The sequence below is a fragment of the Euleptes europaea genome, chromosome 18 (assembly GCF_029931775.1).
Source record: "Euleptes europaea isolate rEulEur1 chromosome 18, rEulEur1.hap1, whole genome shotgun sequence".
NCBI classification, from domain to species: domain Eukaryota; kingdom Metazoa; phylum Chordata; class Lepidosauria; order Squamata; family Sphaerodactylidae; genus Euleptes; species Euleptes europaea.
This window is the reverse complement of record NC_079329.1, coordinates 5,800,858-5,871,751: the sequence shown is the minus strand read 5'-3', so window position 1 is coordinate 5,871,751 and position 70,894 is coordinate 5,800,858. Positions and strand designations below refer to the sequence as shown.

At 43.6% G+C, this 70,894-nt stretch overlaps 4 protein-coding genes across 4 annotated transcripts; all 4 read right to left on the bottom strand.

Annotated features, from left to right (window-relative positions):
• Window positions 1–14,017: 14,017 nt before the first annotated feature.
• Window positions 14,018–29,249, bottom strand: LOC130490245 (vomeronasal type-2 receptor 26-like). The gene is made up of 5 exons (XM_056864070.1): window positions 29,044–29,249; window positions 28,023–28,314; window positions 26,600–26,725; window positions 24,645–24,771; window positions 14,018–14,919 (listed from the first exon to the last, which is right to left on the bottom strand). The coding sequence occupies exons 1-5, from the start codon at window positions 29,247–29,249 to the stop codon at window positions 14,018–14,020; spliced, it is 1,653 nt and encodes a 550-aa protein (XP_056720048.1).
• A 3,808-nt stretch (window positions 29,250–33,057) lies between these two features.
• LOC130490244 (vomeronasal type-2 receptor 26-like) lies at window positions 33,058–44,183 on the bottom strand. Its single transcript, XM_056864068.1, has 6 exons — window positions 43,981–44,183; window positions 42,116–42,407; window positions 39,654–40,511; window positions 37,840–38,067; window positions 36,504–36,630; window positions 33,058–33,974 (listed from the first exon to the last, which is right to left on the bottom strand). The coding sequence occupies exons 1-6, from the start codon at window positions 44,181–44,183 to the stop codon at window positions 33,058–33,060; spliced, it is 2,625 nt and encodes an 874-aa protein (XP_056720046.1).
• A 2,867-nt stretch (window positions 44,184–47,050) lies between these two features.
• On the bottom strand, window positions 47,051–54,942 carry LOC130490243 (vomeronasal type-2 receptor 26-like). Its single transcript, XM_056864067.1, has 6 exons — window positions 54,731–54,942; window positions 52,295–52,586; window positions 50,889–51,737; window positions 49,498–49,725; window positions 48,508–48,634; window positions 47,051–47,952 (listed from the first exon to the last, which is right to left on the bottom strand). Exons 1-6 carry the CDS (start codon window positions 54,940–54,942, stop codon window positions 47,051–47,053), a joined length of 2,610 nt encoding a protein of 869 aa, XP_056720045.1.
• A 2,182-nt stretch (window positions 54,943–57,124) lies between these two features.
• On the bottom strand, window positions 57,125–62,143 carry LOC130490242 (vomeronasal type-2 receptor 26-like). Its single transcript, XM_056864066.1, has 3 exons — window positions 61,745–62,143; window positions 59,178–59,304; window positions 57,125–58,026 (listed from the first exon to the last, which is right to left on the bottom strand). Exons 1-3 carry the CDS (start codon window positions 62,141–62,143, stop codon window positions 57,125–57,127), a joined length of 1,428 nt encoding a protein of 475 aa, XP_056720044.1.
• Window positions 62,144–70,894: the final 8,751 nt, after the last annotated feature.

The window sequence follows — 70,894 nt, the reverse complement described above, 5'->3', positions numbered from 1 at the left end:
ATTCTAAGCTTAATGTTTAACTAACAGTTATGATTAAAGTTTATTTTCAGATTCTCGGAATTTTTATTTTGAACTTTGCGATCCCTGCACCGAACAAAAAAGTCCTAGTAGTCCCTGGTCAAAAAAAGGTTGGGAGCCACTGGCCTAGAAGCACCATTCAGTCCATCCCTGAGATTGTAAATGACCTCACCATGCTTACCTGTTCCCATTCTGTGGCCCGAGAATTCCACACAAATCAGTATTTGACCTGGGGTTGATTAAAAACTGAGATAAGTCTTCTAGATAGGGTTGCCAACCTCCAGCTGCTAGCTGGAGATCTCCTGCGATTACAACTGATCGCCAGCTGACAGAGATCAGTCCACTTGGAGAAAATGGCCGCATTGGCAATTGGACTCTATGGCCCTGAAGTCCCTCCCCTCTCCAAACCCCGCCCTCCTCAGGCTCTGCCCCCAAAACCTTCCGCCGGTGGCGAAGAGAGACCTGGAAACCCTACTTCTAGATCTCATCGACTGATATGTTTATATTTTTCAGCCACTAGAGGGCAACCCAGAACGTCAAATTACAGAGCTTGAGAAGGTGCAGAAAAGAGCAACCAAAATGATTTGGGGACTAGAGCAACTGTCCTATGGGGAGCGGTTAGGACGCTTAGGGCTGTTGAGCTTGGAAAGAAGGCGGCTGAGGGGAGACATGATAGAGGTCTATAAAATTATGCATGGTTTGGAGAGAGTGGACAGGGAGAAGTTGTTCTCCCTCTCCCATAATACTAGAACGTGGGGTCATCTGCTGAAGCTGGAGGGTGAGAGATTCAAAACAGATAAAAGGAAGTATTTTTTTCACGCAACGCATAGTTAAATTGTGGAACTCCCTGCCCCAGGATGTGGTGATGGCTGCCAGCTTGGAGGGCTTTAAGAGGGGAATGGACATATTCATGGAGGAAAGGGGTATTCATGGCTATTAGTTAGAATGGATATTGGTCATGCTGCATACCTATTCTCTCTAGTATCAGAGGAGCATGTCTATTATATCAGGTGCTTTAGAACACAGGCAGGATGGTGCTGCTGCAGTCGTCTTGTTTGGGGGCTTCCTAGAGGCACCTGGTTGGCCACTGTGTGAACAGACTGCTGGACTTGAAGGGCCTTGGTCTGATCCAGCAGGGCCTTTCTTATGTTCTTATGTTTGTTTGCCTTCCACAATACGGTCGCCAAGCACTCTGAGGATGGGGAATGAACTAGATCCATAATGGGAAGGCAACTGATGGCATTTGTCTGTGTTATTTGCAAGTAGAAGGGCTGAGGGGAGAACAGCTTCATTTCACACCACTGGAGAGCTTTACCTATCCCATGGATGTTGCACACTTAAAAAAAAAAGCCAGCTGTTTTGGAAATTGCCTTCTACTCTTGAAATCAGTTAATATTTCCCCTGGACACCATTTTCCACTTGTAAAGTAATGGATCAAGTGCATCAGCAAAACTTATTCAATTCTATATGTCATTAGGGTTGGCAGCATCTCACCCAACAGGCAGATTTCTTTCCTCGAATTCCTATAGGGCAAACATTAAAATTGGCTAAACTAGGGTAGCCATCTCCATCTGGAGATATTCTTGGCAATTTGGGATGGTGCCAGGGAAGGACAGAGCTTGGGGAGGGGAGGGCGCTCAAGGGGGACATGATGCCATAGAGTCCGCCTTCCAAAGCTGCCATTTTGTCCAGAGGAAGTGACCTCTGTAGTCTAGAGACCAGTTGGAATTCCAGGAGTTCTCCAGGATGGGTAGCCATGTTAGTCTGTCTGTAGCAAAGAGCAAAAGTCCAGTACTCCTTAAAGACTTCAAAATTTCTGGTAGGGCAAGAGCTTTCGTGAGTCACAGCTCACTTCTTCAGATAGTTCTCCAGACTGTACCTGGAGGTTGACAATCCTAGCTACGATCCAAGGACCCATGGTTTGGCTTTGTAAAAGCTTGATAATGGAACCTTCTTGGAGGACTGGATTCTATATTCCCTATGCCAATTCTTTGATTGCAGAGCATGAGGGTAGAAGGGCAGTATCTGTCCGGCACTGCCTATCACTCTCAAGATGGTTGCTGTTGGTGAAACCCATACAAAATGCTCACACTTCTCGAATGTAAACCCTGCATTTTCTGCCTGGATCTCCTTAATGGGGCAGCCTAGCATGAAGCAGAAATCCCTCAAGCAATTCAATTTGGGATATGGGTTCCATGGTATGAAGAAGAAGAGTTGGTTTTGATATGCTGACTTTCTCTACCACTTAAGGAAGAATCAAACTGGCTTACAATCACCTTCCCTTCCCCTCCCCACAACAGACACCTTGTGAGGTAGGTGGGGCTGAGAGAGCTTTAAGAGAACTGTGACTAGCCCAAGGTCACATAGCTGGCTTCATGTGGAGGAGTGGGGAAACCAACCTGGTTCACCGGATTAGAGTCCGTCATTCATGTGGAGGAGTGGGGAATCATACCCGGTTCTCCAGATTAGAGCCCACCTATCTTTAACCACCGCTCTTAACCACTACACCACACTGGCTCTCACCACCCACCTCTCATATATTTCATGCCAGAACAGTCTTGCTCCTGTCTGTGATCATGTGATGCCTCCGAACCTCAGGAAATCAGCCACTGTCAAGACGCAGAAGCTCAGTTTCTCATCTTTGGTGGTGAGCTGCAGAAGGAGAACCACCACATCAAGGCATGGCGATGACTTTCCTCCTCTTCATTCTTCATTTCTACTGTAAGTCCTTTCTGGGGAAATTCTGGGTGTTGTGATCTGAATAATGTGGCTTGAGAAAATATGAAAAAGGTGGGGGGGGATCAACAAATAAGATTGTTGCCTTCAAAACTAGGTGCCTAGGTTTGATTTCACTGCATAATCTGGATGAATCAACCCGCACCTGAATGTTACAATGGGTTAGTGGACAGTGTTACAGAAAGAAGAAAATATGCCTGTATAGTTTCAGCAGAGTCGCCATTTCGGTCCGCAGTAGAAGATCAAGGTTCAAGTCCAGTGGCACCTTAAAGACCCACAAAACTTCCAGGGTATAAGCTTTGGAGAGCCAAATCAACCTTCATCAGATACAAGATACTTGTATCTGACGAAGGGAGCTTTGAGTTAATATCCTGGAAAATCTTGTCGGTCTAAGGTGCTGCTGTTCTTAAATTTTACATGTCTATATATCAAAGAGCGAAATTATGCTCATGGGAATAGGCAGCCAGATGGGTGTCCATTGGGAGAGTAAGAACTTTTAATATCGGGGCAGGAAGACGGTGGCAGAAGAACAAAACAGATACCCTCCATGAATATTAAAAACATTTTTTGAAAATTGTTAGAGGTTCAAAGACATTTAAAGGGCCACTTGGAAGAAATGGTCCATATCAATAGGATGGGTGTTAATGAAATAACAAATAAATTAAAACAGGTCAACGAAATAAATATATCGCTTTCTGGGAAGCGGATACTACATTATCTGCTATCAAATAGTTCAGTGAATTGCATGAGAGATGTGGCAACTTTTCTCTTTATAGTGTCAAGAAAAAATTAGTTTCATTCCCCCCCCCCCCTTTTAAAGCGTGAAATGGCAGACAAATAGCCAATGGCTGTTACATCTAGGGAGAGGAAAACAGACAGCTTCATTGAAGGACGTTGGTTTCTAATTCCATCCTAAAACTATATACATTTTATTCAGTTCTTGCACATACAATTGGTGCAGACAGAATTTTGTTTCTGGTGAGTTACCAAATCCGATGTTTTCCCTTTCAGAAAGAATAGACATGTTGTAGAAACTGACCTCCTCATTGTCAAACAAGCCCTAATTTATATCTTGTTTTCCCCCAGTCTGGAGCTCGGAGTCTCAGGTGACCCAGATGCCCTTATCACAGAACATCTGGGAGGGGGACCCATTCACCATCACCTGTGACTTCCCTGCTGGCTACGCGACTTTCTTTTGGTATTTCCAGTGGCCTGGATCAGCTCCAACACTTCTGTTGCACATAACTTCTAAGGCTAATGTCACCGAAGGGAGCTTCCTAGCAGAGCGTTTGGATAATGGGAAGCAAGGCCTCCTGCATCTCTCTGGCTCTCGACTTAACGACTCAGGCATGTACTTCTGTGCAGCTTCAACACAATGATGCAGGAAGAGGGACGACCACAAGCATAACCTCGGGGCTTTTCAGCCTTGACGTGCTACTGACTCAGAAATACAGTTCTCTTGAATCAAGCAGCTTGACAGGGCTGGTTAATTCCTTGAACCCCCCACTGGAGCTAGGATCTCTTGGCTTCTCATCAAACACATGTTCAACCTACACAGTTTCATAGGGGAGCCAAACTCTGGGTGGGTCCTGGTGTTCTCCTGGAATTATATCTGATCTCCAGACTGCAGAGACTGTCTCCCATGAGAAAATGGAAGATTCAATGACTCAGTGACATCACATTCATGCTGAGCTCCTTCCCCTCCCCAGGTTCTGTCTCTAGGAACTTCCCAGCCCAGAGCTGGCAACCCTAAAGCATACTAGACATCACACTATTTGAGACTGTTGAGTTAGATTGCCAACATCTATGTAGGGGCTAGAAATCTGGAATCACAACTGATCTCCAGACAACAGAATGAGTTTCCCTGGAGAATGTGGCAGCTTCGGAGGGCAGACTTTATGGTATACCATAGAGTCTAGGTGATATCCATCTCCAAATTCCTCCCTCCACAAGCACCACCCCCGAATCTCCAGGAATTTCCCAGAACAGAGTTGACAGCCCTATGCTTGCGACAATGGTTGTGGCCCCAAACATTCATACCTTCACTCTAAAGAGTGGCTGTTGACCTCTCTGAGTAGGGTTGCCAACCTCCAGGTAGTGACAGGAGATCTCCTACTATTACAGCTGATCTCCAGCTGATAGAGATCAGTTCCCCTGGAGAAAATGGCCACTTTCGCAATTGGACTCTATGGCATTGAAGTCCTTCCCCTCCCCAAATTCCGCCCCTCTCAGGCTCTGCCCCCAAAATCTCCCGTATTTCTCAACCCAGAGCTGCAAACCCTATCTCTGAGTTTAATAAGAAAATGGTCATTGCCTTTCTTTCTACTCTTAGGTCCACGCAGTTTTCAAATTTTACTGCTCCTTCCGTCTGAATAGTTCTGAAATCCAGGTAAAAATGAAATTCAACCCTGATAAAGGAAGGAAGATTCTGAGAGTCTGTAAGGGTTCATATCTACACTCAAAACTTTTATCACCTTTTCAGGTTGCTTTCCTTCAAAAGATCATGGGGACTGGAGTTCAGTGGAATTGCTGAAAATTCGCTGGTAGAAAGCTTAGTCTCCCCACTGCATAGAACAGGGGTGACAAACATACGGCCCAGGGGTTGGATGCGGCCTCTTTGGAGCTTTTATCTGGCCCACAAGCCAGCTGAGGTAGTCCCGATCTGGGCTGGCGAGGCATGGCCCGGCTCGACCAAATGACATTTATGTTATATCCAGCCCTCATAACAAATGAGTTCGACACCCCTGGCATATTACCCCAGGAGTTCTCCAGCACTACCTGATAGAGAGGGAAATATTAAGATCATAGCAATATATTATTACATTTTTATCCTTCCCTTCTTAGACAGTCCATGTGTCCTCACATTAACCCTGTGAAGTAAGTTAGGCTGAGAAAGGAGTTTCATAGAATCATAGAGTTGGCAGGGACCACCAGGGTCATCTAGTCCAACGCCCTGCACAATGCAGGACATTCACAACTACTTCCCCCCCCACACACACCAGTGACCCCTACTCCATGCCCAGAAGATGGCCAAGATGCCCTCCCTCTCATGAACTGCCTAAGGTCATAGAATCAGCATTGCTGACAGATGGCCATCTAGCTTCTGCTTAAAACCCCCCAGGGAAAGAGCACTTACCGCTTCTTGAGGAAGCCTGTTCCACTGAGGAACCGCATTACCTGTTAGAAAATTCTTCCTAATGTCTAGAAGGAAACTCTTTTGATTTAATTTCAACCTGTTGGTTCTGGTCCGACCTTCTGGGGCAACAGAAAACAACTCTGCGCCATCCTCCATATGACAACCCTTCAAGTACTTGAAGATGGTTATCATATCTCCTCTCAGTCTCCTCCTCTCATGACAAGGCTAGGATTGTAACCCCAGTTCCCTGACCCTGACCATTCCAACATGACATTACAGTGATTCCGTACAATCTGCAAGGGTTAAAATCCCGTTTAATTTGGCTACAGATTTTTGCCAGTTTGTTTGACGAGGCAACTGGGAATGGGTGAGAAAGCTGAGCCATTTCCCTTATAGTTATCTCTTGCTGCTACCTGGCTTTTGACCACCAGGTGAAGACGTTGAGCACATTCTACTCCGACTTCATCCTAGCTAAAGTCACATTTCAACCCTTGATATTTCTAGAACACACAGGGCTGCTAACCACATCCTTTGGTCTACCACCCTTCTGCTTGGAAATTCAAGATTTTTTAAAAAAAAATACTTATGAGAGGAACCAGTCAGCTACATTTCAATACCTTTTCTCACACCGCGGACTGAGCAGCACAAAGCTGAGAAGCTGAACCAAATGCCTTCATTTATTGTCTCTTAGGTCTGCACCTCCTTGAAGAAGAAAGAAGATGTCTCTCCCATGGGCTTGTTCCATATTAATCGTGGCATTCTTAAGTGAGTAATGATCAATTGATTCTCCTCTGTATCTTGATGTTTCCCCGCCTGTGTGTCTCTCTCCCCCCCCCCACAATTTTGGGGGACATTTTAGACTGCTGCAGGACAGGGGAGATAGGAAAATGGTGTTTTAATTAGCAGAAGTCATTACATTCAAGTAAATATATTTTCGGGATCCAACCCATGTCGTCCCCCCCCAAAAAAAAACTAAATTAGCATGGATTTTGCAAGGAGATACTGAAGTTAATATGTGGAAGAAATTCATTTCTTGATTGAAGTTGTTCACAAGAAAGTAGGAGCCTCAGAACAAGTATGGGGGTGACCATCCAGTTACCCACCTGTATCTCTAATATCTGCCTGGCGTTTTCTTCTCCACAGAACAGACCATTGGATTGTCAGTGAAACAACCAGAAGGTACCGTGACGGTCCCCCAAGGCGACCCGATACTTCTCGAATGTAGCTATGATGAATCCTCGCTTTCTCAGTACTATTCATTCTGGTACGTTCAGCATCCCGGCCAACCTCCCAAGCTTCTCTTGAGGGATCTTGGCAAATCTGAAGAGGGGATTCGTCAAGGTTTCGAAGCCGACCACGTTAAAAAGAATAAGACCTACCACATGAGGAAACCCACCAGCCAGCTGAGCGACTCTGCTGTCTATTTCTGTGCCGTGAGTGACACAGTGAGGTTGGCCAGAAGGGAAGCCGAGCAAAAACATTCAGGGAAGGGGGGAAATGCAGAGTGGACCATTCACAAGATAGTAAGGCTGTACTATACATATTTACTTGGACTCAATATCTTAATCACTTAATTTCAATTGGAATCCAGTGGGAGCAAACATGTGAAGTTAGGATACATGGTATTGCTATCCGCCAATCTGAGAAGGAGGAGGAGGAGGAGGAGGAGGAGAAGGAGAAGAAGAAGAATGTCCCCCAGAAGATGCTGGTGGGGTGTCAGGGGCACCAAATGGTAGCAGTCTAGGGTTGCCCACCTCCATATCAGGCCTGAAGATCTCCCAGTATTACAATTGATCTTCAGACAAAAGAGACCAGTTCCCTGGAGAAAATGGATCCTTTAGGGTGGGTTCTATGGCATTGTAGGGTGGGTTCTATGGCATTGTAGCTTCGGAGGTTCCCCCCCATCCCTGAACCCTATGCTTCCTCGGCTCCACCCTCTAAATCTCCAGAAATTTCCCAACCAGGAGTTGGCAACCCTATTCTGCAGGGAGGGGGCAATTTCACCCATCACTACCACATCTTGAAGGGAGGACAAACACCCAGAGAAGCAGCGGCAGAAAGCCCTCGAGGCTGAGAAGACTGAAACATTTGCCGTGTCCTCCAGCTCTGCTAGTATTTCTAATGTGCCATATGTTGGATGAATGTTGTAAGGGGTCGTAAGCGCCATATATAGAAAGGTGAGGTTAAAAAAATCTTACAAATAAATAAAATATGTTCCCCATGTCCAGGAAATCCCAAATGAGGGTGTCATCTTCAGCTCTTTCCTTTCTGTTCATATATACAAACAATTGCCAAATTATATTGCTTCTTCCATGCAAACATTTCAGATTTCATACATGTGAAGACCTGAACACATTAAGAAGTTGTCTTACTCTGAGACAGGCCCTTGATCTATCAAATTCAGTCTTGTCTACCCATACTGACAGTGGCAATCCAGGGTTTCAGGCAATCCAAGATATTTCACATTGTCCACTACCTGATCTTTTTAAAATGGAAATGCCGGGAGTTGAAACTGGACTTTCCATTTTTAAACTTCTCCGTCTCAATCCCCAGGATTCTTTAACAACAGCGCAACAAGCCGTAGATACATAATAGGGCTTGCTAAACTCTTCAGAGGTGCAGCTGTTTCGATAAAGTTGGGACAAACATCATGAATTTCCTGCATAACAAACCATTTTGGATCTGAACTTTGCTCCAGAAGGTCAGACCAGAACCAACGGGTTGAAATTAAATCAAAAGAGTTTCCGTCTAGATGTTAGGAAGAATTTTCTAACAGTTAGTGTGGTTCCTCAGTGGAACAGGCTTCCTCAGGAGGTGGTGTGCTCTCCGTCCCTGGAGGTTTTTAAGCAGAGGGCTAGATGGTCATCTGTCAGCAATGCTGATTCTATGACCTTAGGCAGATCATGAGAGGGAGGGCACCTTGGCCATCTTCTGGGCATGAAATGTGTGTCACTGGGGGCGTGTGTGTGTGTGTGGGGGAGGTAGTTGTGAATGTCCTGCATTGTGCAGGGGGCTGAACTAGATGACCCTGGTGGTCCCTTCCAACTCTATGATTCTATGAACTGCCTCGCTGTAGTTTGTCATGCCAGCACTGAGCCCTAGATGGCACTATATAGCCTTCCCATCTCAGCTGAAGAGCATCATTCACCAGCTGAAACATCTCTGAGCAACTGAAGCCAACTACCGAGGCTGAATATTCTGACTTGCAGATGAGAATGACGAGCGACACAGACAAGTGGAGAATCCACTGAGCTCGGGAAGGAGCAACCGTTGTTTCTGTTCCAGAACAGCCTGTTAGAAGTAGTACATACCAGTTGGAGAGTCCATGACCTTCAGAATGATCTCAACTACTTGGCTAGCAGCCTGGACACATGTCTTTGGACTACTTTTCCTATGTAAGTGGCGCAATCCCTAGAAAATCTCAGTGGCTGTACAATCACGTTCCTATTCCTCACCCAGTCTGTCTCTATTTTATACTGTCTGTCTGTCTGTTTCCCTGTTTGTGTCCGTCCATCCATCCATCCATCCATCCATCCATCCATCCATCCATCAGATAGTCTGGTGGTCTATCTATGTATCTGTCTTTCTATCTTGTGATTTATCTGTTGGCCTGTCTGTCGATCTATCTGCCTTCATGTCCGTCCATCCATCAGTCGGTTTATCTATGTGTCTGTATGTCCATCGGCCTGTTGATGTGTCTGTTGATCTTGTCTGTTGATCTGTCTGCCTGTGTGTCAATCTGTCCATCAGTCGATCAGTCAGTGTATCTGTGTGTCTGTATGTCCATCTTTCTGTTGATCTGTCTGCTGGTATTTCTGACTGTCTGTCTGCTTCATGTTCATACAAGGAGCTCAGAGAGCCATGTTTGGTTTCCCCTTCCTCCAATACAGTAACCCTGTGAGACAGATTACGCTGAAAGAGTTGGACTGGCCAAAGGTCACCCAGGGACTTTTTAAAATGCGTGAACAGGCCTTTGAATCCGAGTCTTCTTAATCCTCATTCAACCAGTACACCACACTGGCAACTAGTAGTAGCTGTTTTACTGCAAGTTCTATTGCTATTTCTGTTGTTGCTACTAGCACCATCACCACCAGTAGAAAAGGAAAAATCATGCTCATATAGCATTGGGTGCATGACAGAAATCTTGCAGGTAGGACTGCTGCTTCTATTACCAGCCTATTGACTAAGTATTAATTGCAATTAATTTTGTTAATAAGCCAACATGACCATTAAAGTACAAGATGAATAAATAGAGAAGGGGAAATGGAGAGAGGTGGAAAGAAACCAAGAATACTGGTTAAATGGCCAAGAGGGGTAAACTGCTTTCTAAGAAAGGGAGATGGCTGAAGGAAAAGGGGAGTTTTCAAGGGGGGAAATGGGTAAACTGCAAGAGAAAAATGATGGAGAGGTTGCTGATTTATTCCAGGTCGTGAAATCCATGGGGATATTTCTCAGCCTCCCGAAGTCCACGTCTCCCTTGGAACAGTGGGCCAGATCCACTGCAAACATGGCATTTCTACATATGACGGAATCTTCTGGTACAAACAGAGGCAGGGCGCACCTCCTCAGGTAGTAATCAACGGTTATTCTACTAAGAAAGAGGGACAGTTCACGATGGAGGTGGACAAGGCCAGCCTATCTACCAAGCTCTCCATCAGTGAAGTGGAGATGGAAGATGCCCTCATCTACTACTGTGCTGTGAGAGACACAGTGGTGATAAAGGCAAGGGGACCTGAACAGAAACCAACAGGGGAGTGGCTTAAGTCCTCTGAGCTGTAGGTTTGTTCTTTGCTGGAGATTCATTTCAGGGACACCACCCTGCTTCTCACATAGATGATGAACAGGTTAAGAACACGAGGACATAAGAAATGCCATGCTGGATCAGACCAAGGCCCATCAAGTCCAGCAGTCTGTTCACACAGTGGCCAACCAGGGGCCTCTAGGAAGCCCACAAACAAGATGACTGCAGTAGCATTATCTTGCCTTTGTTCCACAGCACCTAATATATTAGGCAAGTTCCTCTGATCCTGAAGCGAATAGGTCTGCATCATGACTAGTATCCATTTTGACTAGTAGTCATGGATAGCCCTATCCTCCATGAACATGTCCTTATATCAACCTCACAGGAAAATCAGTAACTCTCGATTTTGGAAAAGGCATCCAAGCTGAGTTACAAGAAGGGAGAGTTCTCTGGTGCAAATGGTTCTTTTGAACATGTGGAGGCTGAACATCTAAAATACGGGCTTTCATCTTTTAATTCTGTGGCCTCTTCCTCATCGCTGTCATGAGGATTTCCATCACAAGATGGAGATGTTGCATAAATTTGACTCCCATTTAGCCAGATGTCAGAGTGCAATTTTTCTAAAGCTCTCGTGGAGATCCAACTGCTAACCACATCCTGTGGTTTATCATTTCTCTTCTTTGTAAATGTACACAAAGGGGAAGGATTCAACTGCATTCTTCTCCTAAGGTAGTTTGAGCACCTCAAAGCCCAGAAGCTTTTGCTGGTGGAGCAACAATAACAGCCAGACACTGTCCTTCAGTGTTACTCCTCTGAAGATGCCTGCCACAGCTGCAGGCGAAACGTCAGGAAAGAAAATACCAAGACCACGATTACACAGCCCAGATAACCTACAAGAACCAATAACAGCCACCATTCATTGACTAAAGCAGGAGGATGTTTTTCCTTTAAATCTTGGCTGTGGTAATCGTGGTGGTCTTAAGTAAGTCCTGATTGATTCATTCTTACTCTTGCCCTAAGGTCCCTTTAGCTACATGGGTATCTCTGTGCTCAAGATCCTCTAATCTGCATGTTTAATATTTCTGCTTAATTAATAAACTGCCATCAAGTCGCAGCCAACTTATGGAGACCCCTCATGGTGTTTTCAGGACAATGGACAAACAGAGGTGGTTTGTCATTGCCATTGTCTTCCTCTGCATAGCAACCTTCATTTTCTTTGGCGGTCTCCCACCCAAGCATTAACCATGCCTGATCCTGCTTAGCTTTACAAGCTCTACTCTTCTCGGGCTGGTCTAGGCTATTCATTCTGCTAATCTTTCTACTGCCTCCGTGGAAACAGTGTAGGCATTTCCACTCAAGTAATTTAAAGGATCTTTGAGATTCTTACATGAAGTTTGTGAGCAAGTGTTGATGCAAGGCAGACAGACGAAGCGGGACAATTTAAAGCCTAACATATTTTATACCCTAGATCAGTTTTACCTTTGTATTCTGAGACAGCAATCCTCAGCAGGTCTATTCAGTATCCTACTCAAATCTATTCAGTGGGGTTTAGTTCCAAGAAAGTGTTCTTTGGATAGCACATTGAAAGCAGAAAAGACAAGGAATAGAAATCAATCTGATCAAACTAGTATGTTTTATTAAAGGCTCATTTAGTGTCCTGTGTGAAAATCTTCTGGGTGTCACTAGGGTGACTGACTGTAACCGAAGTCCTGCACCTTTGTTAGCCGTAAAGGATGCTGTTAATAATTTCAGTCAAGCTGTCCTATGGAAGTTGTCTTCTATGTGTTGTCAGGGTAGGTGCAAGCAAGTAAGGGTCAGGTCAAGGAAGAAAAAAAAATCCCAAATGCAAAACTGTAAAAATAAATTAGCTCTGATTTTTTCAAGACAATAGTGAAGATCCCACATTTTTTCATGGAAGAATTCATGAGACCTGACAGCCACAGAGAAGGCTGATCACCCATTTATTTGCCTGCCCATCTGACATAATATTTTCTACCATTTTCTTCTCTACAGAAGGGACCGTTGGACAGTCGGAGAACCAGTCTGGAGGTTCCATCACTGTCACTCAAGGCGACCTGATCTTTCTCGAATGTAGCTACAAATCATCTCTCTCAGTCTTTCCATTCTGGTACATTCAGCATCCCAGCCAAGCTCCCAAGCTATTTCTGAGGGATTTAGGCAAACCCGACTCATACGAAGGGGTTGGGCGAGGCTTTGCAGCTGACCATGATAATTACTGGAAAACCTACCACATGAAGAAACCCACCAGCCACTTGAGCGATTCTGCTGTCTATTTCTGTGCTGTGAGTGACACAGGGTGGTTGGCCTGAAGAGAAGCAGAGCAAAAACATGCACAAAGCAGAGTGAAGAGTAGGATCATTAACAATGTATTGAAGGACTTGGCCGCAATCCTATACAGAGTGGCCTAGGAGTGAACACCATTGGTTTCATTGTGAGTTGTGTGTGTTAAGTGCCGTCAAGTTGCTTCCGACTCATGGCGACCCTATGAATGAAAGTCCTCCAAAATGTCCTATCTTTGACAGCCTTGCTCAGATCTTGCAAATTGAGGGCTGTGGCTTCCTTTATTGAGTTACCTCTGTGTAAACATGCATAGGATCGTGGAGCACAGAGTTAATATTCAAGTCTGGATTTCACTAGATCTCCATGGCTGCCTTTAGAGGTAGAACTAGAGGTAGAACCACTTTGAATGTCCAATGGATGTTAGGAGCCAGATTTTTTTTTATGGGGTCTCGAAGGGGTCGATCCCCTCCTCCATAGAGGAGCATTGTAAAGCATTGTAACTGCCTTTGGGACCCCATGAAATCAGACCACCCCTGACCCAATCTTCATCAAACATCGGGGTTCATGCAAGGAGAAGCTACCCTGAAAATATGGAAATTCTATCTCCAAAAATGCCCCCACAGGAGCTTTGAAAAAAAATCCCCATTGACTATAAAGGAACCAATTTTTTTTTCAGTAAACCTGGAAATAAAGCTGAAATTCCCCTTTACCAGTATGGGTATTTGGCTTATTCTGGGTTTCTGGAAAAAATCGGGCCCAGTAAACCCAGGCCCGAAATTTACCCAATTTATTTTTTGCACAACCCTACAGGCTTGTACTGTGTCTGCCCCAGGGCCAGGTCCCAGGGAGAATCACTGTCCAAATTCCACACACTGTTCATTTCTGGAAAGAAGAAAACACATTACTGGAAGATAATCAGTCGTCATGACTCATAGATTTCAACTTCTCTTATTCATGTTTCATTTGTCACGTTTCGAAAGAAAAATGACCTAACACACAATGCAGTAAGAACCGATTGATTGTCAGAGCAGGCCCACTGTCTTCATTCTTAGGTAGAAATGTATACAATGGGACAGATATATCCTTTAATTATTCCTCCTCATGAGTTGCTTCCTGTTGTTCAACTCAGGTCTCAGCAGAATAATGTAGCACTTGGGGAAAAAGATACAACCCAGTAACCCAGCACTGGAGGCTACAATAGAGAAGATTTCCACTGCCACCATGTATTTCCCTTTGGTGCTGTGGTAGGTTGGGAAAAAAGACACCCAGACACTGCAAAACACAAGCATACTGAAGGTAATGAACTTGGCTTCATTAAAACTGTCCGGCAACTTCCTGGCTAGGAAAGCCACAGTCAAGCTGATGAGGGACAGAAGTCCCATGTAGCCCAGGACAATGTAGAACATGAGAATGGACCCTTCATTGCATTCTGCTATGATCTCACTAATCAATGATTGTGTGTCAAAATCTGGGAATGGAGGAGAGGTTCCTAGCCACACAAGGCAAATCACTGCTTGAATAAGGGAGCAAGAACTGACTATGGAGCTGGTCAATCTTTTTCCCACCCACTTCCTCATACTGGACCCTGGCTTGGTGGCCATGAAAGCTACCACCACAGTGACGGTTTTGGCCAACACACAAGACACCACCACTGTGAAGATCATGCCAAAAGAAGATTGCCGGAGGCAGCAGGTCATTTTGCTTGGTTTCCCGAGGAAAAGCAAAGAGCAGAGGAAGCAGAGCAAGAGGGAGACCAGGAGAGTGTAGGTGATATCTCTGTTGTTGGCCTTGACCATAGGGGTATCTTTGTGCTTTATAAAAGTTGCTAGAACTAAAGCTGTCATCAGGAAACAAGAAATAGCAGCAGAAGCCAAACTGATTCCTAAAGATTCTTCATAAGACAGAAAATGTATTGTCTTGAGCAGACATTGATCTCGGTTTTTGCTTGGATACTCATCTTCTGGACATCTGATACAATCATCCACGTCTGAAAAAAAAGAAAAGAAAGAAAGAAAGAAAGAAAAGGGACTACCAAAGAGCGAATTCACATATAATTTAAGGAAATTCCCCCAGTGTTGTAATGGCTGAGTGTTGCCAGGTTAGGTTTATTTACCAGTTGCCAGGTTAGGTTTATTATGTTGATCTCAGCCCATTGCGTACAAAGCAAGGGTCTCAGACAGGTAGATGCCAAGTTACCAGTAGCTCTTGGGTGCTGAAGAATAGCTCATGCAGTTCTTAAGAGACTCAGAAGAAAAGAATGGAAGAGAAAATGCATTTCAAGACTCAAAGGCCTGGGAAGTCTCAGCCAACTGACCCGGTTGCCCCTCTGTGTGTGAAGGGAGTCAGATCCTTTGCTGCTGTTAGCTCTTTCCCTTTCCTGTGCTGAAAGTGGCCAGCGTGAGTTTGGGAATGGGGAGTGTTTCCTCAAGCAGACAAGAGGAAGAAGTCTTGCTGGCTCCAGCAGGAGCGGATGTCACCTGAAGATGTGAAATCTTGGGGAGGGGGAGATGTCAGAGTCTTACAATGCATGAAGAACACTTAAGAATGAAGATTGGGAATACAGTATGGTATAGCTCGATCTCATTAGTTCTTCGAAGCTAAGCAGGGTAGGTACTTGGAAGGCAGACCTCCAAGGAAGACTCTGCAGAGGAAGGCAATGGCAAAGCCCTCTCTGCTTCTTACTTGCCTTGAAAGCCCCTTGCTGGGGTCACCATAAGTCGGCTGCGACTTGACGGCACTTTGCCCACAGGAAAGAGGAGTGGGGGTTTCCAGGCTGCCTTCTTGGGAGCCAGTGGTTTGCTAGGGTTGCCAGCCTCCAGGTACTGTACTATCCAAAATAGGCCCCTCCGTGCCAATACCAAATGGTTAGAAATACTGCAACGGAGTCTCCAAATACAAAAGTAGCAAACAAAAGTGAAGTACTAAGCCGAGTACTAAGTTACCCCTTTTCCAAAAGTGAACTCAACAATCAAATATTTCACTCAGGGGGTAACTTAGTACCCAGCTGCACTTTGGAGTATCCTTCGGGGAACTGAGAACTGAGTGAAATATTTGATTGTTGAGTTCACTTTTGGAAACGGATTTTTGATTGGGGCTGAAGAAAAGACTTGAAACGGCCGTCCCCCATCTTTTCCCCAAAAGTGGCTCTTTTGGGACTGTACCTGTTTTTGGACTCATTGAAGCAAGAGAAATATATACTTTGAAGAGCATGGCAGTTGGTGCATAGAGACTGCACTTAAATTTAAGTTGTATATACTGTATATATCTTCGGGAGTTCTTATGTGTAATTTTCACTCTGTTCTGTTGTTGTCATTCATGTGTAAGCACCAATAAGAATTATTTGCTACTGTTGTATTTGGAGACTTCGTTGCAGTTTTTCTAGCCTCCAGGTACTAGGGTACGAGATCTCCTGTTACTACAACTGATCTCCAGCCAATAGAGACCAGTTCACTTGCAGAAAATGGCTGCTTCGCCAATTGGACTAGATAGCATTGAATTCCCTCCGTTCTACAAACCCCACCCTTTTCAGGTTCTGCCCCAAAATCTCCAGATATTTCCCAATCCGGAGCTGGCAAACCTTTTGCCCACTTTGTGACAGTAATTGTTACCTTATCTCAAGATCACCTTATATCATGCTTTCAAGCTTACCTTATCTCAATATCTCAAATGGTGATCCACAATCATCTGAAATATTTGAGTTGCACTATTTTACCTACCCTTCTGGCTTGAAATCTTCCCTTCAGGGCACAGAGAACAACCATAACAGCAAAATTTCTCTCCTTCCTTTTTTGTCCTCTGAGACCCAGGCCAGCAGTGTGCGTTACACTCAGAAAGAGGTGGGACCTGTCAAAAACATGGAAGGAGTTCATGATAGGGACAATTCATTATTGATCAATTGATCAAGTGCTGGACCAAGAAAGAAGGGAGCCCCTGGAGTTTACAAATACAGTTGTGCACAGAAAACGACAATCAGGATTGGGGTGCTACATAACGCTTTGCTGAGAACAATCTATTGTTTGTATAATTCAAACTCCTCCAATGGATTATTCAACCCAGTGACTTCTTTGATAGAAACAGGTATAGTCAATGTGTTGCCAGTTGTGACTCTCTTTCCCTGACATACCCATCGTGTTTTAATAAGTGCATGGAAAATATTCCATGTATATATAAAATTATTTTCTAAGTTGATGAGGAACAGATATACTCAGAACTCTTATTAGTTTCCTGATTTGTTAGATACTGATGAGTGAGAAAATTCAGATTGTGCTGCAAAGGAAGTTCTGGTGCCATAATCTCTAATCCAGAGGATAAACAGTTCCTGGAATGTGCAAGCATCCACACCTGGTCAAAACCTGTTTGCCATGCAATTAAATCTTCATGAATGACCAATTCTTTCCCTTCAAGACCTAGTGGATCAAGGGTTCCAACTTTTACTCTCAAAAAGGACTTGTTTGGGAATGTGACCATGTTCATGATGTCAAATCCTTCCTCCACTTCTCTATCGCTGTTAAAAGATACCTTTTCTCCTGCTGAGTTGTTAAATGGATTGCCTTGGAGAAGTGGGTGGAGCTGGTTGAAAGAGAATATAAACAAACATTGAGCATGAAGTCGGATTCTTGATATTTCATTCTGAGACTCGGAAATGCTTTTCCTTGCTGACATGTCTTAAATCTCTTCCTTCCAGACCCAATGGAAAACGTGTTTTTCACCTTTTGGGGGACAGAAGGACAGGGTGCTTTATGGTCCCAAGTACCTCCCAAGTACCTCCAACTAAAGGATCAGGTAGTAGGTAGAAGTTGATGTGAAAGACCCTGGAGAGCTACTGCCAACCATGTAGATAAAACTGACCTGGGTAGAGCAATAGTCTGATTCAGCTCATATGTGCTTATGTTGCTTTCACAGACTTCAATGTAGAAGGTACCACAAACCCACAAAACATTGGCTGTGGACAATTTATACAACAGAATTCCCCCAGTTGCTCATGGTGGAGCATGTTGGACATTGTCTCATCTTGTTCTAATCTATTCATTACAATAAAAACATAAAGAGAAGACATTACCTGCCAAGGTTGAAGATTTTGAAATTTAGATCTTTTGCCACTAATTCTTGCCCAGAGGTTCATTCGAGATAAATACATGGTATGCAAAGCATGCGCGACAGCATAGACACCATTGTAGATGCTATAACTGTGGCCACTCACGCCCATTTCAAAAACTGCCCTAGGAAGGCTTTCCAGCTTCTCCTCTCCACTACAAACCCCATCAAGTTCTAGGAACTCTTTGCTGTTTTCAAATTTACAGTCAAATGCTTGCTCCCAGAAGAACTTCAGAAAATCATTTCCTTCTGCCCCGTAAAGTTTCAGGTCTTGAAGAAATGCACGGAAACCTTGAAGTTTATGTGAGTGAATTGTGAAAGAGATTGCCCCGTGGAAGAAGTGAAAATCCCAGAACCTTTGCAGGCCTGTTAGGGTAAAATCAATTTGGGCTGTTAAAATCCACACCTTGCTAAATGTCTTGTTGTACGCAAGCCACTCCAGCATCAAATAAGTGTTCAGAACTATAATTGTCCTTGAATCTCCATAGAGGATAAACGTGTTGATGTTTCTGTCTGTGAAATATCCCTGCATATTTCGAAGTATATTAGCAAAATCATTGATATCACCCAACTGTGCTTTTGTGGAGATTCTGTCACTGACAGCCAAACAGATTCCATTCCTGGAGAGCAATGGCTCCAGAGTTTGCAAGAAACGTTCTCCACTGTGGTCATCCATGGCAAAGAGCCCCACCCATGTCCATCCAAAATGGAGAAGCAACTGGAGAATCCCGGTGTAGTGATGGGCTTCATTTGGGACCATGCGGTAAAAGGAAAACTCTTTTCCGTCACTCTCTTCTGAGGCAAATGAACCATAGGTGAGCTATGAGGAAATGTACAGAAATTTTAGGGAAGACTCAGGAAGAATTTACTTGTGCTTGGGACTGGTGATTCATGGTGCATTTGCTGAAAATGAATGCTGAGACTGAGCAAGAGTCAAAGTCTAGGATGTGCATTTGGAAAGTAAGTAGTCAACATTCTACCTGAAGAGTTGTAACATAGTCTAAGGACCTCCTGAGTTTCAAGTGAATTGGAATAAGGGTGCAATTTTACAGACCCCTGAACTATTTTATCTTGGAGCAGTTACACCTCTCTCCACTGATTCCTATTAAAGGAAAATGGTACCAGCCACCAATGGTTAAAAAACAAAAAATAAAGACCCTCTTGTTCCCCCTCTCCCTCCTTGTGAGCAAGCATCATGTGGCGGTTAAAAGCAGTGGTTTGGAGCATTGGATTCTGATCAGGAGAACCACGTTTGATTCCCCACTCCTCCACATGAGTGGCAGATGCTAATCTGGTGAACTGGATTTGTTCCCCCACGTGTACACAAGACGTCAGCTGGGTGACACTGGGATAGTCACAGTTCTCTTAGAGCGCTTTCAGCCCCACCTACCTCACAGGCTGTCTGTTGTGGGGAGGGGAAGGTGATTGTAAGCTTGTTTGATTCTTCTTTAAGTGACAGAGAAAGTCAGCATATAAAAACCAACTCTTCTTCTTGTGGACCATAACAGGATGGTTAGAATGAGATTAGAGGTGTAACGCACATACACGCCCATTCTCCAAAAATCCCCAGTCCCCCATGTGTGTCTCTCACCTGTGGAATCTTGAAGAGATCCAAGATGTTGGCCATATACAATGAGCTCTCACGCTCAAGACCCCCAATGACAGCTATGAGGTTTTTCAGGGTGTCACATTTGTAATTAGGGACGAAAAGGTACGATTTGAAAAGCAGCTCCAGAGTGGTCTGATAGGTCAACCTCTCGTCGTAGTAGTTCTCATAGATGTGGAACCCGAGAGTAACATTGGGCAAGATGTGGGGGTTCCCGTTGATCTCTTTGACAGCGAAGGCCAAGGCCAGGATGTGCTGGTAGAACTTCATAATGGTTCTGTATACAGAGTTCAAGGTGATTTTAGAGGATAATGCAACAATATCCGAATCATTTCATTACAGCATAGGTCTACTCTGGTTTCATTTAATGAAAGAGAACATTTGTCATTGATATTCCTCATCTCCCACTTTTACTGAAATAATATTCCTGATGCATCAGGGCACAAATATTTGTGATGTGCCTTGACACACTTACAACCTTCTTGCATTGCCACGTAACCAAGTGTTCCCTCTGTCCTCAGAATGTTCATGCCATTGTCATGGGGAGAGGCCATGGCTCAGTGGCAGAGTATCTGCTTGGCATGCAGAAGGTCCCAGGTTCAATCCCTGGCATCTCCAATTAAAGGGACTAGGCAAGCAGGTGACGTGAAAGACCTCTGCCTGAGACCCTGGGGAGCCGCTGCTGGTCTGAGTAGACAATACTGACTGTGAAGGACCAAGGGTCTGATTCAGTATAAGGCAGCTTCATGTGTTCATGTGTTCATGTCTTGCTCTTCCAAATCTATGGACACTTATCCCTTGAGGCATTCTCTCTCCCTCCGTCTTCAATTTCTTTCCATAAGTGTACAATTCAAACATACAGAAAATACACAGAGTGTTCTGCTAAGCTAACTAATGCTTGGGGAATCCCAGGTTTTGCTAAGGTACGCCAATAGTGAGTAAAAAAACCTACGTCTTTCTTCAACTTACATTCCACCCTGTATTTTTTGCATTTCATGGCCCCTTGATCTTGCTTTCATTTTTCCAATTCTCCTTCCTCACTAGTCTGCCTAGTAAGGAGCCCAGTCCCTGGCAGATAATGATAGCTGCAACAACACATGTTAGAATGAAACTTTCTTAATTGTAAAAAGGTGCAATTGGTTCTTTTTGTTGCAACTTGACTACACCTCTGGAAACACAGGGGACCTTTCTTAGGGTGGAAGCAGCTGGCTGACTTCATGGAAAGGATGGGGTGGGAAAAAAATCTTACTCTGAAGTGTCAATTGAAGGCCATGATGGACATTCTTTGAAAGATGCTGTATAATAATTATGAAGGGTTTGAGAAACAATCCCACCCATTAGGAAGTCTCCAGACTGGTGCCACTGATGTGGAACAGGGAGAAGATTGTTTGCAGAGCTCCCCACGCCATCTATTAGGCACATAATTGGAGACAGCAGCAGCCACATGATAAGTCTCTCCATCCAAGCAGTGAAGTTCCTGTCTAGGCAAAGGTCCTCCTGTGTCACCCAGAAAAAGAAGAAGGAGGAGGAGGAGGAGGAGGAGGAGGAGGAGGAGAGTTGCTTTTTATATGCCAACTTTCTCTACCACTTAAGGAAGAATCAAACTGGCTTACAATCATCTTCCTTTCCCCTCCTACAACAGTCACCCTGTGAAGTGGATGGGGCTGAGAGAGCTCTAAGAGAGCTGTGACTAGCCCAAGGTCACCCACCAGGCTTCATGTGCAGGAGTGGGGAAACCAACCTGGTTCTCCAGATCAGGGTCCACCACTCCAAACCACCACTCTTAACCCCTACGCCAAGCTGAATCAGTAGTCGACTCTGGATAGTGTATGCCTTTGCCACTTCTTAAAGGAAATGTGTCCACCTTTCTTTTTGGCCTTGGCTCAGTTCCAAAAGCATGCCTCGCACGCCAGCACAGTTTGCAATCCCTGTCAGGATACATCTGCCTCCTGAAGCCCAACTGTGAGAGATCAAACAGAACAGAGCCCTGCCTCATCCTATCCCTCTAGTCCCAACGAAAAAGGAAGGCACATATACGAAACCACTTGCAAACTTGCTTATTGGTGGGGTTCTACCACCTTCTGCAAAGGGACTAGAGCTCCGGCCAACTGGGGGGGAAATTACAATGATTTGGCTTATTCCAGGGGGAGATAATTGCCTTGGCTGGGTATGGCTCTGAGGGGCACCATTATTCACAAACATGGCCTCTTTTTTTTACTTCTGATTATAGGTCAACTTTGTTGCTCGCCGGGACCATCAAGCAGATGTGGCTTTGAGAGTTCCATAGTGAGGAACAGCAGCAGAAAAAGTAAACCAATATGAAATGGACAATTCAAAAGGCTTGAAAGAGTCCCACTGCCTGGTTGGGTCCTCTGTTAAAATTAAAGCTTGTCAAAGCACACAATAAGGAGGTGGCATTTGTTAGCATGGTTACTGCGATTGTTGCCAAGGGGAAAACAGATAAACACATGAGCACTGGAAACTGCCTTATACTGAATCAGACCCGTGATCCATCGAAGTCTGTATTGTCCACTCAGACTGGCAGCGGCTCTCTAGGGTCTCAGGAAGAGGTCTTCCACAACACCTACTTGCCTGTTCCCATTAACTGGAGATATTGGGGATTGAACCTGGGACCTTCTGCATGTCAAGCAGATGCTTTACCACAGAGCCACACTCCCTTCCAGCATAACATACTGAGGGGAAGTATATCCCCTGGTTTATTCTCTGGCATATACTCATACTGTTTCATTAGTAGAGTTGCCAACCTCCAGGTGGTGGCTAAAAAAAGGCACTAATGGCATATATGAACATCAAGTAATATTCAATGAGATAATTTCCAAATCATTTATGAGACCAATGCAAAACTTCAAGGCAATGTAAATAGTACAAGCAAAGCACAATCTTTCCAAAGGAAATGTAACAAAATACAATGTCAGAATGGTGATGGTAACAGTATGAAACATTCAAGAGAATAAAGACACTGTGAATGAAGATAGTCTTATCATGAATGTAGACAACTCTTCATAAATCCAAAAGCCAGGAATATGGGATTCCGGTATTAGTCCCCATTTCGCATCATGCTTTTTCAATTTCTGGCCAATTGCTAGAAATTCTGGCAGCTGATCAACTATTTTAACCATCAGTACTTACAGATGCTGCTCTTTTTCATACACCCAGGGAGGCATTTTGCCCTCCCTTCAGCTGAAAGATCTCACCCTCCAAAATACCAAAAGGGAGAGGCCATGGCTCTGTGGTAGAGCATCTGATTGGCATGCAGAAGGTCCCAGGCTCAATCCCCGGCATCTCCAGTTAAAGCGACTAGGCTAGGAGATGTGAAAGACCCCTTCCTGAGACCCTGGAGAGCCGCCTCAGTATAAGGCAGCTTCATGTGTTCATGTGTTCAATAAAGAATAACAGCACAAGTCACATGTTTATTTTTAAAATACCAGGAGGACTTAGTAAAACCATTCTCAATTTCTAATTCATATCAGTTGACCAATTCATATTAATTAGTCAAACATTTGTTTGCCTTGAACTGACATATAGGGGACGCCAAGCTATCTATAAAAATAAGGCTGGTGTTTCCAGTGCTTACAAATGATAGAATTAATACATATTACACAACAGTGGGAGTCTTCAGTTCTTTCTCCTTATTAGCTGTTCCCTGTTGTTCAACTCAGGTCTCAGAAGAATAATGTAGCACTTGGGGAAAAAGATACAACCCAGTAACCCAGCACTGGAGGCCACAATAGAGAAGATTTCCGCTGCCACCATGTACTTCCCTTTGGTGCTGTGGTAGGTTGGGAAAAAAGACACCCAGACACTGCAGAACACAAGCATACTGAAGGTGATGAACTTAGCTTCATTGAAACTGTCTGGCAACTTCCTGGCCAGGAAAGCTACACTCAAACTGAGGAGAGACAAAAGTCCCATGTAGCCCAGGACAACGTAGAACATGATGACAGATCCTTCATTGCATTCTGCTATGATCTCTGTAGTCAATGATTGTGAGTCAAAATCTGGGAAAGGAGGAGAGGTTCCTAACCACAATAGACAAATCATTGTTTGACTAAGGGAGCAGGAAAGAATAATAGAGTTTGATATTCTTTTCCCTACCCACTTCCTCATGCTGGACCCTGGCTTGGTGGCCATGAAAGCTACAACCACAGTGACGGTTTTGGCTAACACGCAAGAAACAGCCACTGTGAAGATGACGCCAAAAGCAGATTGGCGGAGGAAGCAGGTTACTTTGCTTGGTTCTCCAAGGAAAAGCAAAGAGCAGAGGAAGCAGAGCGAGAGGGAGACCAGGAGAGCATAGGTTATATCTCTGTTGTTGGCCTTGACTATGGGGGTATCTTTGAGCTTAATGAAAGTTGCAAGAACCAACATTGTGACCAGGAAAAAAGACATAGCGATGGTAGTCAAACTGATGCCTAAAGGCTCTTCAAAAGACAGAAAATTCATTGTCTTGGACAAGCATCGTTCTTGGCCCTTGCTTGGATACTCATCTTCTGGACACTTTATGCAGTCACCCATGTCTGAAAAAAAGAGGAATGGAAGGTAGATCAGTTGTCAAACAAATGTAATTCACAATCTGTGCTCACTATTTTAGCCAGCTAGGTGACTTTCGGCCAGTCCCAGTTCTCTCAGAACTCTCTCAGCCCAAGCAGAGGCAGGCAATGGCAAACCACCTCTGAACCATTCTCTTGCCTTGAAAACCCTACAGTAGTGGTTCTCAACCATTTTTTGTTCCATTCCCCCTTTCACCATTGTTCAGAATATAATTCCCCCCTTCCCAAGACAGTCTAGCTCAAAAAAACAAACTACAATTTTACAGACTATACATAATCTACAGGACATCACACTTTGCTGAATAGTGGTCCCAATCCCACCCTGGAACCCTAAAATCCCCCCCAGGGGGAATTTCCCTCTTGTTGAGAACCCATGCCCTACAGGGTCACTGTGACTTGACGAAGCACACACAAACATTATAGTTACACTATCGAACCTACCCCTTTGCCTTGAAATCTTCCCTTCAGGGCATGGAGAACAATCGTAACAGCAAAATTTCTCCCCTTCCTTCTTTTTCTTCTGAGAACCAGGCTGGCAGTGAGCGTTACACTCAGAAAGAGGAGGGACCTATCAAAATCAAGATTGGAGAAATGAGACGTCATTCTATTATCAACCAACTTCTGTACCAAGAAAGAAATGAACTTTTGCATATCATGAAAGTCATCAAGCATACAAAGGCTGGTGCACTGGGGGAAATGGGGCAATGTCTAGGGTTGCCAACCTCCAGGCAGGGCTTGGAAATTTCCTGGAATTACAGCTAATCTCCAAGCTGCAGAGATCAGTTGCCCAGGAGACAGTGGCTGAATTGATATTCAGAGTTCTTGTTAGTTTTTTAATGTGTTACCAACTGATGAGCCACAAAGGTCAGATTATGTTGCAGAAGAGAAGATCTTTCCCCATAATCTCTCATCCAGAAAGTAAACCTGTAATGTCCACACATCCACACCTGCTCAAAGCTTGTTTGCCATACAATTAAATCCTTGTGGATGATCAATTCTTTTCCTTCCAGAGCTGTGGGATCCAGCCTTCCAATTTTCACTCTTAAGAAGGACCTGTTGGGGAAGGTGACCAGGTTTGTGAGATCGAATCCTTCCTCCATCTCCCTGAAACTGTTAAAAGAGACTTTTTCTCCTGCTGAGTTGTTAAAGGAATTGCTTTGAAGAAATGGATGGAGCTGGTTGAAAGAGAAAATAAATTTTAAAAGTTTAATTTGGTGTTGGAATCTTCATTCTGAGATGACGAAACACATTTCTTTTGCCGACATATAATATGGGCATCCCTCTAAAAAGTTAGTTTGCACTGGCAGAATATTGAAAAATGTTAACAGATCTTGTTTGTGTGTGTGTGAGTGAGTGAGAGTGAGAGTGAGTGTGTGTATCAAGGTCTGGTAGCAAAGTTTGTGATCTTCATTTAGTCCCAGTATCTGTTTAAAGGATCCTGCAGTCGTTGATGTGAAAGATGAGACCCTACCTGGCTACTACCAGCCAGGTAGAGAAGACTGACCTAGGTGGACCAATTCGGGTTAAGAAGAATAAAAGAACCAACGAAACTTTATGAAGGCACAATGTGTATAACCACAATTTATATGTTGCTCATGGTGGGACATATTATACCATTTTGCTTTATACCATTCTCAGAAATAAAAGCGGTTTCATATTGGAGACATTACCTGCCATGGCTGAAGATCTTGACATTCAGATCTTTTGCCACTCTTGCTTGCTCTGAGGTTAGATCTAGAGGAGGACATGGTATGCAAAGCATGTGCCACAGCATGGACAGCATTATAGATGCTATAACTGTGGCCAGTCATGTGCATTTCAAAAACAGTGCTAGGCAGGCTTTCCAGCTTCTCCTCCCCGGTGCAAACACCTTCGTCTTCTGGGGACTCCTTGCCGTTGACAAACGCACAGTTAAATGCTTGCGCCCAGAAGAACTTCAGAAGACCATTTTCTTCTGCCTCCTTCATTTTTATGTCTTGAAGAAATGTATGGAATCCTAGAAGTTTGTTGGAGTGAATTGCGAAAGAGATTGCCCCATGGAAGAAGTGAAAATCCCAGAACCTTTGCATGCCTGATAGGGTAAAATCAATCTGGGCTGTTAAAATCCACACTTTGCCAAATGTATTTTTAATTGAAACTTCCCCTAGAAAAAAATAACCATTCAATATTATAAGTGTCCTTGAATCTCCATAGAGGATAAATGTACTGACTCTGATGTCTGTGAACACTTTATCTATATTTGGGAATATATTAGCAAAATCAAGCATACTATCCCATTGCATTTTGGGGGGGATTCTTTCAGTGAAAGCAAAACAGATTCCATTTTTGGAAAACAATGGTTCCAGGGTCTTCAAGAAGTGTTCTCCACTATGATCATCTGTAGCCAGGAGTCCCACCCACGTCCATCCAAAATGGAGAAGCAACTGTGTAATCCCATTATAGAAATGGGCTTCATTTGAGACCATGCGGTAAAAGAACTCCCTTGCATCATTGTCCTCTGAGGCAAATGAACCATACGTGAGCTAAGAGAAAATGCAAACATATTTTAGAGATAATTGAGGAAGAATTTCTTGTAGGATTGTGTCTGTTGATGCACTGTACACTTCCTATATGGATGTTTTAGCTTCGGTGACAGTTAAAGACTAAACATGTACATGTGGAAATCAGTGGAAATTCTCCTGAACTGATCTTTTTAATTCATTCAGACATCATAACCAATCAGAACAGAAAAATAGACTCCAATCAGAAACATCTCGGGTTCCATGAAATACATGAGGGGAAGAGGGGAGTGAGGGAAGAAGAAGAAGAAGGCTCTACGACTAATAAAATAAACCAGCTTACAATTGACTTCCCTTCCTCTCCCCACAACAGACACCTTGTGAGGTAGGTGGGGCTGAGAGAGTTTGGAGAGAACTGACAAGGTCACCCAGCAGACTTCATGTGGAGGAGTGGGGAAACCAATCTGGTTCACCTGAATAGAGTCTGCCACTCATGTGGAAGAGCGGGGAATCAAACCCTGTGATTCCAGTTTCTCTTGAAAAATTGACCCCCACTGTATACACATACACATATAATTAATGATGATAGGAAAGCGGACAAACTGACAACCACCCATTTTTGCAGACTATTTAAACCCATCTTTATTAGGTAGAGGAAAAAGAAGAGTTGTAGGTATAACTGTCTCTTACATGGAAACCAAGGATATAAAAAGTAGAGCAAAAAATCCAGACTGATATTTAACAAAAAGGATTTAAAAAAAGGATCCAAAAGGAATACAAAAGGATAGAAAATATATACAAGCGTGCATATATTCACTCTGTAGATTACATTGCTGCGAATTGGTCATGGGACACAACCCTTCTAAAAGTATCTTGTGCTACCTGGTCATACCTGCCCATTCTCCTTTGTAAAGGAGCTCTCTTTGGACTTTCAGTATCAGAGATGGCTTGATTTATGTCATTCACATATCCGGTAGGATATGGGGGTTCTAATTCACAACACTCCATCCCGAACAAGAACAGTTCCCCCGAATGCAATTACATATGTGCCTCCCCCCATACACACATAGTGAAAATCCCCAGTCTCCCATGGATGCATTCCACATGAACACATGAAGCTGCCTTATACTGAATCAGACCCTTGGACCATCCAAGTCAGTATTGTCTACAAAGACCAGCAGTGGCTCTCCAGGGTCTCAGGCGGAGGTCTTTCACGTCACCTACTTGCCGAGTCACTTTAATGGAGATGCCAGGGATTGAACCTGGGACCTTCTGCATGCCAAGCAGATGCTCTACCGCTGAGCCACAGCCCCCTCCCCACCTGTGGAATCTTGAAGAGATCCAAGATGTTTGCCATAAGCAAGGAGTTCTCAGGGTCAAGAGCCCCAATGACAGCAACGAGATTTTTCCGAGCGCCACATTTGTAGTTAGGGACAAAAGTGTGCGATGTGAACAGCAGCTGCAGAGTATTCTGACAGGTAATCTTCTCATCATAGTAGTTCTCAGAGATGTGGAACCCAAGCGTTTCATTCGGTAGGATATGGGGGTTCTCATTGATCTCTTTTACAGCAAACACCAAGGCCACGATGTGCTGGTAGAACTTTATAATTGTCCTGTAAACAGCGTTTAAGGTGCTTTTTAGAGAATAATGCAAAAATGTACCAAGGAATTTCATTATAATACAGGCCACATCTTTCTCCAGTCAGTCATCATTCAACAGTACAGCCACTGAGATTTTTTTTATACATTAGTCTACTCTCTCTCTCTCTCTGATTGATACCCTTAAAGTATAGCTTCTTTTTTAAAGGAAATTAATTCCTGGTGTCTCTAATCTAACAAACATCTCTCCAAGCAACATTCTTGATATGTTGGAACACCAATATTTCCTTTTGAACTGGCATCCAACTAAGGGCTCTCTTTCCCAAGCAAGAAATCCCACCTGCCATTTCTTACACTTTAAGAGCCACAGATTCCTTAACTCTTTTCGCCTCACTTGAAAGATGTCCGCTCTCGGTTTCATGGCTTTTAAGTTCATTTGCTTCAGAGCAGAATTCAAATCAAAATACTGAGGCCATTAGTAGTTTGGGTAAGCTAAATAACCCAGCTTAGCCTGATCTCATCAGATCTCAGAAGCTACGCAGGGTCGGCCCTGGTTAGGTACTTGGATGGGAGATTGGTATTACTGGACCCCTTTTTATTTCTGTTGCAACAGACCAAAAGGGCTACACCTCTGGAAGCGCATGGGTACTCGGTACACTCTGGCATGGACAGAAACAATGATTAGGACTTGCTGTGTGATCTGGCCATGCTGACATGATGCTGGGCAGGGGGAAATGCCTTACTCTGGAGCCTCCCGCAAGTCCCACGACGGAAGCGCTTTAAAATCTTCAGCATGGTACTGATAAAAGTTCTGAGAAACAATCCCACCAATTAGGACATCCCCTGATTGATACCACTGAGGTGGAGCTGGGAGAGGATTGGATTCAGGGTGCCTTGCTGAGTACACAATGGGGGACAGAAGCAATAGCAACACTGCAAGCCCCACCATCCTTACAGCAAAAGCTCTTCTCTAGGCACAGACTCTCCCATATCAATCAATGACATCAGCATGACTTGAACGGGCTACTGTAGGGAATGTCTGACTTCATCTCAGCACTCTTTAAAGGGGGGAAAACCTTTTCCCTTTTCCTCCCTTCAACATAGAAGAGAAGACACGCCTTGAATTACAGACCGTTGTGCAGAGGAAACCTGTCTCATCATGCAAGATGTGAAACATCAGACTGACCGAGCCCTGCCTCAGTCAACCTTCCAGCTCAAAATAGCAAATGATTTTTTTATAACCACTTGTTTACTGAACAGGTTCTTCTTTACACCTTCTGAAAAGTCACTAGAGCTTTGGCCAACTGAAAACAATTACAATGGTTTGGATAATCCCAGGGGGAACTAATTGTCTCTGCCAGGTTTGGCTCTGAGTATCACCACTGGTAACAAACATGGTCTTTTTTCCATTTCGGATCATAGGTCAACTCTGGTCTTCAGGAGAACACCTCGCAGAAGTGGCTTTGAGATATCAAAGGTACGTAGGGTTGCCAACCTCCAGGGACTAGCTGGCGATCTCCTGCTATTACAACTGCTCTCCAGCTGATAGAGATCAGTTCACCTGGAGGAAATGGTTGCTTTGTCAATTGGACTCTATGGCATTGAAGTCCCTTCCCCAAACCATGCCCTCCTCAGGCTCCACCTCAAAAATCTCCCGCTGGTGGCGTAGAGGGACCTGGCAACCCTAATGGTAAGGTACCAACAAGGAAATCAGACCTAAATGAAACCTGTAGGTTGGACTGGAGAAAGTTCTAAATGCTTGTGAGATGGCCAAGGTCTACTAGGGCTATGCAGTCAAATGGAAGCTAGCACAACACTGTACAAACATATGGTGTTTAATGCAGGTACTGTTTTGTTTTGTTTTGCCCCAAAGAGGAAAATTAGCAATGTTCTGAGGCTGGGGTCAGCAGTGACTTTTTAATCATTAAAGAGCCAAATTACGACAACTATCAGCAGACACCTAGTATAAGAACATCAGTTTGCATAACTGAAAGTATACTACGTAACACTAATGATAATTGGCATGCTGATCTATCAGTCATAAACTTTCTGCAGCCCAAACATTGGTTGGCATGAGTCTTTTATTCTGACATCCTACCTTCTTCTGTTGTGCCCAAATATAAGGGCTAGTATAAATACATATGCACACACATATACACATAGATACTTTGGGGAACTTGGCATCCAAAGACTATAAGCCAACAAATTACACTTTCTGCCTGGTACGGACTCTCACATAACGAAGGAGCCGTCCTTGAGTTAGCACACAGGATCACTTATCTATCCTTAGCAATTTAGTTTCTATTTCCCGCTTACAGATCAAGCGCTTTCTTAGTTACGCCTTCGGGCTACACTAATAGGCTATGCTAATTAATGGCTAGTAGACACCTAGTGTGTATTGGTTCTCTTGTCTCTTTGTTATACGAAGAGTTCTCTTGTCTCTTTGTTATATTGGTTCTCTTGTCTCTTTGTTTCCTTGTAAGGCAACATACCTTCCCCTGGATCCTAAGGTATAAAGGATCTATCCCGTCCTTTGATCTCGTGTGGGTAACTCTGCATTTTGCATCCGCGGTTAGCCCACCAGGCTTTATTGTTTAGCTAAATAAAAGATCTGCTGCTTTTCAACTTAACCTCCTCCTTGTTATCTGTTTCATTGGACTCTATAGACAATCAGGCACTTCACTCCTCTGAAACATCTTTACTCAAAGATGTCATTGTTTTTAAAAAGAGCCACGTTTGCATCTGTGCTGAGCCATATTTGGCACTACAGCAATAGGTAATAGCCCCCTATTCTGAGGAAAGGTAGTCTCCTATATGTTATGTGGCACCTAAATAATACTGTTTCCACAAAGCATGAGTCAGTGAGGAGGGGACGGAAGGGTGCAAAGGGACAGAATGACTCAGGAAATATGTGACTGGTATGAAATTTGTCCAACCAGAAAAGTTTCTAGTATATGGATTTGTTTTCTACTCCAACACACAAAGCCAGCTGGGTGAACTTGGGCAAGTTACAGCTCTGTTAGAGCTCTCTCAGCCCTACCTACCTCACAGGGTGTCTGTTGTGGGGAGGGGAAGGGAAGGTGATTGTAAGCCGGTATGAGTCTCCCTTAAGTGGTAGAGAAAGTCGGCATATGAAAACCAACTCCTCCTCCTCCTTTTCTTCTTCTTCTTCACCATCATCATCATCAGCTGTCCTGGTTAGTGAATCTGTGCTTTAATATTTTTTTTTCATGCTTTATGGTAGTGCCAGAGATTTTCCTTTTGAATTAAGAGGCAGCCTTTTTGAGAGGCAGCCTTTTTGAGTGGTGTGATGGCTACTGTAATTCATACCCAACAGATGCCGCTGGTTATGGAGCAAGTCCAGGTCCATAGTCACTCAAGCTTAATGAGTTCACCTTGTCACCCAGGAGTCTCTGAATTTTTAACTCCAAAGTACCTCATCTCAGAATAAGATTGGAACAAGGCTCTGAGGTTAGAGTGAAACGGGAAGATTTCCAGTTGTGAAAGATTCCTGGATCAAGGGATCTTTCATATGTGCTTGAGACAGACCAAACTTAAGCAGTACCTCTGGGAAGGTACAGATGAGGAAGACAGTACTTAAGTTTTAATCTTTATTGACCATACATATAACAGAAGGAGAAGCAGGAAAATACAGGAAGATTGAAAGACCAATGTCATATACCAAATTTGGGGAATTTCGAGCTGTGAGGAACCAGATGGTATGCGGAACTACAAATTTAAAAATAAATAATTTCAACTTCCCAGTGGTGTGAAGGGGCAAGCAATAGTCGGCACTGGAACTGTTGTCCTCTCCATGGCAAACTAGAAGAAGGGATGTAAATCTCTCCTCAGGAAATCAACTATGCTTAGCAAAACCCCATCCTTTCTTCTGATTTAACTAGTAGTGACGATCTCTGCCAAGAAAGTTTCCTCTCCCCATGTGGAGAGAATGGTTGTAAGCATTGTTTTTTCTTTGGTTTTTGGGCATCAACCCATTTGTTTTCAGGTAGTAAAGTTTTTAAATTGATCCACAGCACCTGATTTGCAGTTTTAATAAGCAGTATGTACAGCTGTTGCTATTTTCACTCACCCAGACAGGTACCTTCCACTACTAGGGTTTAAGGCTGTGCATATTGATAAACCCTAACTGAAAATAAGCCGAAAATAAGCACACCCCTAGTAGAGTTGAAAGGAACTGGCGGGAGATAGGGGGAGCAGGGGAACTTACAGTGGGGGGGATCATCATCCCTGCACAATGACACAACTTCTGGCACAACCTAAAATTGATGGCATCACACTAGGGTGACACTCTATTACTCAACATAAAACTTTATGGTTTCCAAAGAGTTTGGGGCTGAGTGCCAGAGTGTCACCCCTGATGCGGCACCGTTGCTTCCAGATCATGCCAGATGTTGCATGATCTTGGGGGGGAAGGGTCATGCCCCCCATTTGGTCAGCCTGTTTGTCCCTGCTGACCAGCTGAGGATGAGGGGCCAACCTCATCAATCAACTAGAGTTCTCCTGCCATAAGAGGGCAAATGGTAAACTTATCCACCACCCTTCAGTTGTAAAAAATCACATGTTCCAAGATCCCATGGATACTTAATAAAACCATTTGCCATTTCCCCTTCACATAAATTGGTCAAATATGTGTTTAGTTTGCTTTGGACATATTACTGCATTATAGCGTAGCCCAAGCTACCTATCAAAAGAGGTCTGGTGTCTTCTTAGAAACAACAAAAATAATAAATATCAAACTACGGTGGGATTCTGCAGTTATTTCTCCTTATTAGCTGCTCCCTGTTGTTCAGCTCTGGCCTCAGCAAAATAATGTAGCACTTGGGGGAAAAGATACAACCCAGTAGCCCTGCACTGGAGGCTAAGACAGAGAAGATCTCCACAGCTACCATGTATTTCCCTTTGGTGCTCAGGTAGGTCGGAACAAAAGACATCCAAACAGTACAAAACACAAGCATACTGAAGGTGATGAATTTGGCTTCGTTAAAACTGTCTGGCAACTTCCTGGCAAAGAAAGCCACAGTCAAGCTGATGAGAGACAGAAGTCCCATGTAGCCAAGGACAAGATAAAACATGAGGACAGACCCTTCATTACATTCTGCTATGATCTCTGTAGTTAATGACTGGGTGTCAAAATCTGGGAATGGGGGAGAGGTTCCTAGCCACACAAGACAAATCACTGCTTGAATGAAGGAGCAGGAAAGGACAATGGAGGTGGTCAGACTTTTCCCCACCCACTTCCTCATGCTGGACCCTGGCTTGGTGGCCATGAAAGCTACCACCACTGTGACGGTTTTGGCCAGCACACAAGACACTGCCACTGTGAAGATGATGCCAAAAGCTGATTGCCGAAAGAAACAGGTCACCTTGCTTGGTTCTCCAAGGAAAAGCAAAGAGCAGAGGAAGCAGAGCGAGAGAGAGACCAGGAGAGCGTAGGTGATATCTCTGTTGTTGGCCTTGACTATGGGAGTGTCTTTGTACTTAATAAATGTTGCAAGAACCAAAGCTGTGATTAGGAAAAAGGACATGGCAACAGAAGCCAAACTAACCCCTAATGTTTCTTCATAAGACAGAAAATGGATTGACTTGGGCAGACATCGATCTTGGTCCTTGTTTGGATATTCATCTTTTGGACAACTGATACAGTCATCCATGTCTGTAAAAAGAGGAAAAGGAGTTACTCTAAATAATTAAGGACTGATCCCCAAAACTGTAGTGGGTGAGAAAGCAAGACTTCCTCGGTTGCCATGTGAGGTTTCTTAAGCTGATCTAGGGAGGGAAAGCGGCGTGGTGTGGCCCGATCTCGTCGGATAGTGGAATATCATCCAGGGGATCACTTGGATGGAAGGCCATCTGCAGAAGAAGGCAATGGCAAACCATCACTGTTTCTCACTTGCCTAGAAATCAAGAATCAATTGGTTTCCTATGACTGATAGTTTCCTATGTTTGATATTAGGCTGTGCAATTTTTTGTTAAATTTCAGGTTTGGGTTTATTGGGCCCAATTTTTGTTGGGAAACCTGAAATAAGCTAAATACCCATATGGGCTTTCGGCTTATTTCTGGGTTTCCTAAAAAATTCGAACCTGGGGGGGGGTCATTTTTTGAGGTAGAGCCCCCAAATTCACAGTGTAGCTTGAAGGACCTGTTCTTGCACTAACACCAAAGTTTGGTGAAGATTGGGTAAGAGGGTCCAATTTTATGGGGTTCGGAATGGGTTGACCCCCTCCTCCATAGACAACCATTGCAAAGTTTGCAATGATTGTAGATGGAGGAGGAGTTTGCAATGATTGCAAAGTTTGTTTGTTTTATAAAGTTTTTATTGTGTTTTAGGGAATACAGAAGGGAAAGAAGGGGAAGGGGGAAATTTACGTCAGCTTGCAGCAAACGATACTGTCTCAATCATTGATATACATACATAGATTATACTTATTACATAGTACCTAGATTATACCTATTATTGTACTTAGATTATACTTATTATTGTACTTATTACTGCTAATTCAGAATGCTAGTTTCTATTCTATTTTTGCTCGATAAAAAAGTAACCGGGTATATTTTTATGCATATTAAACAGCCGGTAGTATTACTAAGATAGTATTAAAGATAAACCATGGTCAATTTCTCTAAGGATAATCATCGTTAAGGTATTTATACACATCAAGAACTTTTACTCACATGAAAAAGAGAAAGATTATTTTAGAGTTAAATATTTAAAGATATATAAATATACCATGGTAGCCATTTCTCATTAAATTGCTCGCCATTTTGCGTGTCGTCTAAGTTCATAAAGTAAGTCATCTTAGCCATATTTGCATATTCCAGCATCTTTTCTTTCCATTCATCTATTTCTGGTAGAGCCGTTTGTTTCTATCTCCTTGCAAGAACTACTCTTGCAGCCGTTGTGGCATATTTAAGCAAGCCTTTATGTTTTACTGGTAAATCTGAGGTACTATGCTCAATGGAAAATTTTTTGGTTCCAGGCTGAGTGATTGCAAAGTTTGCAATGATTGTATATGGAGGAGGTCGACCACTTCCAAACCCCATGAAATCGGATCCCCTAACCCAATCTTCACCAAACTTTGGGATTTGTGCAAGAACAGTCCTTTCAAGCTATGCTGTGAATTTGGGGGCTCTACCTCAAAAATGACCCCCCCAGGACCCGAAAAAAGCCAAATAATTATTCAGCTTTTTCGGAATTGCCTATTCGGCTTCAGCTTTCTCCCCAGGTTTGTGCATTTGGTAAACCCTGAACTGGAAATTTACCGAAATGGCTAATTTCAGGTTTATTTTCAGTTTAGGTTTATCGATACGCACATACCTAGTTTGATAAACTGCAGATGCTGTCAAAAGAACTTAGTGGGTATGAAGGAGCAATCTAGTCCTGGTCCATCTAATAGTTAGCCCAGTCCTTCACAGGTGCATACTGTAGTGACCTCCTTGGGCCATTGTAGTCAGCTGAATGCAAGAGGAGGTAATCTCCAGTAGCAGAATGGATCTGCAAGATCCAACCCATGGTGAAACTGTCACCTTGAAGACTGATCAGGACTTGGGAATCATAGAGTTGGAAGGATCCACCAGGGTCATCTAGTTCAACCCCTGCACAATGCAGGAAATTAACAACTACCTCCCCCCACATCCCCAGTGACCCCAACCCTCCCCCTGCCATGCAGGATCCCACAATCAAAGCACTCCCGACAGATGGCCATCTAGCCTCTGCTTAAAGACCTCCAAAAACGGGGACTCCACCACCCTCTGAGGCAGTGCATTCCACCATCGAACATCCCTCACCAACAGAAAGTTCTTCCTAATGTTGAGGTGGAATTGCTTTTCTATTAATTTAAATCCATTACTCCATGTCCTAGTCTCTGGAGCAACAAAGAACAAGCTAGTTCCCTCATCAACATGACATCCCTTCAAATATTTAATCATGGCTATCATGTCTCCCCTCAACCTTCTTTAAACTAAACAAACCCAACTCCCTAAGTCTCTCCTCATAGGGCATAGGGAGAGCCCTGAATAATAGGGCCCAGTACTCAGTAAGAGCCTTGCTGTCCAAAGACTCTTTTGCTAAATGTGGTAGGCCGCTGTCTTAAGACTGGGTACATACACTGTTCAATACATTACCAGTTGATGAACAATAATTGTAAATATCCCTGTCTTTCAGGCTCATGCTAGGTCACCTACTCTTCTCCCTTGAAATCTTCCCTTCAGGGCACCTCAAACAATCATAACAACAGAATTTGTCTCCTTCCCTTTTCTGCTTCTGAGAGCCCGGGTGGCAATGTGCATTACACTCAGAAAGAGGTGGAACCTATTAAAAAAAATTGAAAGCATTTCAAGATGTGAAGAAGAAGACATGATTGTATTATTAATCAATTTGTGTGCAAAGAAAAAAGCGAATAGTTCCAATGCCCTAATACTAATCAACAAGTATTTTCTAAAACATGACACCATACAAAAACAAGCTAGATACAATTTTCAAAAAATATATTTATAGTTTGAAAGGAAACTGGGAATCTGATAAAAGAAATGCTCATTCCAGTGCCTTCTACCATGAAAGTGGTATATAATGGGTTGCCAGTTTTGACCCTCCAAGAAATGTTGTCTGATTCCCTGATATATCGGTCTTTTATGCATGGGTACTGTGACTCACGTTCACCCCCAGACTGACTTGGTTGTTTTTTGGAGTTATGCATGAGTTTTCCATCCCTCAGAGATGACCTTGCACCCAGCCCTCGTAAATTTCGGGTCTTCCCGATGCTGTTAAAACCCGGTTCTTCGATCTCCCCTGAGATCATCCTGGGTTAATCTCCATGCATAATCCAAAGCGACAGACAGGGGAGCTGGGGGTGGGGGTGGACATTTTCTCACAGTAAGAACTACAGCTAATTACAAAGCAGTGTTTCAAGGGGCAGGGTCTCAAATGCTAAAACGAATTCCTGATTTTTGTCTCCCACCCAGAGTTCTTTATGAGAAGACATTTGCCTCACATAATAATGGGTTTTAAAAAAAGCTTGGGTTTGTCCTATCTCCCCACCCGCCCTCACAACATTCCTTTTAATGTTTGGGGTAATTGTTTTTTAAAAGGCACTAGGATTTTCGGTGGGGGGAGAGAGGAACTGGACGTTTTTCTCACAGTAAGCACTGCAGCTAATTACAAAGCAGCATTTTTAAGGAGCGGGGACTCAGACACTTCTGGATTTGAGCTCGTGATTTTGTTGGTGCATAGCAGTTTTGGGATTTGCAACAGAAAAGTGGGTTGAATGAGCATCGAACCCCAAGTAAAACTCCCAGGCACAAAAGACCATCAACTACATTCTAATCGAGGCATGGAAAATATTTCACAGTATTTCAGAGCTATATATAATACTTTTTCTACAATTACGAGTGATAGACACGCTTGGTACTTCTGTTACTTTTTCAGTGTGTTACCACCTTGTGAGCCATAAGGGTCAGGTTATGCAGCAAAGGATGATTTGGCATATAAAGCCATCTCTGGAATGTCCACACAAATCCACACCTGTTCAAAGCCAGTTTGCCATGCAATTAAATCATCATGAATGATCAATTCCTTTCCTTCAAGATCTGTGGGGTCCACCCTTCCAACTTTCACTCTAAAGAAGGACTTGTTTGGGAAGGTGACCAGGTTTGTGATATCAAATCCTCCCTCCACTTCCTGACGATTGTTAAAAGACACTTTTTCTCCTGCTGAGTTGTTAAATGCATTGCCTTGAAGAAACTGGTGGAGCTGGTTGAAAGAGAATATCAATCATCAATCTTTATTAAAAACAGTCATAGACCAGCACAGCTCTTCACAATTTATCACTGAAACCCTTAGTTTTACACTCTACCCACAGTTTTATACAAATAGTAACAAGTTATTTGCACAATTTTCAAACTATATATACTACCCATTAAAATTATTGGCATACCGATGTTCTCAGCAGCATCTGACGGATTCTACAAAACTTTGCCGTTCCTACTGTAACCTGTGGATTTTCATCTATAAGCAACATTTTAGTATACTCTGGACCTGAATGGCTGGGATGTCGACTTAGCCAGGGGGAGATACACTTAGTTTCAGTTCAGATACCTTTATTGGCATAAGAGATGCACTTAGAACGAACCTCTTGGTATAGTGGACAGCACAGTAGAAAGTGCACAGTAGAATTTCCCTTAAAGCTCAGGGACATACCCTGTCCTCCAGGGGAACCTTTTCTATATTTACCATCTAAAACCGCCAAGGGAAGAGCTTGGACTCTAGCAAGGGTGAATGCTTTCCTGTATTTGAAGATCTCTAATTGGGAGAGGTAGGCAACAGGAGAGGCTACATCTCGAGTGTTCTGCTGATAGAAAAGTCAGTGCCTTCTCTAGATCTTTTTGGCATTCCATATCCAGTATCCTTTGTTTTATAATGTGCCTCACCTGATCATATCCCATTTTTAAGGCCAATTGAGGGGAAAAGCCCATTTCAGCCAACTTGCCTCTGACTGCCTTCAGCTATGTAGACATTGAAACAGAATATAAAAATTGATAGACCCGTTATTTGCGGACAGGGATTGGTTACATTATTTTAGTTTTAGGGTAGTTAATTTGAAGATGCAGGGTTTGACAGTATTCGGAGAATCTGTTTAGTGCTTGCCTCAGACCTACCGGGGTTCTAGAGGAATCAAAATAAGATACCCAGATCTTCTGGAATTCTTCTGGAAGAATTCTAGTGACTCTTGTCTTCTCATAATGTGCCCCAAGTATGATAACCTCAGTTTAGTGATTTTAACTTCTAGGTACAGTTCAGGTTTGATATGATCTAGAACCCACTGATTTGTGTTGTTGTTTTTTGGCAAGTGAAAATGTATACCTCACCGTTATTTGTGTGTGTGGAGGCGTGCTATGGGTCAGAAGCTGAACATATGCTCTGCATGCAATCCCCAGGCTTAGGTACCCAGTAGTAGGAACTGAGAAAGACCACTGCCTGAAATCCTAGAGAGCTGCTACCAGTCAGGAGGGACAAGACTAATACTGAGAGACCAATAGTTTGATTCAGTATTAGACAGTCTTTGGTGGTTCATGTCAGGTTTGATATCTAGAAGGAAATGTGAACCCACCAAACATTGTCCCTTCAGCATTTGCCAAAGGGACCTTTGACTCTTGAAAGCTTATACCCTAGAAGTCTTGTTAGGCTCTAAGGTACTACTGGATTCTTCTACTTTAGACCAACACTGCTGCCGTCCTGAAAGATCTCACATGCTGCTCAAGGAGAAACATATTAGATATTGTCTCACTTTGGTCTAATCCGTTCATTGAAATAAAAGTACACAATAGTGAAGACATTACCTGCCAAGGTTGAAGATCGAGAAATCTGGCTCTTCTGCCACTCCTCCATGCTCTAGCATTGGATCTAGATGAATACATGGTATGCAAAGCATGTGCTATGGCTTGGACAGCATTGTAGATGCTATAGCTGTGGCCACTCATGGGCATTTCAAAAACTGGCCCAGGGAGGCTCTCCAGCATCTCTTCCCCGGTACAAGCACCAGGGACATTTGCGGAATCCTTGCTGTCCACAACCGTACAGTCAAATGCTACCTCCCAGAAGTACGTCAAAAACTCATTTTCTTCTTCCCCATAAAGATTTATGCCTTGAAGAAATTTATGGAAACCTGGTAGCTCATGCGAATGAATTGCGAAAGAGATTGCCCCATGGAAGAACCGGAAATCCCCAGCCAACATTTGGACACCTGTTAGGACAAAATCAGTCTGGGCTGTCAAAATCCATACTTTGCTAAATGTATGCTCAGCTGCGAGAGGTGACAAAAACAAGTAAGCATTCAATATTATAATTGTCATTGGATCGCCATAAATGATAAACGTACTGACTCTTTCGTTGAGGAAATGATGATCTAGGTTTTGGACTTGGCCAGTAAAATCATCGTAATCATCCCATTGTACTTTCTGCAGGATCCTTTCGGTGAAGGCCAAACAGATTCCGTTTTGAGAAAGCAATGGCTCTATCGTCCGTAAGAAAAGTTCCCCGTTGTTGTCATCTGAGACAAGAAGCCCCACCCACGTCCATCCAAAATGGAGTAGCAACTGAAGAATGCCAGTGTAGAGCTTGTCTTCTTTTGGGACCATGTGGTAAAAGGAGAACTCTTTCGCATCACTCTCCTCTGAGGCAAATGATCCGTAGATGAACTAAGACAGAATGTACAGATATTCAAGAAATTAGGAAGATTTTTGTGTATGCTTCTGCGTACTTGGTGGTTTATTCTACATTTGCTGAATGAATGGATTTAAATTGTGGGCAGAGAGATACCAGCTGGATATTAGGATTTTTTTGTTTTTACCATAAGAGTTGTTCAACAGTGGAATCAGCTACCTAGGGTGGTGGTGACCATCTCCTCACTGACAAACACTTGTCAGGGATGCTCTAGGCTGATCCTGCATTGAGCAGGGGGCTGGTCTAGATGGCCCCTTCTAACTCTATGATTCTATTCTATGATTCTAATATTTAGATTCAAGGGAGAGTGTGTTTGGTAATTAATGAATAAAAACTCCACCTGAATAGATCTCTCCCTTAATGTAGGAATGGTAAATAAGCAGAAGAGGGAAATTAGCTACAGTTGGAACCAGCATGGGTCACATAAGGCAATGTGAGGGGAAGACACATGAGAGAGTGGCTCCCCACATATGTGTCAGACAGGGATGCCATTCAACCAGAACCATTTTCAGATGTTTTCACAGCAAAGAAACATCCCAATTGGCATTTTGGTTCACAGAACTTCCAACAATCTGCCACAGATGGCCCTACTTGGATGGCCCAGGCAAGCCTGATTTCATCAAATCTTGGAAGCTAAGCAGAGTCAGTTGTGGTTTAGTATTTGGATGGGAGAACACCAAGGAAGTTCAGGGTTGCTCCGTAGAGGCAGTCAGTGGCAAATCACCTCTGAACATCTCTTTCCTTGAAAGTGCTATGGCGTCATCATAAGCCAGTTGTGGCTTGATGGAACTTGCCACCTTTGCAACGCCGGCTATACTGCTTATAGAAAAGGGACAAATCTTTGACTGACAGACAATGTTGCAAAGTCTGGGGTGTGACAGAAACTGAATTAGAATCTTCCCTCCAATCCCTCTGCTTACTAGACTCAAAGGAGATAAGCTAACAGGTAAGGTGTAATACCCAGAAATAAAATAAACAACCACACACATACTCAACATAATTTGTGTATTCATTTATGTTTAAAGGTTGACCTTCCCTATCACCTCTACACAACAGAGGATGCTGGAAAAGTAGTTAAAATTCACCCCTCTACAGGATAAATGTTGAAATCTCTCTAAAATGGTGAAACTTTCTCTTACCTGCCTAAAGTTTACCAGGGATGATACTTGAGGTGAGAGGTACTCTATCTTAAGAAATCCATTTTTATTAGGTGGTGGCAAAGGTGCTACAGGTGAAAACGTTTTCCCGTTTAAAATTAAAGGAAGTGCAGAATTATGAGAGGAATTATTATTAAAGGAAGTGCAGAATAATCCTGCCCACTCCCTTCACCATTGTGACTGATCTCTCTTTGGTTAGCCACTGTGAGAATCTGAATGGTAGACTAGATAGACCACTTGCTTGATCCAGCAGGGCTCTTATTATCTTCTCTTTGGTCTTTCACAATCAGAGATGGCTTGAGTTTTGGTCAAGTCACATCTCTCCCTCTTCACGTAGCGCAAAATCTTCCCCAGAATAACAAGACAGAATTACATGTGTGGTCTTAAAATAAAAACCCCATTCCTCTGGGTCTGCATCTCACCTGTGGAACCTTGAAGATCTCCAAGAGGTTTGCCATATGGAAGGAGTTCTCAGAGTCAAGAGCCCCAATGACACCTATGAGGTTTTTTTGGGCGCCACATTTATAGTTCGGGACGAAATGGTGGGATTTGAACAGCAGCTCCAGAGTACTAAAATAAGTCATCTGGTCAATGTTGTAGTTGTCACAGATGTGGAACCCCAGAGTCTCATTGGGCAAGATGCGGGGATTGTCATTGATCTCTTTTACAGTGAATGCCAGGGCGAGCATATGCTGGTAGAACTTTGGGATTTTGCTGTAAATAGATTTTAAAGCTCATTTAGAGGATAGTCGAGCAATTCACCATGTTGTTTTTTTATACTAAGAGTGCATCCCAGAACTTTAAGGGCGGAAGCCCTTAGCAGACCAGAAAGGTGCTGTGCTGGCGTAAGGGCCCTCTGTACCAACGTCTGGGCTACTTAAGCAGGTGCAGAGGCCCGGACGCCAGTCTCCAAGCGCTACCATAGCTGCACCTCCCCTGGATGCTGACGGGACCTTCCACTGGCATCCCACTGATGAAAAGGCCCACACTGGTGTTCTGGGGGGCGTTCCGGCACCCTGGGAGGTGTTTTCAGGGTAGGCTGGGGTGGGGGAAGCAGCTGTTAGGCAGCCTCCTGTCCCCTTTCAACCCGGGTACATTGGCGGCGAGCAAAGTGAGGCTGTGCCTGCTTTTTAGCCCCATTTAAAATTTTAAAAGCCTTTAAAAGGCTTTTTTTTTTAGTTTTCGGGCATTGGAGAAATGGGTTAGGAGGTGCCGCAGCAGCTCCTCCTCCCTGCCGTCCCCACACACTGAAAGCTCAGGAATGCACTGTAAGGGACTACTTCAGCTCTGGTTTACTTCAGGGTAAAGCTTTTTTAAAAAGAATTATTGAATGACACTTTGGCTCTTAACGTTCTTCAGCTTTCGCACGCTTACCCCTCTGCCTTGAACTGGCATCCAGCCAAGCAGTCTCTGCTCTAAGGCAAGCAAATCCCAGTGCCAGTTCTTACCCCTTAAGCGCTACAGACGAGTTAACTGTTTTTGCCTTATTTATTTTATTTTATTTATTTAATTAAAAACATTTCTACGCTGCCTCTCTGCCCGCTCGGGACCCTACGGTGAAGAACACAACTTTTTTTCCAAACATTTGAGCAATTAAAGGACTACATTTAACATTATAAAAGAATTCCGTTCAAAAGCACATAAACAGACAACTGCAAAAGGAGCGCCGATAACTGTTATTGGGAGTATGCCAAATAAATTTTTAAAAAGGAATTCGCTGGGTAGCAAAAGACACCGATAGACAGACAATTACAGGACAGGGAGGGAGAGGATGTTCTCGCTTGGTTTCATTGTCTTCAGCTTTTGTTTTTTCTCTCTCCCAAAAGGCATCAAATTGAAAGCTTAACAAAGGAAAATACAGACACTGCTCCCTAATTTTGCTAGGCTAGACTAGGTTATGCTAAGAGCACCACCACCAGTAGCAAGTCAGGAAATCCTGTGTTCAGTTTCTCCTTGCGCTTTCTGCATTTCATGGCCCTGTGACTTTGTGTTAATTCTCCCCTCCCCCATACTTCCTTCATCCAAAGTCTACCTAGCGAGGAGCTACTCCCTTGCATCTGATGATGCCGTCTCTAGTCCCCGAAAAGCTTATTTCTGGAATAAAGTTTTGGTAGCCTTTAAGTTGTCACTGGACTGCTGTTTCTTTTGTCTGGACAGACTAACATGGCTGCCCCTCTGGAAGCAGTCGGCTACGTTCTTTGACCATACTGGCATAATTACAAACAGTTATTAGGGCTTGTGGTGGGGCCATGCTGAAATTATGGGGGGGGGAAGGCAAACACCTTACTCTGAAATCTCAGCTTCGTCCCATGATGGAGGAGTCGTAAATGTTAACAAATGATAGTGGCATAGGACCTGGGAGCCCATCCCACCAACGAGAAAGTCCCCTGGGCGATACCACTGAGGCCAAACAGGCAAAGGATTGAACGGAGGGTGCCTCGTGCTATCGATTTGATCCAGGAGCATCAGCAGCCACACAAACACCACCATCCTCCATGCAGAGCTCCTATACCTATCTATAGCATCACCCTGATACTTTGGGTGTCATCTGACTATTTCTGAAAGGGAAGAAGAAGAGTTGGTTTTTATATGCCGATTTTCTCTACCTTTTAAGGAGAATCAAACCAGCTTACAATCGCCTTCCTCTCCTCTCCTCACAACAGAGACCTTGTGAAGCAGGTGGGGCTGAGAGAGCTCAAACAGAACTTAGTCCAAGGTCACCCAGCTGGCTTCATGTGGAGGAGTGGGGAATCAAACCCAGTTCTCCAGATTAGAGTCCACCGCTCTTAACCACTACACCACTTTGGCTCTCCAAAGAAACATAACAGTCTTCTCTTTGATTCAATGCATGCCTTGTTTGAGTTTGCAAATTCACTCAGGACCAATCTGTCTCGCCAAACTGAGATCTGGAACATCGAAGAGACAGAGCCCTACCTATTCCTGTCTCCCAGCTCCCTTTAGCAATGGATGTGTTTTTAATAACTGCTCACCAATTTTTTTGTTGATGGGTTTCTAGCATCTTCTGAGAAGCCACTGGAGATTTGGCCCCGTCAACAAAATTACAATGATTTGGGCAATTCCAGAGGGAGTTAATTACCTCTGCCAAGTTTGGCTCCTTGTGACACTACTGGTACAAAACATGGTCATTTATTTACGTCACCTCTGCTCCCAAGTGGGACATCAAGCAGAAAGGGCTTTGAGATGTCCATGATGAGGAACACCAGTGAGAAAATTAGACCCAAATGAAACTGTTAGGTTGGATGGGATTTGATGAAGTTCTGAAGGCTTGAGAGATGGCCACAGCCAATTAAGGCTGTATATTCCAACAGAAGCTCAACAAAGCATTATCCAAACAGGCTGTGGGTGCGAATGTAGTTATTGTGACAGTTACGCAGGAACATTCACTATATTCTGAGGCAGGGCTCAGCGGAGATTTATATTTAAGGAGCCAAAATGCACCAACATTTACAGCAAGAGATCAAGAATAAAATCGATTAAGAATGCTGGTTTGAGAACTGAAATTATACAACTTCACTTTACGTCTCAGTTAGAAATTCATAATGTTTCTGTTGCCCAAACACTAGTTCTGGTGAGTCTTTTGTTAGGAACTGGTACACAAGAGGTCTCACAATAAATAATCATTATCTTCAGAACTACCCTGTATCATTGTTTCAGTGCCCTAGGATAAATCAGTGCATGGGTCACACTTGGATTTCTGATATCTATTCACCTTCCCTTTTTGTAAAGTATCTTAACTTTAGGCCTTTTGGCTAAGATCAAGTGTAGTAAAGTATCTCTAAGAAGTTCTCTAATTCCATCAAAAAATCTTCTTCTGTCATTCCTTTCTAGGGCTGACGGGCCTTTCGCTATGGCAGGAGACCTTTCACTGGCAGCCCTCTTTGCTTGCTGCCACTTGGAATGGTGGCGGGATAAAAAAAAAAATCCAGCAACAAGAGCAGCATTGCTAAGTCAGTTCTGGGGACAACCCAGAAATTATGTGGGGTAGCTCTAGGAATCATCAGAAACTCTACGGTTAACCACAGAGTTTCCATCAATTCCTGGAACTACCCTATGTCACTTGCAGATTTTTCCTCAGAAGTGACTTAATGATGCTGCTGATGTCATGCCCCCAGTGCCCCTACCCCCAACCCCCATTGCCTGTTGTCAGGCTTGGCCTGTCCACGCTATTCCTTTCACTCAGTGGTTATTTTTCATCCCTCCTACTCCTCCAATAACTTAAATATTTCATGGTCTTTCTTAAAAGGGGCCATATTTGGTTCTGTACTCAGCCAAATTTGGCTCCAGAGCTAATAGGTGGCAACCCCATCTTTTGAGCCAATTTTAAGGCTCTTAGCTTTATTTTGGGTTGTGTTATGCCTGCCACTGTCAATCTGTAGCTTCTAGTGCAAATAGCAGCAAATCAGGAGATAATCTGGGCCAGGATGTCCCAATTGTATTTAGTTCAGGTAGAACAATGCCTGTTACTGTCCTGAAGCCTGTGGGCACTTTTGAGGCTCCTAGCTTTAGTTCTGGATGCATCAGTGCACATATTTGCTCAATATGTCCTTTTAAAACTAGGATTGATTTATATTATATTTCTATTACAATAAATGGAGCCATTTATCCATCCACCCATATATCCGTCCATCTTTGTGATTCTGTGGTGCTCGTAACTCATCAGAAAATGAAGCCAGGAGTCTCAACATTGGCAAACAGTTTTAGGATGACCATGGGAGTTGCAGTGCCAAACACAATGACGACTGAAAAATCCTGGACCATGTAACCCCCAAGAAAGAACTCCCCTCCATTTTTCCAATGGAAGCCATGATTTACTGTGGAAAACATAACTCATCCAGAAACTAAGCTAGGAGCCTCAAAATTGGCCACCGTTTTCTGGAAGATGATGGGAGAAGCCCCTGAATGTCATCTGTAGTGGAAGCCAAATTTGCCTTTGGGAGAAACAACTCATCCTAAATAATCATCCATGTCTGTTCTCTCAGGTGTCAGTTATCTCTGCCAAGCAAGTGTCTCCTCCCCATGAGGAATGAATGCTTGCATGCCATGGTATTTTCTTTAAGTTTTAGAAATCTATCCAGATCTTTTCAGGTTGAAAAGGTTTTTAATTGATCACCAGGACTACATTAGTTATTTATCTATCAGTAGGTAGAGATCTATCAGTAGGTAGAGATCTTTTTCATAGTCTGCCACCTTTCCCCTCCCTTCAGATGAGAAAGATCGCATACTTTCATTATATTATTAACATATAATGTAGCCCACACTACATATCAAAATAGAGCCGGTGTCTCTTTTCCATAGAAGTAACAGAAAGAAGGCATATCACCATATAGTGCGAGATATTATCTCTTTCTCCTTATTAACTGTTCCTTGTTGTTTAACTCAGGTCTCAATAAAATAATGTAGCACTTGGGGAAAAAGATACAACCCAGTAACCCGGCACTGGAGGCTAAGACAGAGAAGATCTCCACAGCTACCATGTATTTCCCTTTGGTGCTCAGGTAGGTTGGAACAAAAGATAACCAAACACTGCAAAACACAATCATACTGAAGGTGATGAACTTGGCTTCGTTAAAATTGTCCGGTAACTTCCTGGCAAAGAAAGCCATAGTTAAGCATATGAGAGACAGAAGTCCTATGTAGCCCAGGACAATATAGAACATGATAAGAGACCCTTCATTACATTTTACTATGATCTCTTCAGTGAGAGATTGCAGCTCAAAATCTGGAAATGGAGGAGAGGTTCCTAACCACAACAGACAAATCACTGCTTGAATGAGGGAACAGGAAAAAGCAACGGAGTTGGTTAGCTTTTTCCCCACCCACTTCCTCATGCTGGACCCTGGCTTGGTAGCCATGAAGGCTACAACCACAGTGATGGTTTTGGCTAACACACAAGACACCGCCACTGTGAAGATGACGCCGAAAGCAGATTGCCGGAGGAAGCAGGTCACCTTGTTTGGTTCTCCAAGGAAAAGCAAAGAGCAGAGGAAGCAGAGCAAGAGGGAAGTCAGGAGAGCATAGGTGATATCTCTGTTGTTGGCCTTGACTATGGGGGTGTCTTTGTACTTAATGAAAGTTGTGAGAATCAAAGTTGTGACCAGGAAACAAGACACAGCAATGGAAGCCAAACTGATCCCTAAAGTTTCTTCATAAGATAGAAAATTCATTTTCTTGGGAAGACATTGATCGTGGTTCCTGTTTGGATACTCATCTTCTGGACAGCTGATGCAATTGTCCATGTCTGAAAAAAAAGAGGAAAAGGGAACACCCCAGAATGAATAAACTTGCAACTCAGGACTGATCCCCAACATTGTAGTGGCTTTCAACGTTAAGTCAAGTAAGTTGCTGGCTCTGGTTGGAGAAGGTGACCAAACTTCATTTGGGACAGAGGGTAAAGGCTGTCTACTCCTTCTAATTCATCAGAAAAAAAAATGCTGCTGCAGTCATCTTGTTTGGGGGCTTCCCAGAGGCACCTGGTTGGCCACTGTGTGAACAGACTGCTGGACTTGATGGACCTTGGTCTGATCCAGCATGGTCTTTCTTGTATTCTTATGTTCTTATGATGACCTTTCTAGGAATATTCAACTTTCCTAAAGATAAATTCACAAATGTCACTTGATTTCTCATCCTTCGTGACCCATAAGTGAAAACGCAGCATGGGAAAGCATAGGGTTTGAGTTAATTGGCTTCCCCAGTTTTCAAACCACGCCTACAAATACTCTAACATTTTCCCCAGTGTTGCATGAACTCTAGTTGATCAGTGGTCTGTGTATCAGGGCTGGACTATGTTACCTACCCTTCTGCCTTGAAATCTTCCCTGTAGGGCACAGAGAACAACCATAGCAGCAAAATTTCTCCCCTTCTTTTTTCTTCATTTGAGAACCAGGGTGGCAGTGTGGGTTACACTCCGAAAGAGGTGGCACCTATCCAAAAATGTCAAAGAAATTGGAGATGTGAGCAGCATGGCCTGTTTTTATTATTAACCTGTGCTGTACCAAGAAAGAAAGAAACCCATGTGGTGGTCCAATACTGGCAAGAAAAAGAAAATGAGTTGGTTTTTACGTGCTGACTTTCTCTACCTTTTATGGAGAATCAAACCGGCGTACAATCTCCTTCCCTTCCTTTCCCCACAACAGACACCTTGTGAGGTGGGTGGGGCTGAGAGAGTTCAGAGAGAACTGTGACTGGCCCCAGGTCACCCAGCAGGCTTCATGTGTAGGAGTGGAGAAACCAACCCAGCTCACCAGATAAGAGTCCACTACACACGTGGAGGAGTGGGGAATCAAACCTGGTTCTCCAGATTAGAGTCCACCGCTCCTAACCACTACACCACGCTGGCTCATACGTATTAACAGCTACAAGCATATTTTGAACAATAAAGCTATGAGGATACTTTCTGGATACCCCCCCCGCCCCAAAAATTAAAATTCTATTCAATTTCTGAGTAAATATTGGGGATCTGGGAAAAGAAATGCCAAGCCCAGAGGCTTCTCCCATGAAACTAGTATAGCCAATGGGTTGCCAGTTGATACCTGCCAAGAAATGTTCTCTTAGTTCCCTGACAAATCCATCACATTCTAATCAATGCATGGAGAATACTTCACAGTGCTTCAGATGTATATCAAATTATTTTCTACAATTTTGAGGAAGAGATATACTCAGTACTCCAATGTATTACCAACTAATGAGACACAGGAGTCAGTTTATGCAACAAAGGACAGTTCTGCTCTCCATAATCTCTCATCTAGAGAATACAGTGGGTCCAGGAATGTTTAAGCATCCACACCTGGTCAAAGCCGGTTTGCCATGCAATTAAATCCTCATGAACAATCAGTTCTTTCCCATCAAGAGCTGTGGGATCCAATCGTCCAAGTTTTACTCTAACAAAGGACCTGTTCGGGAATGTGACCAGGTTCATGATATCAAATACTTCCTCCACTTCCCTGTCGCTGTTAAAAGATACCTTTTCTCCTGCTGAGTTGTTAAATGCATTGCCTTGAAGAAAAGGGTGGAGCTGGATGAAAGAGATAGATGAATAAATAAATGTTTAACATGAAGCTGGATTCTTCATTCTGAGATTTTTGCTGTCACATCTTCATACGCTTCTTTCTACTGAAAAATATGGCTACTTCGCTGTGGTAGAAGACTGAAAATGTGTACCATGTCTCAATAGCACAGCATATCTTCAGCATGCAATCAGTCTGGTGGTAGATGATATGAAATATCTCTTCCTTAGATCCCAGAGAGCTATTCTCGACCAGAGCAGACAAAACAGACCTTGCGAAGTCAACTGTCAGAATATTGTCGAAGGCTTTCACGGTCAGAGTTCATTCGTTCTCGTAGGTTATCCACAGTTACACAGCCCGGATAACCTACGAGAACCAATCAACTGTCAGACTTCATATAAAATACCCGTCTGTGTTCATAGCTTTTTTGTTTTTGCTTTGTGTGTGTGTTAAGACTTAAATTCTAGAAGAAAACACAAATTCCAAAACATTGTCTATGGGCAATGTGTACAACATAATTCCACATGTGCTCACTGTGCATGCTGGACGCCCTCCCATCTAGTACTAATTTATTTATTTATTTACTTTATTTATAGTTGTCTCAAGGCGGTTTACGCAGTGCAAATCAAAGCAATCAATGAAATGTGACCTCTAATAAGCAAAGTAACTGGACTAGGATTATAGAAATTTGAAACAAAGCGAAAAAGCATTAGACATGATATGCTACACAGTGCAAAAAAGTGGTATTATATAAGACAATGCAGAGGGCGTAGGCTAATACGCAGCTGTAATGATACTATACTATACATTGTCCTCTAGTCCTCAGGTAGTCTTTGTGAAGAGCACCTTCCTGAAACATTCCACAGTATTATAGCCCTATTATCCATGCATATATGTGCTGTCAAGTCACAACTCACTTATGGAGACCCCAATAAGGGGCTTTCAAGGAAACAAAGAACTGCCCTTGCTTTCCTCTGCAGAGCTTTCCCTCCCAGCCAAGTATCAACCCTGCTTAGCATCCAAAATCTGATGAGACCAATGCGGCCTTCCATCCCATCGCCATATTGCCTTTATAGAGAATGTGTTCCTGAACAATTCTGTTTTAAATGGTGTGTGGAAAGATAGATGTGCGAGATACTTCCTGACCTCCTCAGGCAGGCCATTCCATTACCTGCCAAGGATGAAGAACTTGAAATCCATTTCTTTTGCCACGCCGTCTACCTTTAAAGTATGATGGAGATGAGGACATGGTGTTCAAGGCATGTGCTGCGGCATGGACAGCATTGTAGATGCTATAGCTATGACCACTGATATCCATTTCAAAAACTGTGCTCGCCAGGCTTTCCAGCTTCCCAGTACAGGCATCATCGACTTCTGCGGACTCCTTGCCGTCCACAACCGTGCAGTCAAATGCTTGCTCCCAGAAGTACTTGAGCAAGCTATTTTTTTCATCCCTGTAAGGTTTAATGCCTTGAAGAAATGTACGGAAACCTTGAAGTTCATTTGAGTGGACTGTGAAAGAGATCGCCCCGTGGAAAAAACGGAAATCCCACAGTCTTTCCATGCCTGTTAGGACAAAATTGACCTGGACAGTTAAAATCCATACTTTGCTGAATGTATAATCAGCTGCGAGATGCCCCATAAAAAGATAAGCATTCAATAGTATAAATGACCTTGAATCTCCATAGAGGATAAATGTACTGATTTTTCTGTCTATGAAATGTATATTCATGGATGCAAGTATGTAACTAAAATCATCAAGACTATCGGTTTGTACTTGATGGGGGATTCGTTCAGTGAAAGCCAAGCAGATTCCATTCTGGGAAAGCAATGTCTCCAGTTTCTGTAAGAAACGTTCTCCACTGTTACTGTGTACAGCAAGGAGCCCCACCCAAGTCCATCCAAAATGGAGTAGTATGTGAAGAATCCCGCTGTACTGCCGGTCTTCATTTGGGACCATGTGGTAAAAAGAAACATCTCTGCCCTCACTCTCCTCTGAGGCAAATGAACCATAGGTGAGCTATGAGGAAACAGACAGATATTTCAGAGATGTGTAGAGAAATAATTTCTTTTATTATTGCTTCTTGTGATGAGCCCTGGAGGGTAGGCGGCATGGGGTAGCCCGGTCTCAGAAGCTAAACAGGGTCAGTACTTGGAAAGGAGAACACCAAGGAAGACTCTGCGATGGCAAACCACCCCTGCTTCTCTCTTGCCTTGAAAGCCCCTTGCTGGGGTTGCCGTAAGTCGGCTGCAACTTGACGGCACTTTACACACAAACCAATGAGCTCTATCAGTGCCAGTCATAGGAGGTTTTTGGCCCTGCCAAATGATTTGCAAAGTGCAATCTGGGTTTAGCAAAGTTACAGATGAATTTGCAGGGAAATAGTCATAAGACACATTACTTGTAAAAGCTTTTTTTTTTCCAACAGGTTAATTCTGCCAAGGGAAGGATTTAGGTTTGGCCCCAAACTCCTTTACCTCCTTCAGATGCATCAAATGAGAACAGAATGAGAAGAGTAGACAGAATTACGGATCTCGTTTTTGGGGAAATCCCAGTACCCTTTACACGCATCCTACCTGTGGAATTTTGAAGCGTTCCAAGATGTCTGCCATATAGAAGGAGCTCTCCGAGTCAAGCGCCCCGATGACAGCAATGAGATTTTTCTGGGTGCCACATCTGTAGTTGGGGACAAAATGGTGTGATTTGAACAGCAGCTCCAAAGTCGCCTGATAGGTCATCTTCTCATCACAGTAATTCTCATAGATGTGGAATCCTAGAGTCTCATTGGACAAGAGGAGGGGATTCTCATTGATCTCTTTTATAGCAAATGCCAAGGCCAGGACGTGCTGGTAGAAATTCATAATTGACCTGTCAAGGGGGTGGAATGTTCTTTTAGATTATAATTCAACACTGCCCTTCATCATTTTATTATAATATTGCTTTACTCTGAATTTGATTTATATCGCTCTACATAAAGATTGTTTTAAAAAGAAAAATATTTTTTAAAAAATATATACATCTTTTTATTAAAAGGTTTTTAGGATACAGTTTTAAAAAGGGAAGTGGGAAAGGGGGTCATTTAGTATAAAATTATCTACTCCGAGCCTTAACAAAAAATAATATTAACAAACATAGATTATGAAATTACTGTATCAAAATCAGATCTTATTCTTTGGCCTAAATCGTCCCGAAACTCTTTCAACTAACTTGTAAAGACACTCAGTAGTTCATTCAAAAAGTAGTCCTAGGGACCTCTTATTTTCTTCAAATACGCTAAACATGCCCTATTCTTGGTACATCATTATATACTCTCTACACATTCCAACTGCTTTTCTAGAATATTTTTATATACTATACGCATGAAAATCATATACTGAACATACTTTACACTTCTTGCATCCTAAAATATTCTTACTACAAATTTCATCTGCTAATCTAAATAGTTTTCTATTTGGTATTTGCATAGTAATCGCTCCATATAAAGATTGTTTTAAAAAGAAAATTATTGATGCTTCTGATCTAACATATGTCTTACCAAATAACATTATTCATACTGTAGAACAGCAATATTTATGATGGGCTTTGACTCCCTTAAAATTCTACCTTGCACCCAACCAAATGTTCTCTCTCCTGAGAAAGCATATGCAAATGTCAATTCTTACACTATAAGAGCTGCTATAGATTCTTTTACTGGTTTTGCCTTGCTTGGATGCAGTTTTTTGACCATTAGTCTGGAAGGACCATCAGAGGGTTCAGTGATCATCTGCTTGGCATGCAGAAAGGCCCAGGTTCTACGGTATTTTTGGCATCTCCAGTCAAAAGGACCAGGCTGTGGGTCAAGAGAAAAATTTCTGCCTGAGACCCTGGAGAGCTGCTGCCAGATAATACTAACCTTGATGGACCAAAGGTATGCTTCAGTATAAGGCAGTGTCATATATGCATACGTAAAGTGCAATCTGCATCAAAGACACCAATGTATCTTCAGTGTAAAAATGCAGGGTTCAATTTTGTAACATCTACCCTGATGAAGAGTTCTGACAAACAGGAAAGTGTGTAACATTTTTGAGTCAGTGTAGCTGGCCCCAAGAAAGTTATTACTTGGACAGAACATTGCTTTGAATTTTTATTATTGTTCCAATATGGCTGCAAATCCCTTTTGGGTTATTGTTCTTGCCAAAGATGGATGATCCAAAGCTGTTGAAAGAAAACGCAGAGACCATCTTCTATTTTTACTAAGCTTACTAACCACATCTCATCAGATCTCGGAAGCTAAGCAGGGTTTGACCCTGGTGAGTACTTGGGTGGGAGACCACCAAAGAAGTCCAAAGCTGCTAATGCTGAGGCAGGCAATGATAATCCATGTCTGAACATCTCTTGTCTTGAAAAACCTACAGGATTGTCATAGGTTTGCTTTGACTTGATGGCACTTTCCCCCAAGTAACATGTACAGAGTCCGAGGTTTTGCTAAGATGCACCTATAGTGTGTAAGAAAACTTGTCCTTGTTGAACTTGTTGAGAGCCAGTGAGGTGTAGTGGTTAAGGGCAGTGGACTCTAATCTGGAGAACAGGGTTTGATTCCCCACTCTCCCTCATGAGCAGCAGACTCTAATCTGGTGAACCAGGTTGGTTTCCCCACTCCTCCACATGAAGCCTGCTGGGTGACCTTGTGCTAGTCACAGTTCTCTCCGGACTCCAGACCCTCTCAGCACCACCTACCTCTCTGTTGTGGAGAGAGGAAGGGAAAGTGATTGTGTACCAGTCTGAGATTCCTTAAAAGGTAGAGAAAATCAGGGTACAAAAACTATTCTTCTTCTTCTTCTTCTTCCATTTCACCCTGATTCCTACATTTAGTTTCTGCCTTTCATGGAACTGGCTCTAGTCCATAAAAGCTAAAGCCGGAAAACAGTTCTGTTAGTCTTTAAAGTGCTCCTGGACTCCTGTTTATTTTTCTTGGAAGGGACTAAAAGAACGACACCTCTGCAAACTTACGGTAGGGGAGCGGTGATGCTTACTCTGAACTCTCAAGCCATTCCCATTCTGGATGCTCGCCCTTAGTGGGCGTATGGTAGTGATAAAGCATCTGAGATACAATCCCACCAATGAGGATGTCCCCCGGCTGGTACCACTGAGGAAGAACAGGGAGAGGATTGAATGTAGGGTATTTTGCACCATCGATTTGGTACACAAGTGGAGGCAGCAGCAGCAATACCATGAGTCTCATCATCCTTCCAGCAGTGCTCCTTTCTAGGCACGGACTCTCCTGTGTTGTTTTACTGCACCATCATGATGTGCCCATTTCAGGTGGGGGTCCTGCTTTATCAAAAGGGGAACTCGTCATCCTTCCTTTTCCACTTTGCCTCACTTACAAACGCGTGCCTCGGATATCTGCTAATTCTGCAAATTCGCTAAGAGCAAATCGGTTTTATCAACACAAGATGCAAAACACCAAACAAACCGGGCCCTGCCTAGTTGTATTTCCCAGCTCATAATAGTAAAGAAGGAGGATTTTTACCAACACGTACAAGCTGGTTAATGGATGGGTTGCTTGCACTTTCTAAAAAGCCACCTGAGATTCGGTCAGAACGAACAAATTACAATGATTTGGGCAATTCCAGCGGGAAATGATTGCCTCCGCCAAGTTTGCTCTGAGCAACTCCACTGCTAAGATACAGGGTCTCTCTCTCTCTCTCTCTCTCTTTTTTTACCAATTCTAACCTTAGGTCACCTCTGTTACTCAGTGGGACACTGAGAAAAAGTGGCTTTGAGATTTCCAGGGTGAGGAACACCAACAACAAAATTAGGCCCAAACAAAACCATCAGGTTGGCTGGGATTGGAGGAAGGCCTACATATTTTAGACATGGCCTCAACTTGTTAAGGATGGGAATTCAAATAGCAGCTAAGTAAAACACAGTCTAAGCATTTCCAATAGTTTTTACAGTGGAATCCTAAGAATACTTTCCTGGGAGTAAGCCTTTTTGAGTACATCTGGGTAGATCTGGTTAGGATTGCTCTTTTACAGTGCAACCCTATGAAGCATTACCATTGATTTCAATGGCTTTAGACTGGAGTAACTCGGCGTAGCATTGCCCTGTTAGTGTAGTTATTGTGACAATTGGAAAGAATAACAGAATCATAGAATCTTAGTGTTGGAAGGTACCACCAGTGACCCCTACTCCATGCCTAGATGCTGGCCAAGTTGCCCTCTCTCTCATGACATGCCTAAAGTTATAGAATCAGCATTGCTGACAGATGCCCGTCTAGCCTCTGCTTAAAAACCTCCAAGGAAGGAGAGCTTACCACCTCTTGAGGAAGCTTGTTCCACTGAGGAACTGCTCTGTTAGATAATTGTTCCAAATGTCACCACTTTGGGGTCAAGAAGCAATTTCCCTCAAGGACAGATTGGCCAGGGATCCAGGAGGATTTTTTTTTGCCATCTTCTGGGCATGGAATAGGGGTCATTGGGGATGTAGGGGGGAGGATAGTTGTGAATTTCCTGCATCATGCAGGGGGTAGGACTAGCTGACCCTTGTGGTCCCTTCCAACTCTATGATTCTATGTGTCCATGGCCAAACGGAGGTTGCATAGCTGAGACACTTGCCTGTCATAAGATCAGTGCTGTTCTTGTCAATCACCTGATAAGAAATGAGGTGAATCTCCCTGTTCCCCACCCCCACCTGCCCCCCGGTCTCCTGTTGTATTTAAGACTACTGGCATTTTATCTCCAAGGCGCTGGAAGTAAGTGGGCATGAGGAAATACATTGGTGGGTTCCATGTGGCAGGTCGCTGCTTTTCTTGATTATCTGCTGTTACTGGACTATTGTTCAATTGTGCTTCATAAATTTGTTTGATTCACAACTCTAAGCATGAATGTGTGTGGTTTGTGTTGGTCTCACTAGAATCCTCAACCCCTCCCCCATAGAAATTAGAACACTTCTTGTCACAAGTAGAAGCTATCAATCATCTAATATGTTTAGTCCTCCAGCCCCCACAAAAATGTCTCTTCTTTTACTGTACGAAAGTTAATAATCACAGCCATTCCCATGGCGACATCACTGGCAAATTAAAGCAATAACTTCTATTAAAAAGGAGGGGGGGAAGTATATTAAGTAAATATGTCTACTGACTGACAAGCCAGTCATGAATAATAAGGAGTGATAAACACTCTTTAATTTTTAGAAGACAAGCCATTTCTTTTTAGGCATCAAACTGATCAACATTATCTGGATAACCATTATAATCAGCAGTAGATATACCTATTCCCTTTTTTGATATTCCAAGACAGGTACATTTGCCCCACCGTTCAGCTGGGATAGATCACCCTTTGGCATATATGGTAGCCGAAGCTGGTGTCCCTCCTCCATAGAAACCAAAGGAAAAATACATATCACAGGACCATTGGGAGTCTTTATTTCTTTCTCCTAATTAACTGCTCCTTGTTGTTTAACTCAGGTCTCAGCAAAATAATGTAGCACTTGGGGAAAAAGATACAACCCAATAACCCTGCACTGGAGGCTAAGACAGAGAAGATCTCCACGGCTACCATGTATTTCCCTTTGGTGCTCAGGTAGGTCAGAACAAAAGTCACCCAGACACTGCAAAACACCAGCATGCTGAAGGTGATGAACTTGGCTTCGTTAAAACTGTCTGGCAACTTCCTGGCAAAGAAAGCCACAGTCAAACTTACAATGGACAGAAGTCCTATGTAGCCCAGGACAATATAGAACATGATGAGAGACCCTTCATTACATTTTACTATGATCTCTTCAGTGAGAGATTGCAGGTCAAAATCTGGGAATGGGGGAGAGGTTCCTAACCACAACAGACAAATCACTGCTTGAATGAGGGAACAGGAAAGAGCAATGGAATTAGTTAGCTTTTTCCCCACCCACTTCCTCATGCTGGACCCTGGCTTGGTAGCCATGAAGGCTACAACCACTGTGATGGTTTTGGCCAAGACACAAGACACCGCCACTGTGAAGATGATGCCAAAAGCTGATTGCTGAAGGAAGCAGGTCACCTTGCTTGGTTCTCCAAGGAAAAGCAAAGAGCAGAGGAAGCAGAACAAAAGGGAGACCAGGAGAGCGTAGGTGATATCTCTGTTGTTGGCCTTGACTATGGGGGTATCTTTGTACTTAATGAAAGTTGCGAGAATCAAAGTTGTGACCAGGAAACAAGACACAGCAACGGAAGCCAAACTGATCCCTAAAGTTTCTTCATAAGACAGAAAATTCATTCTCTTGGGAAGACACTGATCGTGGTTCCTGTTTGGGTACTCATCTTCTGGACAGCTGATACAATAGTCCATGTCTGGAAAAAAAAGAGGAAAAAGGAACACCCTAGAATGAATACACTTGCAGTTCAAGACTGATCCTCAACACAGTAGTGGCTGACAATGTTAAGTCAATATGGTTGTCAATTCAGGTTGGTGAAGGTGACCTAACTTCATTTGGGACAGAGGGTAAAGGCTATCTGCTCCTTCAAACTCATCAGAAAAACAATCCTTTAATTAGTTTTTCATGACTGTTTGTTTCCTGTGTTTGATAAGCTCAGGAGGCCTTCAAAAATGCTGGATGGATCTTCATGGGTTCCGATGACCAATCTAGGCCTGTCTACTAGTTTGCCCAGCCATTCATAGATGCTGACTGTAGCAGTGGTGCTTGCTTCTGGTGCCACCATAGCTTGTCTCTCAAGTCAGCCGAAGGCTCCATCAGTAGGAGCAAACAACCTTCTCAAAAAGGACCGATCTGCATTATCCAACCCAAGATGTCTAGTTGCACAGAATGAGCTAACTGCTGGCCCCCTATGCAGTTCTTGATGGCCCTGTGTCTCTCAAGAAGAAAATTTGGGTGAGGGGGCCAGCAGGCTACAATGGGAAGGAGAAGTAGGATGCAGCAGGAGATGGACAGTTGTATAGGTGCCCCTGGGCATTCCTTGGGAACGGAGTCTAACAAACAGGGCCATAGAATAGTCTCTGAGGCAGCAAGGTGTGAGCGCACATCCGACTCAGCATGCGTTGATTACTGCACGCTGCTTTTCTGAGTGCTTTTGTTTTGGTCCTCATGGCAACATAGTAAAGAGTTCTGCAAAATCCTCGGCACAAGTTATGGCACCTAGAAAACTGGAGATGTAGCTGTAGCTCATGGTTACACAGATACTGGGCGTTAAAGAGGAAGTACGACCTGCAGACTCAGTGAGCAACCAAGAAAACGATGACCTCTTTAGGAATCCTCACCTTTCCTAAAGATAAATTCACAAATGTTGCTAGATTTCTCAGCCTTCATGGCCCATAAATGAAAATGCAGCTTGAGAAAGCACAGGAGTTGATTGGCTCCCCCAGTTTTCAAATCACACCTACAAATTCTGTAACATTTGGCCCCAGTGTTGCAGGCTTAAGAGGTAGGTGCATGAACTCTAGTTGATCAATGGCCTGACTATCAGGGTTGGGCTATGTTACCTACCCTTCTGCCTCGAAATCTTCCCTGTAGGGCACAGAGAACAACCATAGCAGCAAAATTTCTCCCCTTCTTTTTTCTTCATTTGAGAACCAGGGTGGCAGTGTGGGTTACACTCCGAAAGAGGTGGCACCTATCCAAAAAGTAAAGAAATTGTAGATGTGAGCAGCATAGCATGATTATTAACCTGTGCTGTACCAAGAAAGAAAGAAACCCATGTGGTGGTCCAATACTGGCAAGAAAAAGAAAACGAGTTGGTTTTTATGTGCTGACTTTCTCTACCTTTTAAGGAGAATCAAACAGGCTTACAATCTCCTTCCCTTCCTCTCCCCACAACAGACACCCTGTGAGGTAGGTGGGGCTGAGAGACTCAAAGAGAGCTATGACTTGCCGAAGGTCACCCAGCTGGCTTCATGCGTAGGAGTGGAGAAACCAACCCGATTCACCAGATTTGAGTCCATCACTCATGTGGAGGAGTGGGGAATCAAACCCACTTCTCCAGATTAGAGTCCACCACTCCTAACCACTACACCACGCTGGCTCATATGTATTAACAAGTACAAGCATATTTTGAACAATGAAGCTATGCTTTCTGGATACTTTCTGGATACTTCCCCCCCCCCGCCCAATTCTGTTCATTTTCTGAGTAAATATTGGGGATCTGGGAAAAGAAATGCCATGCCCAGCAGCTTCCCCATGAAACTAGTACAGCCAATGGGTTGCCAGTTGATACTTGCCAGGAACTTTACTTTACATAATAATAATAATAATAATAATAATAATAATAATGATGATGATGATGATGATGATGATGATGATGATGATGCCAGCCAAGAAGTGTTCTCTTTCTTCCCTGACATATCCATCACATTCTAATCAATGCATTGGAAATACTTCACAGTGCTTCTGATGTATGTCAAATTATTTTCTATGATTTTTGACAAAGAGATATACTCAGTACTCCAACGTATTACCAACTCATGAGTCACAGGAATCAGTTTATGCAACAATGGTCAGTTCTGCCCTCCATAATCTCTCATCTAGAGAATACAGTGGGTCCAGGAATGTGTAAGCATCCACACCTGGTCAAAGCCGGTTTGCCATGCAATTAAATCCTCATGAACAATCAGTTCTTTTCCATCAAGAGCTGTGGGATCCAATCGTCCAAGTTTTGTTCTAACAAAGGACCTGTTTGGGAATGTGACCAGGTTCACAATATCAATTACTTCCTCCACTTCCCTGTCACTGTTAAAAGATACCTTTTCTCCTGCTGAGTTGTTAAATGCATTGCCTTGGAGAAGTGGGTGGAGCTGGTTGAAAGCGAATAAATACATGTTTAGCATGAAATTGGATTTTTCACTCTGATATTTTTACTGTTACATATTTATGCACTTTTTTCTAGACACAACCAAAAAAATACCACTACTTTGCAGCTATAGATGACAGAAAATTTGTACCATGTCTCAATGGCACAGCATATCTACCACCATTTCTGGTGATAGAGGATATGAATTAGCACTTCCTTAGATCCCAGAAAGCTACTGTCGATCAGAGCAGACAAAACTGACCTTGAGACGTCAACTTTCTGACCTCATACAAAAGAACTGTCTGTGTTCATAGTTTTTGTTTTGTTTTGTTTTTGTTAAGGCTTGAAGTCTTGAAGAAAACACGAACTCCAAAACATTGTCTATGGACAATGTGTTCAACATAATTCCACATGTGCTCACTGTGCATGTTGGACGCCCTCCCACCTAGTACTAATCTATCAATTTATTTACTTTATTTATAGTTGCCTTTCTCAATGAGACTCGAGACGGGTTACACAGAGCAAATCAAAGCAAAGTAATTGGACTAGGATTACAGAAATTTGAAACAAAGACACTATATGTTATATAATATAAAAAAGGTATTACATAAGTAGAAAATGCCGTGGGGGTAGGATAATATATAGAGGTAATGCATACTATACCCTGACCTGGATGGCCCAGGCTAGCCTGATCTCATCAGATCTCAGAAGCTAAGCAGGGTCAGCCCTGGTTAGTATTTGGATGGGAGACCACCAAGAAATGCCAGGGTTGCTGTGCAGAGGAAGGCACTGGCAAACCATCTCTGTTAGTCTCTTGCCTGAAAACCCCAAAAGGGGTCGCCATACGTCAGCTGTGACTTGATGGCACTTTGCACACACGGAATGCATACTATACACTGTACTCTAGTCCACAGATATTCTTTGTGAAGTGCACCTTCCTGAAAGATTTCATTGTAATATAGCCCTATTATGCACTCATATATGTGCCCTCAAGTCGCAACTGACTTTTGGAGACCCCAGCAAGGGGCCTTCAAGGAAACTGAGATCTGCCCTTGCTTTCCTCTGCAGAACTTTCCTTGGGTGTCTCCCCATCAAGGACCAACCCTACTTAGCATCCAAAATGTGATGAGATCCATGCCACCTTCCATCCCATCACCACATTGCCTTTATAGAGAATGTGCTCCTGAACAATTCTGTTTTAAACGGTGTGTGGAAAGACAAATGTGCAGGATCCTTCCTGTCTTCCTCAGGTAGGCCATTCCATTACCTGCCAAGGATGAAAAACCTGAAATCCATCTCTTTTGCCGTGCCTTCTTCCTCTAAAGTATGATGGAGATGAGGACATGGTATGCAAGGCGTGTGCTGCGGCATGGACAGCACTGTAGATGCTATAGCTGTGACCACTCATGTCCATTTCGAAAACTGTGCTGGGCAGGCTTTCCAGCTTCTCCTTCCCAGTACAGGCATCATCGACTTCTGCGGACTCCTTGCCGTCCACAACCGTGCAGTCAAATGCTTGCTCCCAGAAGTACTTGAGCAAGCTATTTTGTTCATCCCCATAAGGTTTTATGCCTTGAAGAAATTTACGGAAACCTTGAAGTTCATTTGAGTGAACTGTGAACGAGATTGCCCCGTGGAAGAAATGGAAATCCCACAGCCTTTCCATGCCCGTTAGGGCAAAATTGACCTGGACGGTTAAAATCCATACCTTGCTGAATGTATTCTCAGCTGCGAGAGGCCCTATAAAAAGATAAGCATTCAGTACTATAAATGATCTCGAATCTCCATAGAAGATAAATGTACTGGTTATTTTGTCTAGGAAATGTTTATCTATGGATGCAAGTATGACATTGAAAGCTTCATGACTATCCCATTGCACTTGGTGGGGGATTCTTTCAGCGAAAGCCAAGCAGATTCCATTCTGGGCAAGCAACGGCTCCAATTTCTGTAAGAAACGCTCTCCACTGTTATCGTCCACAGCAAGGAGCCCCACCCATGTCCATCCAAAATGGAGCAGCAAGCGAAGAATCCCGGTGTAGTGCCGGTCTTCATTTGGGACCATGTGGTAAAAAGAAACATCTCTGGTCTCACTCTCTTCTGAGGCAAATGAACCATAGGTAAGCTATGAGGAAACGGACAGATATTTCAGAGACAAATTGACAGAGAATTTCTTTTATTGTGGCGTCTTGTGATGAGCTCTGGTGGGAAGGCATGGTATCGCCCGCTCTCGTCAGATCTCGGAAGCTAAGCAGGGTCAATACTTGGCAGGGAGACCACCAAGGAAAGCTCTGCAGAGGAAGGCGATGGCAAACCACCTCTGCTTCTCACTGGCCTTGGAAGCCCCTTGTGGATGCAAGCAATGACAAACCATCTCTGAACATCTCTTGCCTTGATAACCCTACGGGGTCGGCATCATTCAGCTGTGACTTGATGGCAAAAGACAACAGTGTGCTAGGAGCTGTACAGAACGGAGAATCAACATGTTGCTTTCCCAAAAGAGTGTGCAATCTCTGAAAAGAAACCAGGACATCACAAATAGGGCACAGTTTGGCCCACGTTAAGCATAGCTGAGTCCCACTGATTTAAGGAGAAGCTTTTCTGATGTGGGCTATGGAATGGTCTGAAATTGCCAGACCTCATCCGACCTTGGAAACTAAGCAGGGTCAGTACTGGGAAGGGAGACCACCAAGGAAGACTCTGCAGAGGTATTCAACAGCAAACCACCGCTGCTTCTCACTTGCCTTGAAAGCCCCTTGCTGGGGGTGTCAGATGTCGGCTGCAACTTGATGGCCCTTTACACACAAAGTGATGAGCTCTATATTTGCTGGAGGAATATTTAGATTCCGTGAGAGCTGAAGTCTCAGGATGTGCTTTTGATAATTAAGTAGTAAGAATCACACCTGAACAGATCCTGAGTACCAGTTTGGCTCAGTCATTAAAGTGCTAGGCTAGGACCTGGGAGACCAAGGTTTGAAACCCCACTCAACCATGGAAGCTAGTGGGGCGACCTTGGCATAGTCTCTCTCTCTCGCTCTCAAACACATACACACTCTCAGCCTAGCTTACCTCACAAAAATTGTTGTGAGGACAACATGGAGGAGAGGAGACTGATGTGAGCCGTTTTGGGTCCCCAAGGGGTACAATGAAGTAAACAAATATATAAATTATTGTATGAGTTGTGAATGAGCAGCAGAATTAACCACATTTAGCTTGGGTTCCATGAAGCAACAGGAGGGGAACAGAAGAAAAGCCCTGCTGGATCAGACCAAGGCCCATCAAGTCCAACAGTCTGTTCACACAGTGGCCAACCAGGTGCCTCAAGGAAGACCACAAACAAGACAACTGAAGCAGCAGCATCCTGCCTGTGTTCCACAGCACCTAATACAATAGGCATGCTCATCTGATACTAGAGAGAATAGGTAAGCATCATGACAAGTATTCATTTTGACTAGTAGCCATGCACAGCCCTCTCCTCCACAAACATGTCCACTCCCCTCCTAAAGCCTTCCAAGTTGGCAGCCATCACCACACCCTGGGGCAGGGAGTTCCACAGTTTAACTATGTCTCCTATCTGTGTAAAATTGCCAAGGATGATTTGCAAAGTGCAATCTGGGTTTAGTGAAGTTACGGATGAAATTGCAGGGAAATAGTCACTGAACATTGTTTCTAAAAGCTTTTTTTTTTTTTTTTGCAATGGGTTAATTTTGCCCAAGGAAGGATTTAATTTTGGCCCAAAACACCTTTCCCTGCTCCAGAAGCATCAAACGAGAACAGAAGACAGAATTACAGGTCTCGTTTTTGGAAAAATCCCAGTACCCTGCACACGGACCCCACCTGTGGAATTTTGAAGCGTTCCAAGATGTCTGCCATATAGAAGGAGCTCTCCGAGTCAAGCGCCCCGATGACAGCGATGTGATTTTTCTGGGTGCCACATCTGTAGTTAGGGACAAAACTGTGTGATTTGAACAGCAGCTCCAAAGTCGCCTGATAGGTCATCTTCTCATCACAGTAGTTCTCATAGATGTGGAATCCAAGCGTCTCATTGGGCAAGATGTTGGGATTCTCATTGACCTCTTTTACAGCAAATGCCAAGGCCAGGACGTGCTGGTAGAAATTCATAATTGACCTGTCAATGGGGTTGAATGTTCTTTTAGATGATAATTCAACAGTGCCCCTCATCATTTTATTATAATATTACTCTACTCTGGATCTGATTAACATCACCACATAAAGATTGTTTTAAAAACAAAACTGATGCTTCTGATCTGAGCCAGTGTGGTGTAATGGTTAAGAGCGGTGGTTTGGAGCTGTGGACTCTGATCTGGAGAACTGGGTTTGAGTCCCCTCTCCTCCACATGAGGGGCTGATGCTAATCTGGTGAACTGGATTTGTTTCCCAGGTTCAGTCTTTGGCATCTTGAGTTAAAAGGACCAGGGTATAGGTGAAGGGAAGGGTTTCTGCCTGAGACCCTGGAGAGCTGCTGCCAGTCTGAGCAGATAATACTCACCTTGATGGACCAAAGGTCTGATTCAGTATATGGCAGTGTCATATATGCATATGTATAGTCCAATCTACAGTAAAGGCACCAATGGGTCTTCAGCGTACAAATGCAGTGTTCAGTTTTGTAATGTCTAGCCTGATAAAGAGTTCTGGCAAATGGGAAAGTTTGGGCACACTTTTATGTCAGTGTAGCTGGTCCCAAGGAAGGTATCACTTGGACAGAGCTTTGCTTTGGATTTTTATTATTGGCCAATATGGATGCAAACCCTTTTTGAGTGATTGTTCTTGCCAAAGATGGACAATCCAAAGCTGTTGAAAGAAAATGCAGAGACCCTCCTCTAGTTTTACTAAGCTTACTAACCTGATCTCATCAGATCTCGGAAGCTAAGCAGGGTTCGATCCTGGTGAGTACTTGGGTGGGATACCACCGAGGAAGTCCAGGGCTGTTATTGCTGAGACAGGCAATGACAATCCACCTCTGTCCCTCTCTTGCCTTGAAATACCTATGCGTTTGTCACAAGTTTGCTTTGACTTGATGGCATTTTCTACCAACTAGAATGTACAGAGTCCGAGGTTTTGCTAAGATGTACCTATAGTGTGTAAGAAAACGCAAGTCCTTGTTGAACTTGTTGAGAGCCAGCATGGTGTAGTGGCTAAGAACAGTGGACTCTAATCTGGAGAACCAGGTTGGTTTCCCTACTCCTCCACATGAAACCTGCTGTGCGATCTTGGGCTAGTCACAGTTTTCTTGAGACTCTCTCAGCCCCACCCCCTCACAAAGTTCTGTTGTGGGGAGAGGAAGGGAAGGTGATTGTAAGACTCCTTAAAAGGTAGAGAAAATCGGGGCATAAAAACATACTGTGCTCTTTTTCTTCTAACATTTCACCCTGCTTTCTGCATTTAGTTTCTGCCTAGTAGGGAGCCAGTAGCTTCCCTTTCATGAAACTGGCCCTAATCCACAAATGCTACAGCTGGAATACAGTTTTGTTAGTCTTTAAAGTGCCCCTGGATTACTGTTTATTTTTCTTGCAAGAGACTAAAAGAACGACACCTCTGGAAACTTACGGTACGGGAGTGGGGATGCTTACTCTGAACTCTCAAGCCAATCCCATTCCGGAGGCTCGCCCTTAGTGGGCGTGTGGTAGTGATAAAGCATCTGAGAAACGATCCCACCAATGAGGATGTCCCCCGGCTGGTACCACTGAGGAAGAACAGGGAGAGGATTGAATGTAGGGTATTTTGCACCATCGATTTGGTACACAATTGGAGACAGCAGCAGCAGCAGCACTATGGGCCCTGTCATCCTTCCAGCAGTGCTCCTAGGCACAGATTCTCCTGTGTCGTTCTACTGCACCAATACGATGCAGCTATTTCAGGTGAGCATCCGGCTTTGTCAAAAAGGGAACCATCACCTTTCCTTTTTCACTTTGCCTCAGTTACAAACGCATGCCTCGGGTATCTTCTCTCTGCAAATTCACCAACGCAAAATGCAAAACACCACATGGACCGGGCCCTGCCTGGTTGTATCTCCCAGCTCATAATAGTAAAGGAGGAGGATTTTTATAATCATGCGCAAGCTTGTTAATTGATGGGTTTTTCGCACTTTCTGAAAAGCCACCTGCGCTTCGGTCAGGTGAACAAATGACAATGATTTGGGCAATTCCAGAGGGAGATGAATGGCTCTGCCAGGTTTGGCTCTGAACAACGCCATTGCTAAGATACATGGTCCCTCCCCCGCCCCCAGTTCTAACCATAGGTCACCTCTGTTACTCAGTGGGACACTGAGAAAAAGTGGCTTTGAGATTTCCAGGGTGAGGAACACCGACAACGAAATTAGGCCCAAACAAAACCATCAGGTTACCTGGGACTGGAGGAAGGCCTACATATTTTAGACATGGCCACAGCTTGCTAAGGATGTGCAATCAAATAGCATCTAAGTAAAACACAAACATTTCCATTTTTTTTTACAGTGTAATCCTAAGAATTCTGCAAATGGTTCTCCACTGGATTACTTGCAAGTGCTTTCCTCAACTGTTTCTCTTTTGATAAAGCATATCTAAGAAGATTCTTTGAAACACTGAGAGGTTCCAGCCATTCATCCTCCTTTGACTGAGGCCGCTCCCTGAATGGCCACTCTCTGCAAACCTCAATGAGATTCCTCCAGGGCTCTTCTGATGCACCTCATGCCCCAAGGAAGAGGAGGAGGGAAGAAAGCAATTAGCTCTCTGCTTTCAGTTTCCAAAGAAAGTGAAAGATTTGCTCCATCCATTGATTGTCAGGCCCAGAGATGATCATGAGAGGAAGGGCAGGAAGGGGTGCATAAGTGTTTGGCTCTCATGGCCCTTTCTTACATGCTCAGGGGATCCAGGATAATTTTTTTGGGGCCATCGTCTGGGCATGGAGTAGGGGTCACTGGGGGTGTTGGGGAGGAGGTAGCTGGGAATTTCCTGCATTGTGCAGGGGGTTGGACTAGCTGACCTTGGTGGTCTCTTCCAACTCTATGATTCTATGTGTCCATGGTCAAGCTGAGGTTGCATGGCTGAGACACCTGCCTGTTATAAGATGAGTGCTGTGCTTGTCAATCACCTGGTAAGGAATGAGCTGCATCTCCCTGCTCCACCCCCCCCCATTTTATTTAAGATTACTGGCATTGTGTCTCCAAGATGCTGGAAGTGAGTGGGCATGTGGAAACACATTGGTGGGTACCATGTGGCAGGTCACTGCTTTTTTTGAGTATCTGCTGTTACTGGACTAGTGTTCTATTGTGCTTCATAACTTTGTTTGATTCACAAATATAAGCATGAATGTGTGTGGTTTGTGTTGGTCTCACTAGAATCATAAGAACATAAGAAAGGCCCTGCTGGATCATACCAAAGCCCATCAAGTCCAGCAGTCTGCTCACACAGTGGCCAACCAGGTGCCTTTAGGAAGCCACAAACAAGACGACTGCAGCAGCACCATCCTGCCCATGTTCCACCGCACCCAAAATAATAGGCATGCTCCTCTGAATCCTCAACCTTCCCCCCTAGAAATTAGAACACTTCTTGTCACCAGTGGGGGTAATCAATCATCTAATATGTTTAGTCCTCCTGCTCCCCACCCCCCAATGTCTCTTCTGTTATGTAAGTTAATAATCACAGCCATTCCCTTGGCTACATTCTTGGCAAATTAAAGTAATACCTCCTATTTTTTTAAAAAGGGAAAAAACATACTAAGTAAATATGTCTACTGATTGATAAGCCAATTGTGAATAAAAAGGAGTGATAAACACTCTTTAATGTTATTTATTTTTTATTTTATTCCTTATATTTATAGCCTGCCCTCATTCTCAGCAAGCTGGGCTCAGAGCGGGTTACAACAATATGATCATAAAACATTGAATAAAACATACTATAAAACTTCATTAACGCTCTATACTTTTTCTTTTTAGGCATCAAACTGATCGATGTCCTCTGAAGGAGAGAGGTTGTGGCTCAGTGGTGGAGCATCTGTTTGGCAAGCAGAAGGTCCCAGGTTCAATCCCTGGCATCTCCAGTTAAAGGGACTAGGCAAGCAGGTGATGTGAAAGACCTCAGCCTGAGACCCTGGAGAGCCACTTCCGGTCTGAGTAGACAGTACTGACTTTGATGGACCAAGAGTCTGGTTCAGTATAAGGCAGCTTCATGTGTGAATAATCATTATACCCAGCAGTAGTTATAGTGATTCCCTTTTTTGATATTCCAAGACAGGTACATTCCCCCCTCCATTCAGCTGGGAAATATCACCCTTTGACATATATGGTAGCCCAAGCTACCCAGCAGAATTATCCTGCCATCCCTCCTCCATAGAAAACAAAGGAAAAAAATACACATCACAGGACAGTTGGAGCCTTTATTTCTTTCTCCTTCTTAACTGCTCCCTGTTGTTCAACTCAGGTCTCAGCAAAATAATGTAGCACTTGGGGAAAAAGATACAACCCAGTAATCCTGCACTGGAGGCTAAGACGGAGAAGATCTCCACGGCTACCATGTATTTCCCTTTGGTGCTTAGGTAGGTTGGAACAAAAGACACCCAGACACTGCAAAACACCAGCATACTGAAGGTGATGAACTTGGCTTCATTAAAGCTGTCCGGCAACTTCCTGGCAAAGAAAGCCACAGTCAGACTTATGATGGACAGAAGTCCCATGTAGCCCAAGATGATATAGAGCATGATGCCAGATCCTTCGTTACATTCTGCCACTATTTCCTCATCCATTGACTGCATGTCAAGATCTGGGAAAGGAGGAGAGGCTCCCAGCCACACCACAGAAGTGGCTGCTTGAATGAGAGAGCAGGCAAGGACAGTGGCATTGGTCATTTTACCCCCCACCCATTTCCTCCAGCTGGATCCTGGTTTGGTGGCCATGAAAGCAACCACCACAGTGATGGTTTTGGCCAACACACAAGAAACTGCCACTGTGAAGATGATGCCGAAAGCAGATTGTCGGAGGAAGCAGGTCACCTTGCTTGGTTCTCCAAGGAAGAGCAAAGAGGAGAGGAAGCAGAGCGAAAGGGAGACCAGGAGAGCGTAGGTGATATCTCTGTTGTTGGCCTTGACTATGGGGGTGTCTTTGTGGTTAATAAATGTTGCAAGAACCAAAGCTGTGATCAGGAAACAAGACATAGCAATGGAAGCCAAACTGATCCCTAAAGGTTCTTTATAAGACAGAAAGCTGATCATCTTGGGCAGGCATCGATCTTGGCTTTTGCTTGGATACTGGTCTTCTGGACACTCAATACAGTCAACCATGTCTGAAAGAGAGAGGAAAAGGGTCTACCCCTGAGCAAAGACACGTATAATTTAGGACTAATGCTCGCCATTGTGGTGGATTTAAAAAACTGAACCTACATAATTAGTCACGATCCATGAATGAAAACACAGCTTTGGAAAGCACTGGGTTTGAATTAATCCACATTACATAAAAACACAAGAAGAGCAATGCTGGATCAGACCAAAGGCCCATCAAGTTCAGCATTCTGTTCATGCAGTGGCCAACTAGCTGCCTCTAGGAAGCTCACAAGCAGGATAACTGGAACAACATCCTCCCATCCATGCTGGTATAAAAAGACATACTGCTTTTGGTACTGGAGGGAGTAGATACCCATTGTGATTTGCAGTCCATGAACACATGAAGCTGCCTTATACTGAACCAGACCCTTGGTCCATCAAAGTCAGTATTGTCTACTCAGACCGGCAGTGGCTCTCCAGGATCTCAGGCCAAGGTCTTTCACATCCCCTACTTGCCTGGTCCTTTAACTGGAGATGCTGGGGATTGAACCTGGTACCTTCTGCATGCCAAGCAGATGCTCCACCACTGAGCCACAGCCCCTCCCAGTCCAGTATCCATCATGACATTCTCTAACATGCTATCCACTCTGAAAATCTTTAATGTCTAACACTAGCACAATGTTGCAGATAATTGGCTTAAGAGGTCAGTATGTTATCACAGTGGTCATCTGAAAGAACCCTGCTTAAGGTTGCACTATACTACCTACCCTTCTGCCTTGAGATCTTCCCTTTGGGGCATGGAGAACAATTGTAACAGCAAAATTTCTCTCCTTCCTTTTTCTTCTTCTGAAAGCCAGGGTGGCAGTAAGTATTACATTCCGAAAGGGGTGGAACCTATCCCAAACATGAAAGAAATTCAAGATAAGAGCAACAAGACATGACTTTTATTGTAAATAATCTATTCCTGTACTGAGAAGAAACCCATCACAAAGGCATATGATATTGATTGTCAGGGGAGCAAACAACTAGGACGATGATGCCATGAAGAGATTTGCAAGATACAATTTTTCAGTTGTTTCAAGAAACATCTGAGGACCCAAGAAAAGAAAGGGATTACTCAAACAAATGCCTTCTCCCACTGAAAGTGATACAGAGAATAGGATACCAA

Coding starts and splice junctions, on each gene's coding strand:
- LOC130490244 (XM_056864068.1), bottom strand. CDS start 44,183: ATGGTGGTGTTTGTGTGGCTGCTGATGCTCCTGGATCAAATCGATAGC. Junction 36,631..37,839: donor GGCAAACTGGCTTTGAACAG/GTGTGGATTTGT, acceptor TTTTTTTAATAG/GTTCCACCTCTTTCTGAGTG. Junction 33,975..36,503: donor GAAGATTTCAAGGGAGAAGA/GTAGGTGACCTA, acceptor CTCTTTTTACAG/ACATGGATGACTGTATCAGT.
- LOC130490242 (XM_056864066.1), bottom strand. CDS start 62,143: ATGGAAAGGCTGTGGGATTTCCATTTCTTCCACGGGGCAATCTCGTTC. Junction 59,305..61,744: donor AGGTTTTTCATCCTTGGCAG/GTAATGGAATGG, acceptor CTTTTTGGATAG/GTGCCACCTCTTTCGGAGTG. Junction 58,027..59,177: donor GAAGATTTCGAGGCAGAAGG/GTAGGTAACATA, acceptor TTTTTTTTCCAG/ACATGGACTATTGTATCAGC.
- LOC130490243 (XM_056864067.1), bottom strand. CDS start 54,942: ATGATGAGACTCATGGTATTGCTGCTGCTGCCTCCACTTGTGTACCAA. Junction 49,726..50,888: donor AAGTTCTTCATCCTTGGCAG/GTAATGGAATGG, acceptor TCTTTCATCCAG/CTCCACCCTTTTCTTCAAGG. Junction 47,953..48,507: donor GAAGATTTCAAGGCAGAAGG/GTAGGTAACATA, acceptor CTTTTTTTTCAG/ACATGGACAATTGCATCAGC.
- LOC130490245 (XM_056864070.1), bottom strand. CDS start 29,249: ATGGTGGGGCTTGCAGTGTTGCTATTGCTTCTGTCCCCCATTGTGTAC. Junction 28,315..29,043: donor GACTTGCGGGAGGCTCCAGA/GTAAGGCATTTC, acceptor CGCTGTTTACAG/GACAATTATAAAGTTCTACC. Junction 26,726..28,022: donor ATCTCTTCAAGATTCCACAG/GTGGGGAGGGGG, acceptor ATTTTCTCTTAG/CTCACGTATGGTTCATTTGC.